The 67,388-nt window shown below is 43.0% G+C and overlaps 9 protein-coding genes across 12 annotated transcripts; 6 read left to right on the top strand and 3 right to left on the bottom strand.

Moving 5' to 3' along the window:
- The first annotated feature begins 10,903 nt into the window (after positions 1-10,903).
- mad2l1bp (MAD2L1 binding protein) lies at positions 10,904-13,850 on the top strand. The gene is made up of 3 exons (XM_056608902.1): positions 10,904-11,541; positions 11,634-11,887; positions 12,011-13,850. The coding sequence occupies exons 1-3, from the start codon at positions 11,121-11,123 to the stop codon at positions 12,527-12,529; spliced, it is 1,194 nt and encodes a 397-aa protein (XP_056464877.1). The 5' UTR covers positions 10,904-11,120; the 3' UTR covers positions 12,530-13,850.
- A 723-nt stretch (positions 13,851-14,573) lies between these two features.
- LOC130404264 (cystatin-like) lies at positions 14,574-17,054 on the top strand. The gene is made up of 3 exons (XM_056608908.1): positions 14,574-14,890; positions 16,074-16,184; positions 16,346-17,054. The coding sequence occupies exons 1-3, from the start codon at positions 14,678-14,680 to the stop codon at positions 16,424-16,426; spliced, it is 405 nt and encodes a 134-aa protein (XP_056464883.1). The 5' UTR covers positions 14,574-14,677; the 3' UTR covers positions 16,427-17,054.
- Positions 17,055-17,144: 90 nt separating this feature from the next.
- On the top strand, positions 17,145-25,835 carry LOC130404262 (glycine N-acyltransferase-like protein 3). Of its 3 annotated transcripts, XM_056608904.1 has the most exons (10): positions 17,145-19,209; positions 19,339-19,430; positions 19,741-19,779; positions 20,154-20,234; positions 20,329-20,444; positions 21,941-22,115; positions 22,239-22,352; positions 24,196-24,310; positions 24,744-24,873; positions 25,026-25,835. In XM_056608904.1, the coding sequence occupies exons 6-10, from the start codon at positions 22,041-22,043 to the stop codon at positions 25,423-25,425; spliced, it is 834 nt and encodes a 277-aa protein (XP_056464879.1). In that variant the 5' UTR covers positions 17,145-19,209; positions 19,339-19,430; positions 19,741-19,779; positions 20,154-20,234; positions 20,329-20,444; positions 21,941-22,040; the 3' UTR covers positions 25,426-25,835. The 3 variants fall into 3 exon arrangements, with proteins under 3 accessions (XP_056464879.1, XP_056464881.1, XP_056464880.1); XM_056608906.1 differs by lacking the exons at positions 17,145-19,209; positions 21,941-22,115; positions 22,239-22,352 and adding an exon at positions 20,555-20,636 and having other exon boundaries at positions 19,228-19,430; positions 25,026-25,828; XM_056608905.1 differs by lacking the exons at positions 17,145-19,209; positions 21,941-22,115; positions 22,239-22,352 and adding an exon at positions 20,551-20,636 and having other exon boundaries at positions 19,228-19,430; positions 25,026-25,826.
- Positions 25,836-26,267: 432 nt separating this feature from the next.
- Positions 26,268-29,504, top strand: LOC130404261 (glycine N-acyltransferase-like protein 3). The gene is made up of 5 exons (XM_056608903.1): positions 26,268-26,426; positions 27,237-27,350; positions 27,591-27,711; positions 27,797-27,926; positions 28,095-29,504. The coding sequence occupies exons 1-5, from the start codon at positions 26,352-26,354 to the stop codon at positions 28,492-28,494; spliced, it is 840 nt and encodes a 279-aa protein (XP_056464878.1). The 5' UTR covers positions 26,268-26,351; the 3' UTR covers positions 28,495-29,504.
- mgme1 (mitochondrial genome maintenance exonuclease 1) lies at positions 28,972-30,900 on the bottom strand. Its single transcript, XM_056608900.1, has 4 exons — positions 29,943-30,900; positions 29,590-29,818; positions 29,360-29,492; positions 28,972-29,263 (listed from the first exon to the last, which is right to left on the bottom strand). The coding sequence occupies exons 1-4, from the start codon at positions 30,475-30,477 to the stop codon at positions 29,129-29,131; spliced, it is 1,032 nt and encodes a 343-aa protein (XP_056464875.1). The 5' UTR covers positions 30,478-30,900; the 3' UTR covers positions 28,972-29,128.
- A 476-nt stretch (positions 30,901-31,376) lies between these two features.
- Positions 31,377-38,610, top strand: snx5 (sorting nexin 5). The gene is made up of 13 exons (XM_056608899.1): positions 31,377-31,670; positions 32,841-32,945; positions 33,045-33,155; positions 33,292-33,413; positions 33,512-33,635; positions 33,982-34,077; positions 34,197-34,302; positions 34,399-34,474; positions 35,721-35,760; positions 35,903-35,989; positions 36,162-36,321; positions 36,553-36,638; positions 36,830-38,610. The coding sequence occupies exons 1-13, from the start codon at positions 31,635-31,637 to the stop codon at positions 36,878-36,880; spliced, it is 1,200 nt and encodes a 399-aa protein (XP_056464874.1). The 5' UTR covers positions 31,377-31,634; the 3' UTR covers positions 36,881-38,610.
- Positions 38,611-39,956: 1,346 nt separating this feature from the next.
- On the top strand, positions 39,957-52,403 carry LOC130404254 (ribosome-binding protein 1-like). Of its 2 annotated transcripts, XM_056608895.1 has the most exons (27): positions 39,957-40,153; positions 41,528-42,389; positions 43,043-43,194; positions 43,711-43,833; positions 44,029-44,181; positions 44,472-44,590; positions 44,801-44,954; positions 46,075-46,192; positions 46,718-46,902; positions 47,427-47,461; positions 47,549-47,621; positions 47,737-47,774; positions 47,882-47,963; positions 48,140-48,180; positions 48,292-48,373; positions 48,499-48,588; positions 48,686-48,787; positions 48,980-49,069; positions 49,162-49,254; positions 49,904-49,975; positions 50,080-50,160; positions 50,266-50,349; positions 50,624-50,695; positions 51,418-51,501; positions 51,661-51,759; positions 51,936-52,079; positions 52,313-52,403. In XM_056608895.1, exons 2-27 carry the CDS (start codon positions 41,546-41,548, stop codon positions 52,349-52,351), a joined length of 3,249 nt encoding a protein of 1,082 aa, XP_056464870.1. In that variant the 5' UTR covers positions 39,957-40,153; positions 41,528-41,545; the 3' UTR covers positions 52,352-52,403. The 2 variants fall into 2 exon arrangements, with proteins under 2 accessions (XP_056464870.1, XP_056464871.1); XM_056608896.1 differs by lacking the exon at positions 50,624-50,695.
- Positions 52,404-53,600: 1,197 nt separating this feature from the next.
- Positions 53,601-56,054, bottom strand: cfl1l (cofilin 1 (non-muscle), like). Its single transcript, XM_056608907.1, has 4 exons — positions 55,715-56,054; positions 54,673-54,962; positions 54,379-54,455; positions 53,601-54,187 (listed from the first exon to the last, which is right to left on the bottom strand). Exons 1-4 carry the CDS (start codon positions 55,715-55,717, stop codon positions 54,066-54,068), a joined length of 492 nt encoding a protein of 163 aa, XP_056464882.1. The 5' UTR covers positions 55,718-56,054; the 3' UTR covers positions 53,601-54,065.
- A 750-nt stretch (positions 56,055-56,804) lies between these two features.
- On the bottom strand, positions 56,805-65,291 carry LOC130404255 (calpain-2 catalytic subunit-like). Its single transcript, XM_056608897.1, has 21 exons — positions 64,986-65,291; positions 64,518-64,587; positions 63,343-63,461; positions 62,842-62,975; positions 62,238-62,406; positions 62,059-62,142; positions 61,716-61,801; positions 61,102-61,176; positions 60,562-60,722; positions 60,030-60,199; positions 59,909-59,920; positions 59,289-59,500; positions 59,160-59,196; positions 58,993-59,058; positions 58,810-58,867; positions 58,652-58,716; positions 58,441-58,509; positions 58,250-58,328; positions 57,978-58,094; positions 57,314-57,372; positions 56,805-57,211 (listed from the first exon to the last, which is right to left on the bottom strand). The coding sequence occupies exons 1-21, from the start codon at positions 65,220-65,222 to the stop codon at positions 57,185-57,187; spliced, it is 2,106 nt and encodes a 701-aa protein (XP_056464872.1). The 5' UTR covers positions 65,223-65,291; the 3' UTR covers positions 56,805-57,184.
- Between the last annotated feature and the right edge of the window lie 2,097 nt (positions 65,292-67,388).

The raw sequence follows: 67,388 nt of genomic DNA, 5'->3' as shown, positions 1-67,388 counted from the left end.
GTATTGAACCCATCTTCTTGTGGTGGGGTTTACGTTTTTAACTGATTTCTCGCAGGGCTTCCTGTGAGAAAAGGACAGCATGTTGGGACACTGCAGGCATCCTCTGTAGCCAGGCCATAAGCCTATGGCAAAACCGCAAAGATAGCTAGAGATAGAGCAGTGAGCTCTTCATTTCAGCACAAGGAAATGTAATATTGTCATTAAATGTTTGTATTAGCTCTTTCATAGCACTGCGTTTATAGCCATTAAGCAGACACCATTACCACTGTAAAGCTTTCAACCATTCACAGATGTTTCCTTGTTTCTACTGTCTACTGGCGGTTCTCTAAAACTCTCAACCTAACATAATGGGTGAAGATGGGTCTATACATCCGTAAGCATTTTGGGCTTTTTAAGTCCTACATTTACTTTATTCATTTTATATATTTTTTGCCTAGAGTCTCAGTATAAAGTCAAAACGTGTCAAGGAGTTGCTTTGATACTTGTGATGAATACAAATACAGCGCAGATCAAAAGACAAACTGTGTTTTCCTAACTAGCTTAACAGAGTTCCACCCACAGCACTGGGTTGTGAAGGAATGAGAAATGATAGCTCGAGGTGCGGCGGGCAAGCCAGCCTTCTCCAACATCAGCGGTACACAGTTCAGTGGGAGTAGGCGTGTGGGCCCCGCGCCCCAACCCCCCACCCAGTTTCCATTGACTTGCAAAGTTACCGTAGCCTAGCTCCTGTTCATGCGAGGGTAATACACTTCCAATTACTTTCCAAAAAAGTCCAATGTCTTGCTGTGCCGTTAGCAAAACAAGATTGGGTAACACTTTATAATAATGTGCCATTATAAATAGCAAAGTAGTGATTACCTAACCCTTTGTTAATATTTGATAATTGTTACTATTATATCTATTTGGCACAAGCTCACCCTTTTTTCATCTTTGATTAAATATTAGTTGTTTGCATAACCCTAACCCAACCCCAACACACGACCCGAACCCTAACCCTAACACACGGCCCTAACCCTAACCCTAACCATAAAACACGGCCCTAGCCCTAACACACAACCCTAACCCTAACCCTAACAAGCCACACTCTGTGTTCAGTGAAAGAAAACGATTAACCAAATAGATATTTTAGTAACAATTAACAAATATTAACAAAGGGTTAGGTAATGGCTAGTTTGCTATTTATTATGGCACCTTATTATAAAGTGTTACCCAAGATTGTAATTCGTGTGAGTAGTTACCCTCCGTGTCACCTACCAAGCCTGAAGCGGCTGACGAGGTGACCACGCCAACGCAATTTATCTGTGCGGCTACAACCCTCGCTTTGAATGGGCGACTATTCTGAACACGTTGAAAATCTTCGGAAAGTAATTAAAAGCATATTACCCTCACATGTACTGGAGCTATGCTACCTAACTCTGCAAGGCACTGGGAACGGCTAACGGAAAAGCACAGCATGCTTACCCAGCAAACTCTGAATCTGGGTAAGACAGCCTTTAACAGATTCACAGATATCTTGACGAATCCCTTTAAAGAGGGGAGAGGTACTTTGAAAAAGAGGAGATCCGAACCCCAGGCGGATGACACCTCCTAATTATTTACTGTGCCGCCACCTGCTCCGGCCTCATGAAAAAAATAAACTAAACCTGTGCTGAACACAACGCCACCTATAGGCCTCACACAGTTCATGCGGCAAGGCTGCCAAAAATACAGTATTTGGACGAGGCTTTCATCTAGAGCACCTCAGAGTGAATCCACTGACGGCTAATTAAGGAGCAGGTAGGGATTAGGCTTTCTGCTCATTGATGCCGACAGGTAGGCTGTGAACATCGGAGACTGTTACGTCTTTGCGGGGCAGTAGTACATCCTTGAGGAGTGGGATTCTGCGGGTGATCCTGACCAGAAGGCGGTGCTGTGTTGTCAGGCTGCCAGACAGACGGACAGTGGGGCGTTTCCTCCCTGGGCCAGACGGACCACCCAGAAGAAGCAACCAACGCCGCATCCGACCAAGCGAGCCCCCATTGTCATCTTGTATCCAGACAGAATGCAAATGTGCGGCAAGACGAATGTCAAATCCATAAACCAATTCATCAAGCACTTATGGCTATATCAGTTATGGCAATATCCGAGTGCCAGGCAGCTATTAGAAAAAAATATACGAAAATGGGAGAAAAAAAAAGGAGGGGGACTTTACGTGTTGCATCGAGTCATGACTCATCGCGGCCAACTGGAATATTGCCTGGCACTTCGCCGCTGGACCGTGGCAGTATCTCCATTTCAACTCTGAGGCGGCGATTAATAACGCTGACACTTTAATTAACATGCAGGACAGTGGGCAACAAAAGTGCCATATGTCAATAATCAAGACTCCTTAATTAGTGGCGGTGAAGGCTGCTAATTTGTTCCATTACCATGCTAGGAATTAACTTCACAAGCTGCCAGGCCCTTAAATGCCACATAAATGCCATTTTTTGAAGCAGAAGATGTCCTATTGGGGGAAATCCGTGCCATGTGCCACCTCATGTTTCTTCCTTCATTCTATTTACCCATACAATTACAGGGAATTAGCAGCTTATGCGCCATATATCGCAGACATGATGTCATGATGCACATGATTCACATGAGACACTAAATGCATGCATAATGCCACAGCAGTTAATCTGACAAACTAGGCTCTCCCCAAAACAGATGGCATTTGTCTAATTCTGTGTTTATTTAAAACACATTTTAATCAGGTCTCGGGTAAAAGGGTTGATCGTACACATGCCACTGACACACAAGAAGAGGCAGCTCGAGGATTCAATGCCAACCTTTACATGAATCATCTAGGGGATGGGGCGGAGATTTATTCTGCCAGTCTCGTCGTTCTCCCATCCCACAGTCCCATGACTTCAGGACCCTTAGGATCATCTCTGTTCCGATGACTGTACAGTGCTGCACAAATCTCAAAAATCCAAATATGACACCTATTTTGAGACCTATGCCAGGTCTCACTCTCTCTCCCTCTCCTTTTTTCTTGCCATTTTCACAGTCTCTGCAGCAGGCTCCAAGAGAGTTCCAAAGAGCTGCAGTGACACCCACTGGTCAGACGCCAGAAGTGCACGTGGCAGAGGTCGAAGCAGGACTTAATGGAGCCAATGTATAATTAGGCTCCATTCATTAAAAAATGACCACTATTACCTGAAAGCACAAATTATACCTGAAAGCCAAATTGTGTGTGAAACGGGAAATAAACCCTTGTGGTGGAATGATGCTGGTGCAACACCCTCACCCACTCCGGAGAGCGCAGACTTCACAGAGCAGTCTATCATTCACTGACTCCTGGCTTCGAGAAGATCCACGGGAAATCCTTAATTCCATCAGCCATTAGACTCTTTACCACCTCTCCCTACCAGAAGTGAGTGAGTCACTCCTGAACGGTCAATTTAAGTTAGTTACTTTGAGCCAAGACTTTTGCTAATTTATGCAAATGTATACTTATTTATTGCTATGCAATATGTCTGCAATATACCTGAGAAACTATACATTAGTCACTTACTCTACTTGGCAACATAGACACTTTTATTTTGTTTACACTCTGCTGTTGGGTAGATGCATATTTTATCTTTAACTGGATAATTTATGCTGTTTGTGATATATTGCAGTTGGTTTTTATTCCATTTATTTCAAGTTGCGGTTTCTGGCTTGAGCTGAGCAACAGCAACAAATATTTCCACAAGAATCAATAACGTCATCTGTAGGCTATCTGTATAAACAGCCATGCATAATGTAAACATATTTCTGTGCTTCACACCACCTTGAGAATATTCTCTGTCTCCCACGACTTGTGAGTCCACTCCACTCCTTTTGTAAGTTCCAGAAACTGTGGGTGGAGTACAGACACAACGGAGTCAAAGGTCACGAGCAGACACACAGCAAACAGTGAGGCGGTTGACCCAGCAGTGTTCCGCGCACTCTTGACTCACTTTCGCCTCACTCTGTTGCAACCTCTCAATTAACTCTGAAGCGCAAGAGTTAATTGAGGCGACCTGGGGATAGGGGAGAACCAATCAATCAAAAACCCTTGTATTTCCATCCCCTTGCTTTGGGGCTTGGCAACAAATAGGGCGTGGCATGCAGTGTACCCTGTTTTATAGTGCATTCACATCACTAGGAATTATGGGGGAAACATTTTTGCGACGTCGGAAAGTTCTCATGAACGATACCTCATGACGCTCTTAAGATTCTAGTTCCGTTCGGCGACTGCGGCCAGATTTTGTTAACAGAGTTGCCCAGTTGGTGACGGATCGTTTATTAGTGACGTGCATGAATATGGCAGGACATCAGAGTTTTATTCGATACAAAAAGAATCAACCATCATATCACATACTTTACTATTGATTGACATAACTGTCTGTTGGCATCAACTTTGCTCAGTGTTAAACGTTGTGTACTGGTAAACCAGCTTTAGATAGGGGCAAGTGTAGTCTTCCGTACAGTGGCAATACAATGTGCTTCTCATAAATAAAAGCAAAAGGATAGTAGGTGATAGGCTACAAGGAAATAAAGTTGTGCAAACCTTAAACTGATCATACCAAGTTTGGTTTAGTTCTGAACTTTTAGATTCCGAACGCAGCGCACATGAACGGTCGCTGTCGGGAACAGGCGTAAGCGTGAGCGTCATCACTGACAAGGCGTTTCGTCATCCCCAGGACCTAGAACAAGCCTTTAGGGCGGGGTAACAAATTGGGCGTGGCATGCACAGTCAGATCACTTATTATTCCCCTATTATTCATGGCGCAACTATTCCATTGCACAACCGGCGTGCATTGTGAGCCCTTTGCACATGAACTCAGACTACAGCAGTATGTGATACTGAACCGACCCAAATATTTCCTTGGAGACTTCAGCATCAAGTTCAAATGAAACTGCACTGAAGAAACATAGCATCGACTTGCGTTATTTGCCATTTAGGAGCAGCACTGAGCTGCGTCTGGCATGGTCTGCACTCAGGCCCTGGATCTATGCATAGGCATTGTCTGGGGGGGGGGGGGGGGACTCAGGGGCCAGACAAATGTGTATAGAAGATCATCTGCCTACATTAAATACTGCAAAAATACAGACATAAATAAATGAATAAAGAATCTCATCTAAAACTTTAGTAAAATGTGTTTATTTGTTAATTTTTAAACGCACAATATTAAACACAAATGTGTGGGAGAGATAACTTGTGGTTCAGTGGAGCTCATTCTCCTATGTTGGAACAGGGTATCGTAGCACGAGAAAGGTTGTTTTCTGTTAGAACGTGTGAACATGTAGCCGAGATCAACAGTGAAGAAAAAAACGAACTACGCCTGACATAGATATTAAATGTATAATATAAGGCAGGGGTCTTCAACGTTTTCCAGGCCAAGGACCCCCAAACTGATGGAGGGATGGAGCGGGGAACCCCTACTTATATATTGTATACAATTGTGGTTTATATTAAACTGGTCCTATAGTGCCATGCATAAATGTACCTTGTTATTTTGCATTCAATACTAAGATATTCAAATAATACACAGGTTCATATATTCATGTTTTGATTTTAAACATGTGCAAGGTACAGTGAGTAGGGTGGCCCTCCCACTGCCATTTATAAACATAACATAACATAATAAACTGAAACCTGCCTAGATCAACAATGTCTGTCAATTGCATGTAATCATGCATAAAATAAATTCAAATAGACATTTTTAAAACATAAATGTGGAAACGAAAATTAGTGATGTTTGTTAGTGTCTTTCTTATCAATCCGCAATAGTCTGGTAACTTATCAACTTCAGCGTGTCTGGTTGCTAAGCGACGTTGACGTCTTTGGTGGACTATTTCTCTGCTGATCACTTATTTTCCCGATAATGGCCGGTGTTCTGTACATTACACCTTACATAACAGCACTCTCTCTCTCCCAACAGTCTTGGCTGCGCACTCTCATCCAAATACATATTGTTTACGGCGGAGGAGGGGGTAGATATAAAGACTGGACGAGTCGCTGTGCTGTTCTTCTTAATTGAAGGAGCAGGCAGAGAAAAGCTCTCTCCTGCTGGGCTTTCATTAAAATCAAATACATAAAAATGTCGCAGCCAGTCCTGATGTGTCAGTTGTGCGCGAGAGACATACGAATTACCACTTTTGTAAATGCCATTCGTATTGCATGATAGGAAGGAATAGATCTATTCCCATTAGAAATCGGATCATAAGTGTCCATGTAAACGCGGCTAGTGTGTTGGATTCATGTTAATGTGTATTTAAAGACATTTCAATTTGTGAAAAAAATTGCAGGGGGAATATAAAAAAATGGTCTAATCAACAAACACTTTCGCGACCCTTCCGGGTTTTGTCCGTTGGCTTGTGTCGATACGTCAAGCGTCGATACTCATCAGTAAGCGCAGGACCCCGAGTCGATCTGGCAGCCGAGTCAATCCGGTACCCACACCGGCTCAGCTCCTGTAGAAATACCTTTGTAATTCATGTCGATTGAATTACTTTACTTGTTTTACATTGTAACTTTACTTGTTCAAGTAGCACCAACCTTCCTCAGTAATATTTCTTTGTTAGGTATCCTACAGCGATTCTGCATTCGGTGGCAACTTTGTCGTGCTGCACGAATATTGATCACATGCTTACAGTGTCGGCGGTAATGTTGGGGCATTTGGGGGCCGTGCCCCCCTTAGCAGTTATTAATGCCCCCCCCCTACCACAGGTCATGGCATTGCCAAAAAAAATCCCTTTTAGTTATTCTTTTAATATTAAATGTGCAAACTGTAACTTAAATAAAATAAAATAAATGAACGGGGAAATCGCATCATTTTGGTTGTGCATGCATAGCAGGTTAGGCTTGGCCAATGCTCATTGGTTGCTGAGTAAACTTGTTACATTTGATTCAACATTACATTGAGCTGCAGTGCGCAGAATCCTGGTTTGATTCTGATAGACAATTTGTCCTCCTATCATAGACAGTTAGCCTAATTATCAACAAAAAAAGGTTTTACGAAAATTGCTTAGCCTTGACACGCAAATGCACAAGGGAATGGAAGTACCCAGACGTTTCAGCAGCAGCACTCGTCGCCTGCAACTCTTCTGACGGTAAGCCGTACGTTCATTTCACTTCTAGAAGCCAGCCCTGGCTTTCTGTATATGGCCTTGCCTTGTGTCATTTCTGCCTGGTGCGTGGCTTGTCCAATAGACTACTTGTTGCTCGAATGCCTGCCTAGTGTCAGCGGACCTGGGGCCTCATTCACGAACCGTTCTTAAGAACAAATTTGTTCGTCCTACTTACGAAGATTGTGGAATTCACAATTCATGAATCCTACGAACACTCAGAAGTACTCTTAAAGGGGACCTATTATGCTTTTCGACTTTTATGACCTATTTATTATAATGATTGATAGTCATGTTTAACCATACACAAAAAACGATGTTGATTTTCGGGAAACTCTTCCTCTCATCTGGGCGCTTTCAGCCTTCTCTGTCAACGCTCAGTTTCGTCCTTCTCCGCCCCCTCACCCCCCTCCTACCAACCCAACTCCGTTGTGATTGGTTACCTTCCTTGAAGCGCGCGCGGGCAGATTTGACCAGGCATATGGGGCGCGGCAGGAGTGCCTCTAGATGATTTCCCGGAAATGTGAACAAGTGAATCGCAAACATTGTCCCGAGTGTTTAGCGCTCTGCACAGCCACCCCAGACTGTCAGCAGGGAATACGTTGAAATGCCTGTACGTCATTATTTGACACTTTAGTTTGGTTAAACATGACTATCAATCGTTATAACAACTTTATAGGTCATAAAAGTCGAAAAAGCATAATAGGTCCCCTTTAAGCACGCTTCTGGCATGGTTGTGTTGTCTTCTTCTTCTTCTTAAGGACTTAAGAAAGAATCAAAGAAGATTCTTAAGAAGATATTGGTGAATGAAGCCCCTGTTATGTTACTTATGTTGTCCAGGGGTGTTTTTGTTGATTGTGGAGGCTGTTGTCTAAGGTGTATAACCAGAGGCAGCCTCAGGCATACTTAATGTTTTTGTTTTTTTGAGGTGCATAAACTGTTGAGAGGTCAATAAACTATTTCTGACATATCAGAGGTGGGTTAACTGCATTTATTTGCGTTAAGCCTCCACGATAGCCCTCCGTCTTTTATTTTCGTCTTCGTGTGTGTGGCTGCGTAAACTGTGTGAATAGGGCTACTACCACAGCCTCGACAACAACAAGAACAACATATTGTTGCTAAAAAATTATTAATAATTAGCCTAATAATGATAAAGAAAAATGTGTTAAGTTTTTGATAGCATTTCTGCTGTGTCCCCCCGCTGGTGACCCACGCCCCTCCAGTAGATCTGCTCTGGCGCCGACTCTGTATGCTTATCAATCTGTAGAAAAGTACTTACTTCTATAATAAATGAAGGAGGGGGGGGACCCATTAATAAGTAGGGAAAGAACATTTCATCATGGTCAAACAGGATCACACAGACCATTTGTGAAATCTTTTAAAATGATAATTGGATGATTTTCTCAGCCAATTAGAAAACTTTTCACAGCCCAGATTCCATTGGAGCGTCGACGTGAGAAGACCCTTGCATAGTGGTGCCTCACCCCACCTCTGTATGGACGGATCTGGCTTCGCTCTCATTCCTTAACAAATCCCATAATGCTACTTAGCCAACATATTTAATGCCAACCGTTTGAGTGACCGCCACCACTCTGAGAGAAAAAAAGTGCATACAATAATAGAATCTCTACAGGTGTAAAGCTGTGTTTATTGCAGTTCCACTGAGATGCATTATGTTGCATTAATAAGTATACAACTACAACACTCCCACGATAGGAATGACAACATTAACATGGAGCTGGGCTAACTTACTGCTTTTCCCATCATGGTGTAGGATTTACCGCTGCCAGGCTGTCCATAAGCCAAGACGCAGGCATTGAACCCCTGGAAGGCAGCATGAAGGACATCTAACCCTAACCCTAAAACGCAAGCTTACCATTTGTTCAAAGTGGGACTCCTACTCGCACCAAGGCTATAGTTCAATGCAGACCTGAAACAAACACACTGGTATGCCTCCGTGCTATTCCCCCCTAGGGCCCGTCCTCCACGATGGACGCACCTCTTAATTAACTCACCTGTGCGTGTTCCTATAGCAGTGTTGTCGTATTGGGCCCATTACATGAGTTGTTGAACATTTGGAGGCTTTAAAATTAAAAACTGTCTCTGACATTGCTTATATAATGTGTGTGTGTGTGTGTGTGTGTGTGTGTGTGTGTGTGTGTGTGTGTGTGTGTGTGTGTGTGTGTGTGTGTGTGTGTGTGTGTGTGTGTGTGTGTGTGTGTGTGTGTGTGTGTGTGTGTGTGTGTGTGTGTTTGCGTGCGTGTGTGTGTGTGTGTGTGCCGCCTTGCCTTGGCTCCTTTCTGAATAGCTGCCTGTAAAGGGTTTGACAAGATAAGAAGGAAGAAACACAAAAATAATCCAAGTCAACAAGGCAAGCAAACACAATATGCTGTTGTGTATAAAACTCAATTACAACAACAAGTAAGAATTCAGTTTACCTAATTCACTATTTAAATGATGATATTTTTACTGTAATGTATCATTGAAACAGTCTTTATATTTACTGTTAAATAGCATCTTTTTGTGGGACTATTGCGTGCTTCTAAAAACCACATTTTATATTGTTTTAATCTAAATACCTGCGTGTAAAGGGATAAATGCCTAAGATAAGAAGGAAGAAACACAAGAAGAATCCAACCCAACAAGATGACTCATTGACGAGAAATGAAGGAAGAAAATAACCCTGTCTATTAAAGAATCACACAACAGTACAGACATGCTTACCCTTACTCTGAGTATTGTGAGGTCACTGTACTTAGTAGATTAGCTTTACCTAGGGTGACCAGACGTCCTCTTTTTCCCGGACATGTCCTCTTTTCGAGACCTAAAAAATGCGTCCGGCAGGGATTCCAAAAACGTCCGGTATTTTGCCTCGTCGCAAAAAAAAAAATATATATGTATTATTGTTATTATTATCTTTTTATTATTTTTTGCCTCGTCGCATATTTGTGTTTCTGGGTCTTTCACATAACCTACTAGTTATTACCATTGTATATGTCTATGGTTATTACGGCCTTCCAAGTTCTGGAAATGGTATCTCCCTTACGTTCCACCTTCTTGCGCGAGCTGACTGTAGAGAGAGTCTGTCATTGGGCGACCGATCTCATGTGCTCGTTGAGAAGGTGCCGTGTATAGACGGAATGAAACTCCCACTGAAGTACGTAGGCTCACGATAAACCCCCCCCCCCCCCCCCCCCCGTCAACAATCTTGCCCGGGGTGCAATTGGACCTAGGATCGCCACTGTCTGCAGCCATGCCTAAACGTAAATGTAAGTTCACGGACGAACTAAAGAAAAAATACCCATGTTTTCGCCCCCCCCCCCCCCCCCCCCCCCCCCCCCCCCGCGACGAAGTGTCCTCTTTTTCACAAACTCAAATCTGGTCACCCTAGCTTTACCTGCCTATCTACCAGTCGGTAAACATATTTTCTCCGTTCTCTTTTGAAGGTGGGCCCCATAAGAATCTTCGCCTTGGGCCCCCAATTTGCTAAATCCGCCACTGGTGAAGGCCCTCAATGTATCTCTACCATCCTTGGCCTAAAGAAGTTTGAAATCACAACGCCTCCCGCCCGAGTCCGCCTCAATAGCAAATCAAGCGAGGCGTTTGATGACGCTGCCTTTTTGGGCACTTAAATATAAATTATTTTATAATCAAATGATTACTAGTGAAGCTTGTCCCTGATACGGTATATAGTTGACACACTACTAGAGTCAATGAAATGCGTGGGGATCGATTGTTATTTTACTGATAATGACGTCAATGCGTCCCATGATGCACCGCGGCTCAAGGAACCAACCCGGAGGCATGTTGCTTTAAAAATTGCCGCCGTATAGGATTATTGGATACCACTGTCTCCTTTCCTTTCGCAAAGGTTTCTCAAGAGTAAACTATGCTAAAGCAGGGTTAAAGGAAGCATCGACGCTCTTCCTATTAGCATTTTTAGAATTCGAAACACATTTCCTCCAACCACTTCCGGTTCATCTCCATAGATAAGGACATTTCTTATGCAAGAAAGAGAATTCGTAGAGGTCCCGCGGATATTCAAAACAATGGCCGAGGGGTCGATTATACAACTTTCTAAAGGAGATTTAGAAGCTGGCACTAAAACACACAGCGTTACAACTAGAAGCAAAGATTACTGGTGCTCGTTGTTAGAAAAGGAGAGCAGTTTGGTGAGCGAGTCGAATATGAATGGCGGAGTTCCAATCGTTGAAACCTGCACCGACTCACACACAACACCGAGCCGAGCTTCAGAAAGTGAAGGACCGCACTCCTTAACTCATAGGGACATACACGGAGGCTTGGAAAAGACTACGAGGGCAAGCCAAGTAGACGCTGCCCTGTCGGTGGACACACTGGATCCACAAACGCATAATGTGAACGACAAGGAAAACAACTTGGTGTCTACCAGACTCAACGAGTCGGGTAAGTAAACGATTCATATAGTTCGTACGACTCCGAATATACTTTGTTTTACATTGTGAGATGATTGTCTGACCATGTGTCTTTTTCCAAAGATGATGCTATAGATGAGGATGTATCTTGTCATGTAAGTAAAGCTGACAACAAAGGGCTAAGTGACGCTGAGATCGTGAGAAGAGCGCACGAAGAAGGCCGGATAGAGGTAGTTCTGCCTGGCAGTGTGACTCAGGAGGGCTGCTGTCGTTTCGTCAGTGAAATCCTCAAGTGCATCCTCTACCAGAGACAGCAGTTGCCCATGACCTATGACCAACTTGTGTTTACTCAGAAGAAAACAAACGCTCCAATTCATGTGAGTCTACTTTACTCAAATCCAGATACATTGCCCAACACCCACTCTTAACAATATAAAAACATAAAAGGCACATGAAAGAAACGTAATATAACCTGGCGTGGTGCTTCCTTTACCTTCCAGAAAAAGGAGGTGGTGAACTCGAGGCCAACAGACTTTAACAGGCGAAAGTGTCAACGCACAGTCGAGGATCTTGAGGTGCTGTTGGAGCACTTGGAGCTGTTGTTCTCCCTCAGCCTGGTTCCCCGGGTTCTGCTTCTATTGGGCGGTTCCCCTGTCTTGCCCCAAGAGCTGTACGAGGTCAACATGGAAGGACTGGTGCTGGCCGCTGGAGATGGGAGCCTGCGCGTCTCGTCCTGTTTGAGGCAGCTCTTTCGCACTATTTTTGTTTCCGACCTTTTGTCCGATGTCCGGCCAGTCCGCCTAACGGCGACGACGGTCCTGGTTCTGGCTCACAGGGATTGTGAAGTGGGATGGTTCCGGCCTAAATTGGACTTTAAGGTGCCCACAAGGGTAAAGCGGCAGATTATTGCACTGTCAACCGACGCAGGTATCTGTAGCAATCCCCAGAAAGAGGAGTCCAACTGGGATGACTATGTATGGTTTCAGGCCCCTGTCGCCATCAAGGGATTCAGCAAATAAAGGGATGATTACAGATTCCCTCTGGGAATAGAAGTTTATGAATACATTTTACCCGGATTGGGGGTCATTCCAACTTCAGAACCGTATCAATTGTAAAGAATTATGAATTATTATTTTAACAAAAGAAATGTGGTTGCCTTTTGCTTTGGCTGTGATTTAAACTAGAGTGGAAGATTGGCGTGTATTTAACATTGCTGGGTGCTATCCAAACCTTGGTGCTATTGCTTATTTTATAATATTGTATCAAGTCTATTTGGATATATTCATGAAAGACAAATAAAAAGTTTCATTCTATAGGAATTACAATTAGGGCATTTGGCAGACGGCTTTTATCCAAAGCGACTTACGTTGGTTAATAAACACATTGACACACCGACGGCAGAGTCAACCATGCAAGGCGACAGCCAGCTCGTCAGGAGCAGTTAGGGTAAGTGTCGAGCTCAGGGACACATCGACACTCAGCGAGGAGCTGGGTATTGAACTAGCAACCTTTCGGTTACAAGACAACTGCTCTACCTCCTGAGCTAAACTGAATAGTCTCCTTCTGGTTCAGTAAAGGTATATGATTATAACTTTAGCTACCTTTTTCAGTAAAGGTATATGATTATACCTTTACTGTGTTGCGCCACTACTGCCGTATTGGAGGACTCGTCTTATTTTGTTACAATTGCAAAATGTTATCTATAACTTTTCCTGCGAGACTTGAGTAAGTATAGATTATATCAGTGAAATATGTTTCAATGACAGTTGGCAATGTTTTTCACTCTAAAACATCTTCATTCAGATTGGAAAAGTTCTTAGACATTTGGTCAGGGATATTTCGTCTGCTTAATCTGTCCCTGTCATATTTGGATATGCTCTGCATAGAATACGTGGGAGTGACTATCATGACCTTTGAGAACTTAGTTCTCTTGTACTGCATGTAGCAGGTGATTGTTAAATAACTATCTACTGCAACAGATCAATAAGAAGCAAATGTTGAATTATTAGACTTGGCCATTTTTCTTTAAAAAACAGTTTGCCAGTAATACATTTCTTTATGAATCTGGGTTAGAGTCCTAGAATAGAAATTACCTAGAATCCGGGTTGAGGTCCCAGAGAAAGGACCAAGTCCCTTTAGGTCGGGTTGGAGTCCCGACGTGGGTACCAGAGAGACTGTTGATCTGATCTTAAATACATTAAGCTTTCTATTTTACTCATTTCTTTGCCTATATTTCTTTTGCTCATCTATTTTATTTTATTGTATGACAGTGTTAATATGTGAAGCACTTGAAAAATGCTATATAAATAAAGTTGCCTTGCCTATGAAAAATAAATAGGATATAACTAAAATCTACTATTCAAGACTTTGCTGTAATATTTGTTTTGCTTGTGGAGTTTTGAACACTGCATGTACTTACCCTGTTTCTCAATGATTGCATTCCCATGATGAATGCCAGTAAACTGCTTCAGATGTGGTCATAGAGCCACAACCCTGCAGGTAGAACTTGGCGAATCCTAGACTTACTATCATTGAGAGAATAGCCCAGCAACATGACCATACCATTTTTACACCTGCTTTCTTGATCACAATGGCCTTTTCATGCTGGGGCTGCACACTTGATGTGATTTCAGGGAGTATTTATGGGAGAGTTTAGCTGCATAAAGGTCGATTAAAAAAACGAACCAAGACTGTAATATATAACCAACCTCAAATATGAAAGTAGTAGCGTATACATTTTTGTTTAGTCCAACCTTGGAAATAGTCATAGAGAATGCTGAAAATAGTGTAGGCAGCAGCAACCCTTTGGCGTTTGCTATTATTAATATTTTTTGATTATTTGTTATGTAGTATACCTATATTCTCATCATTATTTTGTTAAATAAATACATGTGGTTATTTCCGCATTCAGTTTTACACTGATCCAGAAGTATCTTCCACCAATGGTAGTTGGGTCTGATTTCAGACCCTGAGAAAGCTATAGCCTAATTCTCTTTGCATATCTAGTCGACCACATCTTTATTGCGGTGATAGGCTGGCCGCTTTTGGGTTGGACGACACCCGGAAATGACGTCAGTGTGTTTATATAATACAATCGCAGATTCCCATCGCAGTGTTGTTTAGAAAATTCAGACCAGCGTCGACGTTTCTATACACCAACAAAGACCATGATTTGGAAAACATTATTGATCGTTGCGGTTTTCGCCGTAGCCACTGATGTTGCCGTGATGGCGTTGAAGATGGTGGGGGGCTATTCCGATGCGACGGTTACAGATACAGGGGTTCAAGACGCCCTGCGGTACGCTGTGGTGCGGCACAACGCGGGGACCAACGACATGTACCTCCGCCAAGTCGGCCGAGTGATCTCGGTCCAGAAACAGGTCTGTGATTTCTACATCTAGGCTGTGGTTGTTCATGTTTACTCTGTAGTGAGCTGTGGGAGCTTAGTAATCACATGACTTAAGGCTGGTTTATGCTCGGTTACGTAAGCGTAAGCGCAAGCGCAAGAGGCCCTTGCGCGCCCTTGCGCCCCCCTTGCGCGACTTCTCACGTCTTGCGTGCGTCGGGTGATTTTTCTAGACTTGCGTCATTTTTTACGTAAGCTTTTACGCGAGCCGCCCAGCCTGCAAGGCTGTGATTGGTTTGCTGGTCTGGTTACTACTTCCTGTCTGGAGTATCACCCGGCAGGCTCATATACAAAAGCATTAACCTGAAGTGAAGTTAACTTTGCTGCCAACACATTATGTCGTTTTAAAATGTAGAGAGATATGCACATTTATACAACCCCAATGATCAACAACTTCATCACCCCTGTTCCTCTGTCTGTTGCCATCATTCACTGTGTATGGGGAGAACACGATCTGGCACATAAACAAACCAACGACTCCCACAGACAAAGACGTCATTCTCGAGGTCGTCTTCAACGAAAAACTTTCCTCCACATATTACTCCACCTACTGTTCTGGCGGTAAATTGCTTGGCAACACGCGCAACCTAAAAGGGAGCATGAATTGCTTTGAGTAAATTTTGCGCAACAACGTAACACCAACGCTGAAGCATGCAGCCGCCTTTAGGCCATGGTCATCGCCGTACACGTAAACATCAGACCAACCAGCAGCATTGTGTCCCGTAGGAAAAGGGCCTGATTCAGACTTCGTTAGTTTTTGATGATCAAGGAAAGTATAAACATTGATGGATCATGATTATTCAACAGATCGGGTTTTTAATGAGGAATAGAGAAAACTCATGTGTGTCTAAAGGAACCGATATTAAAACGATACACAGCAGGCATAAATTGCAGAAGCAGAGAAGGGAAATGTGCAAGTATGGCCTACTTCTGCAAAGTGCAACTCAAAAAAAGATCCAATGGTTACAACCGTTATGCACATTACAATTCACACATATAGTCCTACTGCCCACTCCCAATGGTTATTTATTTAACAAGCATTCCTATTAGAATTACAAATGTCTGTCAGATAATGTCAGTCCCCATGGCTTTCACTAATGGAATGCCTTACATGGTCTTTGGTTCCTCAAACTGTTTATTATTTATTAATGCCACAGGTGGTGAGTGGCGTGAACTACAAGTTTGTCGTGGAAATGGGCCAGACTGCTTGCAGAAAGACCGGTGTTGAATCAAACTGCCCGGTTCGCGGGGACGAAGCGGCTGCTAAGGTAAAGAAACCTCTTGTATTACAGTCATGCGCATATTGACATATGCGTACGTTTTATCACGCGGTTTATCGAAATGTTTGCATCGTAGAGTTAGAAGTTTTACTTATGAATGGTACGTGTGCAAATCTGAGACAGTCTTCTCTCCTATCTCCGTCCCACAGCCATACCAGTGCACATTTGTGGTGTACAAACATTGGAGCGGCACCGTCAGTCTGACCTCCCAAACCTGCCCCACCGTCTAATGGCCCTCACGGACCTTCTTGGTTTTGCTTGCAGTATATGTTCACAATTTGCGTGGTGTTCACAAGGGCAACTGACAATTATTTGCAATAATAGGCTTCCATGATATCCTCTTTGTCTAAATGGTTCTTAAACTCTATTGAATTGTTAACCTCTCAATTATGCAATACAATTTGATTGTAATCTTATGCCCCGTACACAATAAAATGATTTTAGCAGATCTTTGCATACTTTTCTTTTGTATAGATATTTTTCTGTGTCATTCAAAATATTTCAATATAATTGGGGTAAGTAGCTGCAGGGTGCAGGGTGGATTCTTTTTGGCCAACCCAACAATGCGACTTCCAAGACTCAGTCATCTCTGTCCTCAAAATGACAACAATTCATAAAATAAACAAAAACTGCACTTATGAAAACTTAAAAGTGCCTACACCAGGTTCTTACTTAAAATAAAGTGCAGTTCTATGTGATTTTTTGTTTTATGTTCTGTTCTGAACATAGTAAGGCAGCTAACATATTTTGACATGTTGCAGGAATGTCAAAGACTGTATTTCTCTTTGCTATGGTGCTTAAAACTCTAATAAAGATATTGTGGAAAAAATAAATAAAATAAAGTGCATATATAACCTGGCTATATAATAAGGTTCTTTCATTTTCTTTTCTGCGCTTCTCCAGACCGGGCCGAGCCGTCTCTGCTTCTTCTTTTATTTTTTCGTGGGGCGGGCGCAGCGGACTATTCAGCCAATCATTGCCGTTGTTCTGAGGCAAGCTCACATTTAGAAAAGCACGATTGGCTTGAAATTTGTCACATGGAAAGAGATGCCTTCAGGGTTCACAAAAAGAAATCCGACCAGTGTTGCCAGGTGGGAAATGTAGGATTATCGTACCAGAGGCATAAAATTATCGTATTTTGAGGGAAATTATCGTACACCCGTCATAATCAAAATAACAAGTCTATTGATGCGCTGTTTGGAATGCCCTGATGCTGCAGTTCTAAGTTTTTATTGCTTGGATTTTCTGGTCCGTATTTAAAAAAACTTGAATACGAGTACTGAATATCGTATTTCGAATATCTGCAATTTAGAATGTCGTTACTGAATTGGTGAACGTTGACATTCTTTTATTTGGAATCGAGTTTTTGAAATGGTGGACCTTGAAATAGCATGTTTGAATTTCAAGAGGTGAACTCAAAATGATAACATTCAGATGACCTTGTTTTAAATAGTTATGAATTCAATGGTGTTTACATTTCCAAAAAACTAAATTCAATGACTTTTAGTACTCTTCAAAATATTATGGCAGTGATTTGCTTCCATAAATCAACAGACCCAACACATTCGCGGAAGCAGCATACTTGACATAATATACAGCAAAACATGTATATACATATTGATCATATGTATATAACTGAATGCATGTAGATTACCTTTAAACTTTTTGGTATATGCTTCTGAAGTTGTCGTTTGGCGATCCGTATTTCATGGTTGTTTAGAATCTTCATTTTAGTTACACTGTGGATACTTTTCCCATAACGCAACAATTTTTGTAATTTAACACACACACACACATGGACTTTATCACATTGCCCCAGCAGAGGGCATCGTTTTACTACACATTTCTACACCCTTTGAAATTGTATAATATAATATATCTAACAACACAGAAAAGCTATAAGAGCTAACAAGAAGAGCTCAAATATGTTCAATTTGATAAACCGGCCAAATTGTCTTTCTCCTCAAGCAGATTAACAATGGAATTAGTGGCCTGTTGTGACCTACAGCCAGGTATACCGTATGGCTCAGTACACGTTCATCACCTGGGCTCAAAACCGCTTTTGAAATTCTGGTGAAAGTGTTTGTTGAGCCTAGAGAACTTTGGAGAGCAGGAATGAGTGAGGTCAACATTTTAGATTGGACATTCCTAACCAAATGGATATTTGTGGGTACAGGAAATGGACCATGATGAGATTACTCTGAGACATGTAGTTGTATTTTATTCATAAGAAGATTTTTTTTTATATAAAGACCAATATTTTCATCAATATTAAACGTCTAAAACGTTTAACCAAATGTTTTCAATGCCTGATTTTTTATCGAAATGTTAAAACAAGTTCTGCCATTTAAAAAAATTCTGTTGCAGATATTAGTGATACGGTGTTCATTAGATTACTTATATTGCAGCGCTCGGAATACGGACCAGAGAATTCATGCAACAAAATTGAAAGCTGAAGCAAAGGAAAGGCATAACAATCAAGACTGAATGAGTTTTCTCTGATCACATGGCAGTAGATTGGATTTCATTCAGTCTCGCTTGCTTAGGCCTGCTTTTGGAATGCCTTGATACTGCAGTTCCAGCTTTAATGGCTTGACTTTTCTGGTCCGTATTTTGACTAGGGATGCACCGATCCGCTTTTTTCACCTCCGATACCGATACCGATATCTGAGGTTTAGTATCGGCCGATACCGATCCGATACCGATATAGAAAAACAGCGCGAAATTATGGCTACAAACTGTAAGTTTCATTGAGGGGAAAAGACTGGGATCATGAGACTTGAATTATTTGACAACTTTAATTTAGCTCATGACTCATTCACGAAATTAGGGAATAAAGCATGTTTTTCTATCGTGTGAAAGCGTAGTTGACTTTCCTTAGAACTATTAAGTTAATTGGTGTCATTCGCTGGGGGGAGGGGGAGTTACTAACTGCATGCATTGCTTAAGCATCTCAAAATGTTGGCGCATTTTTTGGGATATATTCACTATACCACGGTGGGGAAAGTCGCTGGTAATGTCTTTATTTGTTATGCTGCTATGCATAACAATTCTATTTTTATTTAACTGTTGTATGGAAATGTTTATTTAAGGGTAAACTTGTTCTGTAGAAACTGTTTGAATCATAAAATATTTGTTTTAGTTTTTTCTGTAGGTATAGGTAATTGGTGTTGAGACAGTTGGGTTGGGACGGGCTTCTGCTTCAAGCATTGTTCCTAAGGCTCTTTAGAAATGGTGAGTATTTAAATGCTTTATTTGATTCACTTGACTTATTTAAACTTAATAGTATTAGAATGTTGCTGTCAATTTATGAAAATTAATCTTAATATTTTGGTACTGTGTGATAACATTAGCCTGCAGTAATATACTTTCCTGTGTGATTTATTAGGTCCCCATTCAACAGTTTAAAAGCACAATGAACAATGAATTGCATAAACTACAATAAAGAGTAACTGTGAAGCATGTTGACCGATTCTTTTAGGAAAGCTATATGGATGTATTTGGTTGGCTGGCCTAACATTTTTCCCTCTTTCTCTCTTTCCAGTGATATGGCAGTGTAAGGAGTGTTCCGTTGCAGTAGCTAGTAGGTCTTTACTTCTTAATCATTATAAACTCAAGCATCCACATTTTGGGCGCACTATCCATGTACATTTAAGACTTGGAATGCTTTAATTGTACACCAAAGTAGAGTTCATTCAACACAAGTTAGTCTGACTCAAAAAGAGTTGGTTACTTTCAGCTGTCACTTATGTAGATGCAAATTTCTATCTAATGAAAGGGAATACTTTATTAATATCAACATACATCTGAGGAGAAATGAAATTGTCTCTGACATGTTTGTTGGCTGTACTTTTCAAACCAATATTTATGGAACGTTTATGTCTCATAAGAGAAGCCGACACACACCTCATAACCTAATTGATTTTATTCCTGGTATTGTGTTAACGACTACATTAGCATCACCATCATTACATGATTCTTCAGCTGATTGCCAGGATGAGGAGTTTGTGGAAGAGGAAGTTTCTGTTGCACCCCTAGGTTTGGAAGACCAATACAGACCAATTTATATATTTTAAATATAAGATCATTAGAAAATAAAGTAATCTAATGATTGTCTTATTTTTATTTTCAGATAAATGCAGAATTTAAGCGCATTACCACCATGCCCCTGCAATCCAGATTTCTGACACAAACTTCTAAAGCTGTTCGAAAAAAACGAGGAGGACACGAGGAGCCCCCATGACTCAAGTAAGAATTAATTTTTGGGAAATAAAATACTGAATTTATAGAGAAATTTGATAGAGGAAAAAGGATTCCAAACAAATGTCTTTCTCTTCTAATCTACATGACCTAGGAAGATTACGTTGATGCAGGGCGGGAATGTGTTCTCAAGTGGCTGTGTGTGTACCTCAACGAAGACCCAGCAAATCTTGTCAGGGAGTTCGTGGAGTTATTTTACCGATTTTGATATTTTTTTGAATACCAAAATGCGTAGTTAAAGGGGACCTATTATGCTTTTTCGACTTTTATGACCTATAAACGTTGTTATGATTGATAGTCATGTTTAACCATACTTCTCCGCCCCCCTCCTGCCAACCCAACTCCGTTGTGATTGGTTACCTTCCTTGAAGCGCGCGCGGGCAGATTTGACCAGGCATATGGGGGCATGGCAGGGGTGCCTCTACGTAGATGATTTCCCGGAAATGAAGGCTGTGAATCGCAAACGTTGTGAATTGCAAACGTTGTCCCGAGTGTTTAGCGCTCTGCACAGCCACCCCAGACTGTCAGCAGGGAATACGTCGAAATACATGTACGTCATTATTTGACACTTGAGTATGGTTAAACATGACTATCAATCATTATAACAACGTTCATAGGTCATAAAAGTCGAAAAAGCATAATGGGTCCCCTTTAATGAAATAGATCTAGGCTACTGTACTGATGCAAATTACGCAACACACTTCCGTTGTGTTTAGTAACATTTATATTGGTTGCTCGACCTTAAGGTCTGGTTAGTTTAATTTTTGCTTCCATTACATGACACACAGGTGAGTGCTTTATCCAAGTTAAAACTTGACTATAAAATGAACCCTCTCGTGTTTTATCGGCACAACACTATATAGGCATTTTAATTTGAAACATGTACAGTCTGCATTTAAGTTTAACAAAGAGAAAAGCAGAGGCTCACAGACTAGCTTAAATTATTTAAAATGAAAAAATCTTTTAAATAGCACTTTCATTATAATTCCATTGTAAATATGATTTTGTAAAAAAGACTAGAAATTTAATGTTTATTTTTAAGCCTCGAAAGTTGCACTGGGTGCCTTTAAGGCTGAATTTGACGGTTTATTCCCTTAAATAACAGACAAATATTTGTGAAATTACGATATATTTGTTAACGTATTTTAACAATAAATATATGGATTTCTAATCGTTTTTTTTGTAAAAGAACAGGAACATTGTGTGTTTTCAAAGTTACAGTGATTTCATGTTATTTTACATTTGACATGTAAAATAACAGTCTCTTTTTGTAAATTTAATGGTATTTTAAAAATACAGACAAAATCTGTAAAATTCTGTTATATCACAACTTTTTTTTACAGTGTACACCTGGCAACACTGGAGACAATGTTGTTTCTCTGAAAATAAAATTTCAATATGTGAAACCAGATCTTTATTTTCTTGTCAGTTATCATGAATACTATTTCCCTTTTAAACCTGGTGCTATGTCTATTTACTAACAGTGGGTGGCTGGCCTCCAGGCCTCATGATTTGGCTCAAGGGTGTGTCATTTATTTGAAAAGATTGTCACGTTACGGGAATAGTCTACACAGTCGACTTAAAATGAAGATTCTTAACAACCATGAAATACGGATTGCCGCACAACTGCTGGTAAAGCATATACCAAAAAGTTTAAAGGTAATCCACACACATTCAGTTTAACACAGTCTAATATAAGTGTGTATAGCCTAAAGTATGCTGCTGCTGATGATGATCCTATTCTTTAAGGACCAAACTAAACTCGGTACTGGGTTTTGTTAGGTATATGGATTTCTGTTCGCTCTGAACAGAACCGAAGGGAGTAGACCTCCTACGGTGATCTCAGTGGACGCCTGGCCGGAGCTGAACGTCATCGTCAGCCGTACCCAAACCGAGGTAAGCATAGTGCTTATATCCGATTAAAGAGAAAATGTGAGTAATGCGAAGATAAGCGATCTGACAGAATTGGACACTTCAACAAACCGCGTCGCCATTATAGGCAGATGAGAAACGTAAGTGTGTACACACACTTTATTTTTTCCACAATGTCTTGTTTTTTAAAAAATGTATGATGACTATATGCTATGTAAGGTGACCTTGGGTGTCTTGAAAGGCGCCTCTAAATTAAATGTATTATTATTATTATTATTACTACACGGTGTCATAACCAAAATAATAATTGGGTGTAAATTCCATTCCAGAAAGCAACAAAATACTTTTTTTTCCACATATTAGGCCTACCACATATAAGATTAGCTAATGTAGTTATTTGATAGGTTGAAGGTATTCTGGTCTTTGGGACTCGCCGCATAAAAATGTCCCAACATTGAAAACCAAAGCATAGCTGTTTAATTAACTAAAGGCTGTAGTAAACTATAACGACGACACGAGTTGCAGCTTGTTCGGTATCTGCAAGATAATTTGGCACTTAAGTTATATTCTTCCTCGAAACCAGCATGACTGGAAAGATGTTACGTATAAGGAGTTTGTATATATCGACTCAGGATCCATGTTTCACTATCCTGATTATGTCGGGAAATGTATTTAAATTAGATAGCCTTTATTGATTACCTGTAGCCTACTAACACTAAGTGTATCTGATCAAGTAATCGTAGATTATTTTATTTTGTTGTTATTGGTCGTACGGAGGAAAAAAGTATCATACACATACGTTGTTTATTGTATATCTGTTGAAAGAAATAATAATTAATTTAAATGCATTCAGTTACATAATGATCCATATATATACATATAATTATGTTTATATCATACATATAGTCTCTAGTAGGCGATGCTGATGCCGCGTATGGAAATGTAAACAACATGGAATTCATAACATTGAACTAGTAGGCCTATAGTTTGAAAATAAGGTTATTTGAATGTATTCGTTTTGAGTTCACCTCTTTGTATTTCATGCTCAACATGCTACTTCAAGGTCCATCTAAAAAAACCAAGATTTTTTATAAAAGAATGTTGACTTGAAGATATTCGAAATAAAATATTCATTAGCCTACTCGTATTCATGTGGTCAAAATACGGACCAGAAAAGTCAAGCCATTAAAGCTGGAACTGCAGTATCAAGGCATTCCAAAAGCAGGCCTAAGCAATCGAGACTGAACGAAATCTAATCTACTGCCATGTGATCAGAGAAAACTCATTCAGTCTTGATTGTTATGCCTTTCCTTTGCTTCAGCTTTCAATTTTGTTGCATGAATTCTCTGGTCCGTATTCCGAGCGCTGCAATATAAGTAATCTAATGAACACCGTATCACTAATATCTGCAACAGAAATTTTTTAAATGGCAGAACTTGTTTTAACATTTCGATATACAAAATTCAATTTATTTTAGAATTAAAAAAATGTTGGCAGTGATTAGCTTCCATAGTAGATTCGGTTCCGGGCTTATGTTAGGTGTGTGGACTTCATTTGCATTGCATTGAATAAAAAGGTGATTCAATAATAAAGCGTAATATGATATGATGTGATATTTATTCGACCTCCAGGGCCTCCTACACAGCTAGAGAAAGTGGATAAGCGAAGTGGAAAAATAACCACTAAGACTACTCCAGTTGAGTGGCCTTCTTGGTTATTTTCGAACTTCGCTGAAGCTTGTGGTCCGCAGTAGTGACTCCGAAGACCTCTCCTAGTGGTAGTAATCAATGGACCATGTTGGGGACCATGGGCAGTTGACAGACTAATATTAAATGCATATACTGTTTACTGGGTTTCTCATTTCTAGAACAAGAGAGATCCAAAGGAACGGGTTTTATTTTTCAGCAAGGATGAGCAGATTCTATCGACTATTTTAAAGGAACATGACGTCGTTGACTGGACTGCTTCTCTCAGTTTTGCAGGTGAGACAATTGAAAAATATATAGATAAATATATATTTCTTTCAACTTCTATTGCTTTAAACTGAAGGAAAGTAAAAACAACACACAAACATGTGTTCTAAAGAAAACAATTAAAGTCAAAGCAATAAACATGTAGCTTAATATACAAATCGTACTAAATAGGCCTACAACAGTATATTACAGAATAGATTGTTATATTTTGACATATGCTACCACATCTAATAGATGCTCCCACTAAAACAACTTAATTATTTTCAATAGCCAGAACAACAATTATTTAAAGTAAATAAAGATGTAGGCTGAATCTGTTAACCTAAGTAATGCATCTACCCTTTGTTCACTTTTTCTATCTCTGGACTTTAGATTCCAGATCCAATCTTTGAACCACTCAGGTCACAGTCAATGTCAATGTTCGGCTTTCTTTCTCCTACAGGAATAGACAACTCTTATTCTCCACTGTTGAAAGACATATCCTCTCAAAGAGGCAGCAGCTTCAGGAGCCTATGTCATGCGCATCTATTACATTTGACAGATTTGGATTCCCTGCTCTCAACAGAACACAGGTAGGCTTTGTATCTGTAACAATGTACTGTATAGAAAAGCTACTCCATTTCAGTTAAGACTTGACTAGCTGTATATTTTTCTGATTAAATTGGTCACCCAAAAAAGTGGACAAAATAGTAATTGTTGTTTTCTGTTCTTCAAATATTGTCAGTGAGGATCACTTTAGGATCTCCTCTTTGAACGACTCCAACGTTGAGTTGGTCAACAAAACTTGGAAGTTCGGTGGGGATGAGGATGGAGGCAGACACATCAAAAAGATGATTGGCAACTTTCCCTCATGTTGCATCGTCGATGACCATGGACAACCCGTTTCCTGGATTATACTGGATGATTTCTGTACCATGGGCATGCTTCACACGCTACCAGCACACAGAGGAAAGGGCTACGCCAAAGCCCTGGTGAGCTGCATGGCCCGGAAACTCCATGCCCAGGGCTTTCCAGTGTACTGCTTTGTGGAGGAGGAGAACGCAGTGTCCTACAAGCTCCTCACGAACCTGGGCTTTGTTGAAGATCCTTCATACAGGGCTGCCTGGTGGGATTGCAACTTCTAAGGATTTAAATTGTGTGCTTTTTTTTTGTATTCTCGAATTGCTTTGAATCATTTCAATTAATTCATATATGGATTAAGTTGGGTTTAAGATACAGTTATCAATGGGTTTACATTTGACAAAGCATAGCATTTATCGAGGGCACATGATTGACGGCCATGTGAATTAGACACTGGAATCCAGGCATCAAGAGGGTCTGTAGAGGAAGACACACCTTATAACGGCATGTCAGAGATTGACATTGCTTCTTGTATACATAAAATACCAAAGCTTGAATAAAATGGCATTCACTGACATGAAATATTTCAGTTTCAAATTTGAAATAATAAAAAAAAAAATCAGGCATTGAAAACATTTGGTTAAACAGACGTTTAATATTGATGAAAATATTGGCCTTTACATAAAAAAAAATCTTCTCATGAATAAAATACAACTACATGTCTCAGAGTAATCTCATCATGGTAAATTTCCTGTACCCACAAATATCCATTTGGTTAGGAATGTCCAATCTAAAATGTTGACCTCACTCATTCCTGCTCTCCAAAGTTCTCTAGGCTCAACAAACACTTTCACCAGAATTTCAAAAGCTGTTTTGAGCCCAGGTGATGAATGTATACTGAGCCATATGGTATACCTGGCTGTAGGTCACAACAGGCCACTAATTCCGTCGTTAAACTGCTTGAGGAGAAAGACAATTTGGCCGGTTTATCAAATTGAACATATTTGAGCTCTTCTTGTTAGCTCTTATAGCTTTTCTGTGTTGTTAGATATATTATATTATACAATTTCAAAGGGTGTAGAAATGTGTAGTAAAACGATGCCCTCTGCTGGGGCAATGTGATAAAGTCCATGTGTGTGTGTGTGTGTGTGTGTGTGTTAAATTACAAAAATTGTTGCGTTATGGGAAAAGTATCCACAGTGCAACTAAAATGAAGATTCTAAACAACCATGAAATACGGATCGCCGAACGACAACTTCAGAAGCATTTACCAAAAAGTTTAAAGGTAATCGACATGCATGTTATATACATATGATCAATATGTATAAACATGTTTTGCTGTATATTATGTCAAGTATGCTGCTTCCGCGAATGTGTTGGGTCTGTTGATTTATGGAAGCAAATCACTGCCATAATATATGTTGAATAGTACTAAAAGTCATTGAATTTAGTTTTTTGGAAATGTAAACACCATTGAATTCATAGCATGGAACTATTGAAAACAAGGTCATCTGAATGTAATCATTTTGAGTTCACCTCTTGAAATTCAAACATGCTATTTCAAGGTCCCATTTCAAAAACTCGATTCCAAATAAAATAATGTCAACGTTCACCAATTCAGTAACGACATTCTAAGTTGCAGAAATTCGAAATACGATATTCAGTACTCGTATTCAAGTTTTTTTAAATACGGACCAGAAAATCCAAGCAATAAAAACGTAGAACTGCAGCATCAGGGCATTCCAAACACAGGCCTAAGCAATCGAGACTGAACGAAATCCAATCGACTTCATGGTCTATTAATGATTGACCTGTGCGATGTGATCAGAGAAAACTCAATCAGTCTCGATCTCTCAGGCATTTCCTTGGCTTCAGCTTTACATTTTGTTGCATGAATTTTGTGGTCCGTATTTCGCCCAGGTACTTCAATATGAGTAGGCTAATTTACACTGCATTACCAATATCTGCAACTTGAATTGTTGTATCTGAATCAGTGAACGCTGGTTTTTCTCATTTGAAATCGTGATTTTGAAATGGCAGAACTTGAAATGCCATGTTGGAATTTCAAAGAGATTCTGTTCTGGGTTTATGTTAGGTATGTGGACATCTGTTCGCTCTGAACAGAACCCAAGGGATTAGGCATACTGTGGAGATCTGTGTGGACGCCTGGCCAGAGTTTAACCTTATAGTCTGCCGTCCCCAAACCGAGGTACATTTGCATTACATTGAATAAAAAGTTGATTTGATAATAAAGCATAATAGACGATATGGGACATCTATTGGACTAACAGCGTCTCCAACACAGCTAAAGAAAGTGGATAAGAACCAAGAAGGCCGTTCCACTGGAGTGGTTTTAGTGGTTATTTTCCACCTAGTCGTAGTGATCAATGTCAGTCAACACTTTTATTATATGCATAGGCCTACTGTTTACTGGGTTTCTCATTTCTAGAACAAGAATGTTCCAGAGAACACGAAATGGGTTTCATTGTTCTGCACTGATGAGCAGATTCTATCGAATATGTTAAAAGAAGATGAGATCATTGACTGGAGTGGTTATTGCATGCTTGCAGGTGAGACAATTAAAAAATGTCTATAGATAAAGATATTTCTTTCAACTTTTCTTTGGTCTAAATTAAAGCTTTATTTCTCCTACAGGAATAGATGCGTCCTACAATCAATTGTTCAAAGAAATATCCTCTCAAAGAGCCAGCAGCTTCCGGGGCCTAACGCGTGTGCAACTATTACATTTGATAGATTTGGATTCCCTGCTCTCAACAGAACACAGGTAGGCTTTGTTTATCTGTACCAAAACCATTGGGAGAAAAGTCACGCCACTTCAGTTTAGAACCAGCAGTATATTTTTCTGATGAATAAGTCACCAAAATAGTGGACAAAAATAATACAAAGTTATTGTATGGATAACGTTTTCATGCTCTTCTTCAAAATTTGACAGTGAGGATCACTTTAGGATCTCCTCTTTGAACGACTCCCATGCTGAGTTAGTCAACACAACTTGGAAATTCGGAGGGGATGAGAATGGAATAAGGCGCATTAAAAAGATGATTGGCAACTCTCCCTCATGTTGCATCGTCGATGACCATGGACAACCCGTTTCCTGGATTCTACTGTATGATTACTGTGCCATGGGCATGCTTCACACGCTACCAGCACACAGAGGAAAGGGCTACGCCAAAGCCCTGGTGAGCTGCATGGCCCGGAAACTCCATGCCCAGGGCTTTCCAGTTTACTGCTTTGTGGAGGAGGAGAACGCAGTGTCCTACAAGCTCTTCAAGAACCTGGGCTTTGTTGAAGATCCGTCATACAGGGCTGCCTGGTGGGAATGCAACTTCTGAGGATACAACATTTTCTTTTGTATTTAAGCATTGCTCTACTTGAATAACCTCAAACATATCATGTCAAGATTACGTTGGGTTTCTGAAATGGCCATCAATGGGTTCACATTTCACAAGCCTTAATCAAGGTCAGATTGTAAAGGCTGCTGTAAATTTCCAACCAGCTCTGGAATCCACCACGCTGTACATTGTTCTGTTTGACTGTGGTATCTGTTAACCACTGATCATCTGAAATTCATCATACATTGTCGGATCCTCAAGAGACCGCTCCTTAACAGCAGACCTACGTATATTAAGTTGGAAGTAAAATGTTGATTAAATCAGTAGTTGAACTTGAAGCCATCAAGAGGATCTGAAGGGGAAGACACACTCCACTTTTTAACTCCATGTCAGGGATTGACAATGCTCCTTGTACACTATAAATAAAATGGCATTCACTGAAATGAAATTGACATGAGAAATATTCCAGTTTTGAAATTAAGTCAGCAGTAAAGACCTCAGGCATTGGAAATAGTGGATTTTATAAACTTTTAATATTGACAAATATGTATAAAAATATATACTCTTGAATAAAAGACAACTACATCTCTCAGCCATGTTGTCAGACAAGTCCAATCTAAAATGGTGACCTCACTCATTTCTGGTCTACAAAGTCCTCCAAGCGAAGCAACCACTTTTGCCAGAATTCCAAAAGCAGTTCCGAGCCCAGCTGATGAACATGTGCAGGTGAGCCATCCTTGTAGGCCACAACAATGAGTCCATTTTCAACCTGTTTTAGGAGAAAGACAACATGGCCAGTTTAGGAAATGAACATATTTTAGCATTTTTATTTATTTATTTTGACACATTACTGAAAAGCAAATACCTGGTAATTATAGTTGTCATCGCTATTCAAAGCCCCAGCATACGCTGCCACCTGAAGAGGGTTATCATACGTGTTGCTGAGATATGGCTTTGGTCTCTCTGATGTCTTCCATTCAATCACACACAGTACGCCCCTAAAGATTCAACAGAAAAAATAGGAAACAGGTCTGCATGCATTATGGCATATACAATTATTTTCAGGAGTCATTGAAATATAAAATGTAGGGCTACCTGTAGCGTGCCACACAATCCACAATGCCCAGATAGTTCAGGGACCCATGCTGTACAGTGCTTTCGATTGCCCTCACTCCGCTGACGTCTTCTAGTATATGAGAGATGCTATCAACAAATCCTTCCACTTCCGGAGATCCAAATGCATCTGAAGGATCTGTGTCCTTCTTTTCTGCAGTTAGAATATCCTCCACAGCATTATGGAAAAGTTGGCCATTTCTAAACAAACCTTAAAAAAGAGAGGCAGTACAAAGAAATTTGTTTTTTTAAATCGTCAAGTTAACAAATGTTTGGGATCCTATACAATTAAAAACTATATTTTGGTGAAGAAAGCCTCCTGGAAATACACTTACATTCACTATATTCTTTAAACCCTTCCTCTCCCAGGTCTGCAATCATCCTCTTCTTCCATCTCTCCAAATAGAACAATTGCTCGGGTGATAGTGTCCTCTGGAGAATGCGGGTAACACTTGGGACCAGAGACCGTCTTGGACCCCGCTCCAGTGAAATCCGGGTTAGAGGTCCAACGTCCCCCTCAAATGTATCAGCTCTCTCACAGTTTATCAATGGCCAAATCACTTTAGGCTCTCTGGACTCATGTCTCTGAACTTGTGTTTGCGACTTGACAACGGGTCCGTATATGTGATCATTTTCAACGTCAAGTGACTCTGGGGTTTGAGAACTCACCCTTGATTTGACAACAGACTTTATAAGAGAAGAATATCGCTCACTGTCCACTGAGCTGTACGGGCTATTTCTTTTGGGAGACAAGCTGAAATTGAAAGTGGAGAAGTTCTGAGAATGGTAAACACATTGAGGGATTCGTCTAGACGCGAACCCAGTAGAGGTCAAATGCTTACCAAATCGCAGCAATTGGTAACCGTACATTTCTGCGGTTTGAGTCTAAATTTCACACTTATAGCTGGAACGGAACTGTTGGACAAGTAACATTTTGTATGGGAGACAGGTCTCCACGATACCAATACATTTCCTAAACGACGCGCGTTTTAAATTGTTGTCATTTAAGAGCTGGGTAATGTAGTTATTACATTGACATGCGAGCATAGAAAGACAGCAGTGGACTTGTCGAGATAAAACTACATTTATTTATTTACCCATAATGCAAATCGCCCTGTTACATTTAAATGCTCTCGTGTGGTATGGGTGTTTAGTGTATGCTTTACCGACAAAGCACAACAACAATGATCAGTCAAATATATCTCAACATAAGCCAAGAACTGTCTGTAAAATATATTATAATGTTCAAAGGCATTATATATATTTAAGTAGTATGCACATAGCGCCCCGCGACACACATACTTAAAGGGGTGTGAGTGAAACTGTGTAAACCATTGAACAAATATGCATAGACGGCGCATTGACTTCCTCGACCCGTTGCTGCCATGGGTTGCTGCAGTACGTCAACGTCGCCGCCATATTTTAGAGGTCAAGATTGGTCTGCAAACAAATTAAAGCAAGCAGTTCTTCTGGATAGAAAGCACTATAACGTTGACATTTCTAAACCATTTTCAATCAATCGTTTGGATGTTCATAATAAATCCTATTATTTACATATTATATATAAAATATATTATTTTAGCTTTATATATATTTTTAACCCCGCGTAGATCATAAATCCTATTTAAGTAGATAAAATAACTCACTCTAGTGGATGAGAGATGTAAACGGTATATTTCCTTAACTTACAAAAAGCGCGGCTCCTCTGATCACTTGTATTTGTTTACAGGCCAGTCTTTACCTCTCCAATATGGCGGCGACGTTGACGTGAGATCCAAGGCCAACGCGGCGTCTCCGGTCTGAGTCTAAACCAATAACAGTTTCCTCTTGGCAGATATTATTCTTGGGCGGGATTTACGCTGTCATCAGAAAAAAACATCTGACAGCCTGTCAGCTAGCTAGCAAACTGCCTGCCTTTCTAGCTAAATAATCTCCTAGTCCGTTATTGTTTTGTACTCCAGACTTATTCCTCCCCACTTGGAACCACAGAGTCGTTGTCGGTGCCTCAGACCGTGAGCTCCTTCACCATGACCACTGCCCTGGGGGAGAGCGACAAAGAGAAGGTAACGTTAACCCACAAAGGTTCGTCTCTGTCTGACACGGGAACAATCCCTAGCAGAGGGATATGTGTCTGGCTAGCAGATACAAACGTCGATCTATCACTTCAGTTTGGTGACTCTTTGTTAATATTTTTGCAAAGGCATCGCTTGTGGTTGTGTGTGTCTTTTAGTTGTTGCAATACTTCTGCAGTTGACTGATTTGGAGTAACGTTAGACAGTCAATAGACGAGAGTCTTCTTCGGCCGCAAAGTTTTGCTGGTTAGCAGCTGACTAGCATGGACACGTTTTATGTAGAGATACCGAAAGTGACCCAGACAATCTTAAAACTAGTGTTAATTAAACTACACAGGATTGCCATTGGAAGAATCAAACACTGCATATCCTGTGTGTTCACTGGTGGGCTGACAGTGGAGCTGGAGTGAAGATGTTAATAACAAATAGTAAAAAGAGTATTGTAAAATAACGTTACTACAATGTTTCTGAACACTAAGTTTCATGCCCTATAGCTAAATGTACACCGCATTGTACTTTTCTGTATGATTCAACCGACTGCATACAAAACGGGATGCAAATTCAAACCGTCTCCGCACTTCAGTTCCTCGGGTTCGGCCTGTTGCATTTAAATGACACGAATACTTTGTGTATATTACGATGTCTAGACTAAGATGTGTTCTGCTTGAAATGGGAAGAATCAGATGGAGAGGAAGTGAGGAGAATTGGCATGGGAGTGAAACGTGCAGTTTTGCGTGTGTATAATTTAACACCTTCTTAATCGACTTCCTTTTTTTGTAGTCTACTTCACTATCACACTTTCACTAGTTCAACTTGCATTTAACTGTTCAAAAGCAAGCAAAATCGATAATGAATTGAAATCCACAACAATAACAACAACCTTGTTACTGTTTTATCCACCAACCTTTTCCAAGCTTTTCCAAGCTTTGCCAACATTTCACTTCTTCTTGTGGATAAGAACAAAAAAATACCAGTGATTTGCATTGTTTAAAGTATGCCTAAATGGTAATGTACACAATCTAACAGCCCCCGAATAATATTAACCAGTATTTAACTGTACATTTGTTGATGATATATACCTAAATTATATATGGATATGGAACAGTTTGCTACTATTGAAAATAACCGTTTCTCTATTTTTCTCCTATCCTCTTCTTATAGACACGATCTGTGTCAGTGGACCTCAACAATGACACCGCTCTTATTATTGACATTCCTGATGCTCTTTGCGAAAGGGACAAAGTCAAGTTTACCGTCCACACTAAGGTAAAACTTTGCCCCAAACAAACACCATTTCTACATGTCTTTATCTTTACGTTATGTGCGAGAGATGTCATTGAACGAAAAGCAACTCTCTCTTCCCAGACGACGTTAAGCTCTTTCCAGAAGCCCGATTTTTCAGTACCCAGACAACATGAGGACTTCATCTGGCTCCATGACACTTTGGTGGAGACAGAAGAATATGCTGGGCTCATCGTGAGTCTCAATCAAACCCACCTAGACACACGTTAACATATCGTGGACATGATGGAAATGTCTCTTTTTTTTTTTCTATTGTCCAATTTTGTAATTTCCTTTTCTTTTCTTTTCTTTTTTAATCTCACCTCATCAGATTCCCCCCGCCCCACCCAAACCTGACTTTGAGAGCCCCAGAGAGAAAATGCACAAATTAGGGGAAGGTGAAGCCACGATGACGAAGGAGGAGTACACCAAGATGAAGCAGGAACTGGAGGCGTGAGTTCTTCTCGTGGTCACCTCATGTCAGCGGCTCACTATCGAGTTCATATTTGTTTGATATTGACTGTCCCCTGTTTAATTTCCCATTCTTTCAGTGAATATCTAGCCGTGTTCAAAAAGACTGTCCAGGTCCACGAAGTCTTCCTACAAAGACTGTCGTCTCACCCTATTCTGAGCAAGGATCGCAACTTCCACATTTTCTTGGAATACGACCAGGACGTGAGTTTGTAATCATGCTGTCGCTGTTCGTTGAGAGGGAGAGGAAGCAGGGAAATGGAGAAGACATGTGATACATGGCCTACATCCTGCTGAGATCAGCATTAACGCCTTTTCTGGTTCGATTCAGTGTCAAGGTCTACACATGCCAGCTTGGAACAGCGCTTTCAGTGCTTGCAACCGCATTACACGCAACAGCACTGCCAATGTCATACATGTTGTGTGTGGAAAATATACAATGTGACGTATCCACGGATACTAGTGATACGTGCAATGATCCAGACGTGGTAGAAGGATTTTGTTTAGATTCAACATCATGATAATAAAAATTCCTTTTTTTTCGGTATAGCTGACTGTGCGAAGGAAGAATGCCAAGGAAATGTTTGGAGGTTTTTTCAAGAACATGGTGAAGACTGCGGATGAGGTCATCATCTCCGGGATAAAGGTGGGGCCGCGGAGCCACGAGCGCGCTCCAGCATCACTGCCTGCTGGCATTTCTCATTTTTCACAGTATCCCTTTTTTTCTTAATTTATTTTCTTTTGTTTGGAGTTTTCTTTTTGCAGGAAGTGGATGATTTCTTTGAGCAGGAGAAGACGTTCTTGCTGGATTATTATAGCAAGATTAAAGACTCCACTATCAAAGCAGAGAAAATGACTCGCTCGCACAAAAGTATTGAAGGAGTTCTGCCTTTTTGAGTTCATTTTTTTGTTTACCCAAGTGCGGAACACGTTTCATTGGAATGATTTTATTTTCTTCTCCCACTAGATGTGGCTGATGATTACATTCACATCTCGGCCACTCTTAGCAGCATATCTGCTGACGATAGCACAGCCATTAAGAAGTAAGTGATGCATACTGTTGTGTGTGACGGCTTCGATGCGTCGTTGTCATGCCAACACAAAACGATTGTAGATGTTTTCTTTGTGCAGCTCGCTCGTTTTTACAGATGGTTCTTGGGAAATATTGCACATCAGACCAGCTTGTGCATATCTAGATAGGCAGATGTTTATCTGAAAGTCTTGGGTGGCTGGATGGGAACTTGTCCTGGGAAAACTAAGCCAAGTTTTCACTCAAGTAAAAAGGCAAACGGTGAAGTGACTAGTGCAAGGGAGTGCTTGTAGTGGTCAGCATTGCTCTTGACTGAATGAATGCAGACCTGGCCCTGGTCTAGCACTCCTCCTGGTGTCTGGTTGACAGAGCAGGGTCTGAGATGTTTTGAAATGAGAATGGCTTGGTTACCATGTAGGAAATAATATCTATGTGGAACACAGCCCTGTCCTCCATGATATAACTATTTTACTAGCACGGCCACGCCCTCCAGATGGCCTTTGCTCTACTACCTTACAAACGCATGTTAATGAAAAACACTTCTTCCGTTAAATAGCTGGCCTAAGAGCGAAATACTCTTGTGTCTTTGACCTATCACTGTGCTGCAGAAATATGTTTTTGTCTATTTAGAACATGTAGTTAGTCACAGCCTTCCAATGCTCTCCATTTGAAATGAGAAGCTGCCTCATTACTTATGTGTAGCTCATGTACAGATACCATTTTGTTTGGCTCTGGTTTGAGGCAGCTATTTGGGCAAAGCACAACCATCAGTCAGACACTGTTGACTCACCACTCTGTAGCCGAGACTACGCTACTATAGTTAAGATATTTTCGTAATCATCTTTCTCAACGGTTGACCATCATTAATAATGATCAAAGGAGATGACTTATGTTTAAGTGATCATCATCAAATACATTGTATTGTTCAATTTTAGACTTGCATGAAACTGCCATACACTTCTAACTGCTCAAGGAAAAGAGATCTTCTGGCATGAGCAAACACAGAACAGATGTGATCGTATTATCGCCTCAATCTCCCCTCCGACGTCTTGGTAACCTTTAGTCAAATTAAACTCTTGTATGTACGGAATGAAAGCCATCCAGTTTCTGAAAAGAGCCTACCGGAAGAGATTTTGGGCTTTTTGATGGCAACTTTTGATTACATAATGTTTGACTTGTTTGACTTGAAGCTATGTATGGGTTTTTCATGTCACTTTTAACAAGCGCTAATTACACCTTTTTTTTTATGTTTTCCGCAGACACTTTGAGAAGTTGGCAGACCTTTTTGAGAAGCTGAGGGTAAAAAACAAAAAATAACCCGGCTACCATCTAATGATAATTCTTGGCTGCGGTCAAAATGTGACATTTCAGCTTTATGGGCTACAGCCCACTCAGAGATCCTCCATTTAACACGGGCCCTGTTTGGTGTCGTTTTCCGCAGAAAGTGGAGGGTCGGGTGGCCTCAGACCAGGAGCTGAAGCTCACAGAGCTCCTCCGGTACTACATGAGGGACATCCAGGCCGCCAAGGTGAGATACGTTTCAGCCAGTCGGGCTTTCCCTAAGGAGAGCGTCTTCAAATCACAACGAATTCATGATGAGCTTCAAGCTAGATTTCATGTTTGGTGCACATAGCAATGATGAAGTGTGACTTGTCCATACCGATGAGTACATTAATCAGGTTAATCTGCGTGCCCTTCAGGACCTTTTGTACAGGCGCGCACGGGCCCTGGCGGACTATGAGAACTCTAACAAGGCTTTGGATAAAGCCAGGTTAAAGAGCAGAGATATACCCCAGGCTGAGGAGCAGCAGCAGCTATGCCTGCAGAAGTTTGACAAGCTCTCAGAGTCTGGCAAGAGAGGTGTGTGTGTGTGTGTGTGTGTGTGTGTGTGTGTGTGTGTGTGTGTGTGTGTGTGTGTGTGTGTGTGTGTGTGTGTGTGTGTGTGTGTGTGTGTGTGTGTGTGTGTGTGTGTGTGTGTGTGTGTGTGTTCGCTCGCGTGCGTGTAACACACTTTAAACCAACTGACAGTATTGGCCCGTTGCATGTGTCGTGTTGCATGTACGTGTCTCACTAGCTGACTTGTGGTTACAGAGCTCACCAGTTTTAAGGGCAGGCGTGTTGTGGCCTTCAGGAAGAACCTCATCGAGATGGCTGAGCTTGAGATTAAGCACGCAAAGGTAATGCTAACAATGATATACAGATGCCTATTTGATAATGCTTATGCAATTATGAAATTAGCATTAAATGTGGTCACAAGCCGACCCTTTCCATGAGATGGTAAATGGAAATGGAGATTTGTTCCACTCGTAAAGGACCATAAAATAAAGAGTACAGTATTAAATAGCTTTTATCCCCCCTTCGTCCACAGAACAACGTGGCTCTGTTGCAGGGATGTATCGACCTGATGAAGACCCACTAGTGAGCCGGCATTCCCGTCTCACCACACACAAGGACTAGGAGAAGGGAATCATGACATCCCTAGGTCCTTTTCTTGCAACTGACCCCCCTACCTAGGGGTTGTATGCTGGATGCAGTATGTAAACCTGCACCAATGCACAAATGTCTTGTTTGCAGTATGTCTCCATGTTTACATATAATGTTCCCTAATCCTATTCCTGGCACAGTCCATGGAATTCACAATTTGTGTGATTGCCTATATGGTTTGCCGATGGTCCTCCTTATGGTTTTGCTATGTCCCTATGGTCTTCCTTATGGTATTCATATCTTCCTTTATGGTCTTCCTATATGGGCTTCCTTATGCTCTTTCTATGTGGTCTTCCAGATTGGTATGTCTTTGTCTAGGGTCGAGAGGGTTGTTTTGGTCAGTTTGTTTTAATAATATAAATTCTTGTTTATGCCAATGGTGTTCATTTTGCCTAGCTTTTTGATAATTTCTTGCCTACCGACGGCGCTAGATGCTAACCCTTTCCTATCCTTCCTTGAACACACTTGGGCAAAGTAGTGTAGTTTGGAGACTCATCCTTCAGAAATACCCTTCAATGAGAGAAAAAATGCTTAATGATAAAGATGTTTTATTTTTGAGTCACGGCCATACTTTGTTATTTTTTACCTTCTGTGCTCAGGCCTGTTTTTAAATCAGCCTGTGTCACACATGGTTGACTTCAGAACATACTACGTGTGGCAGGAGGGAAACGCGTGGCTGGGTGGAAAAAAAATGTCCTAGTTTTCTGCATTGTTGAACTTTGAGATGGTGTACAATGAGGCAGATTATCTCAACCACAAGTGAAGTTCTCTCCTCTGGATTTGGAAGAAAACCAGCGATCCTCTTGTGTTCTAGAATAGCTGCACTGTGCCTCAGCAATGGACACTTGGGTTTGTCCTTGCATTCCTCCCAGTCATCATCACCCAGGCCACATAATGCAACACTACCGGAAGAGCTGGACTGATCTACTGCACATCTAGGATCAGTCTAAACCCATTCTGTGCTAGTGGATGGGGTTTACTGCAGTGCAGCAGCAATATGCATAAGAACAAGGGCAACTGCTATGTACACTCGTTGAAAGTAGTGAGTAGGTCTGTGAAACCCTCAAACCACGAGAAAGTCCCTTATTCTTTTCATTTATATTTCTCTAAACATCCCTCAGAGCAAACCAACTTTATTTTGTTGGTTTATTTCCCTATGCTTAATCTGCATTTACCAGCAACTTCGCTCTTGAGTGAGTACTTATGCACTTAATTTCTGCCATGATATCCTATACATATATCTCGTGCTTTTATCCTTTTTTGACACAAGTCTTTATTTTTCTAGAGTCCACAAAAGTTTCATCTTATGGGCAAGAGTTAGTTCTTTTCATAACAATATATTTGGATAAAATGTGATTATTAAAATGTGTGTGTGTGTGTGTGTGTGTGTGTGTGTGTGTGTGTGTGTGTGTGTGTGTGTGTGTGTGTGTGTGTGTGTGTGTGTGTGTGTGTGTGTGTGTGTGTGTGTGTGCGCGCAACAATCTACAAATCACCATGTGTTCAAAGGGTTTTGGATGAATTTTGATGATGTATTTCTAAATGGATTCCAGCAGCGATGATGACTTTGCAGACAGTTTTCATATAGGCCATTTTCAAATTTGTAATTATGGCTTTAAATAAAATACTACTTTTCCCATATTTGCTCTAATCTGTATTTTGTCTTTGCTTGTTGGTGTGTGCATAGTGTGACTACACTGGGATGAACAGCAAATTAAGTTGTCGTGCATGAGTAAGTTGTCGTAACATTTCATTTTATCTGGAAAGTAGAATGGTACATTAACTGCACACCACAAGGTGGCGCTGCAACGTCTAACACAAGTACAGCGCAATTTATTTGTTCTGTACATCGTGTGACATCATGTATGTTTATGCTTCAGTCCGACAAATGTTAGATCAATTTGTGAAGTTTCCAGGAATGAGACAATCTGGTTTACTACACTGTAGGCTTGGAGGAAATACCAAAAGGCTCTTGGGAATCCACCACCACAATGAATCCAACATATTCATACTACATTAGCAGCCCTCAGGAACCAATCCTAAAAAAAGTGTCTGCATTGAATTAAAAGGTCAAACTATAGAACGTATTTAACCACAAACTGCTTGTATCAGCTATCTGGGAACATGGAAGGATGTGGCGTAGTAGGTAGAAAGTCTACAGAGATACGCATGCAAAGGTTACCAGTACACGTTTAAGGGGTTTGTCAATATTGACCTCTCCTGTGTACTGTCACATTGACCTTCCCAGATGTTAAACCAACGAGAGTGCGCCACATCATACATGCCACCACGTAGGGCTACACTACATATGTTGGCTTCTTTAATTGAGCTATAAGGGAAACTATATGGCTGTATTTCATATTATATATTTGTTTTTATTTCTTACCATTCCAAACCGCAGGTTTGGGTTTAATTAGTTGTTTCTTTCTTGAAACATGAGAGCAATTCTATTATTTTCAGTGTTTCCTTCTGTAAAAAAAAATCCTATGATTCAAAGTATTTTCCATATACAAGTAGCTAATTTTAGGGATCTTGGAAGTGTAATGAACCAGTTCATATATGATTGAGGGCGTCAGTAGAATCCTGATGCACCATTGGTTAGAAAATATGAATACAAATTTAAATGTATTTCGATTGTGAATTATTTTTTGAATTAAGATGCATAAAGAAGGTTTAATAGCAACATGTAGGCCTATACTGAGGATCGGTTCACAATTAAGAAGGCACACACTTTAATTATGTTTGCGGTGACGAAGCCTTCTGGTACCAGCCTTATCTTTTAGCTGCAGGAGATTTGACACTTTAATTGGGCTAAGGTGTGACTCTGTTTGATAACTTCAATGCATGACCTCTTTCCCCATGTATCCTCCTATACCAGCTACAACTCGCTAGTTTTCAGATTGAGTTCGACCGGCGTTAGGACTACATCTCCCAGCAGCCCCGGTTAGTGACGGCGACCCTGCCAGCCAATGGGAGGCTTTGTGGCATGACGGTAGCTATGTAGGGCACGGGGCCAACACGTCTAGCCAGCTCAAAGTGCCACGACTTCACAGTGCACAGATTCCCAACTGGACTGAAGCAGAGCACAGGAAAAGGCAAGTTAGCGAGATAAATAGTCAGCGAAACGCCACAACTGTAAAAGAAAAACCAGGACTTTTTGTCCCATTTTCATTCATTCCAAAGCTAAACTCCCAGCTGCTTCCTCCGAGAGGTAAGTTTTGAAATTAGGATTTTTTTTTAAAGTGTTAGCTAACAAAAAGCTAGCTTTCCAAGCCATCTCCTACTGATTCCCAAGATACTTATTGAAAGGCAAAAAAGTTGGTAATAGATGTATTTGAGATGCCACTGTTTGACAGTATAATGGGTTTAGCGAGGCGTTGTGCAGCCAGCATTGTGTCCCATTGTGAGCATGATGATGACGACCAAGTTCATTGATACAAGTTGCTGTTAGCCTCTGAGACTTGATGCTCAGATGCGGCTTGATAAGCATATCTATCTACATGTCTTTAAGAACCACCTACCTGTCATTGGGTTGTCGTTTTTGTTTTACCTGCTCGATTGTATGCCATTGTGTTATAATTCAGTGTGTGGAGTGTGTCTTGCCAAATCAGAGAAGATGAGAGGGAGAAAAAATAGATTGTGGATGAATCTAATGAGCTTTAATTCATCGCTAAATCAACATGAACTTTGAAACAGAACATGATAACGAATGGGTTCCCTATGGATACATGGATTAACTTGAGCATGTACATATGAATGGGCAGACCTATATTGACCATTATGTAACAAACGTAGGCTCAGCCATTTTACACCCCCTGGAGGTCCAGACTTTTACTGAATCCACTCGGACTTTGTGGAAGAAAGTCTTGTTTATTTTTTTCAGTTGTAGGACTAATAACAGCTTATTCATTCCAAGCCTGTCAAACTTATGGTTCAGTGAAAAAGATTTCATAAAAATGTGTTCATCCAAAATACGATGGAGGTGTGTTAGAATAGTTGACTTGTATAGAAATACAACCTAAGTATCTTCAACATTAACTCGGATTATTATTTTTCACCTTTACATTGCTGAATAAAAAATGGCAAACTGAAATGCTTTCATTCATGTTGTAGTTTATTTGAATATGACAAGTCCCCTAAGACGAGGCTAATGTGTTCATGCGTGTAACCGAATGACTCCTGTACCCAGAAAGTACAGAAGAAAAGTACATGACCCTTCAATGGTGGGAAGGATTTCTCTGTTCCCATACGTGTTCTTAACTCATGGTATAAGCTTAACAGCAGCCTCTTGAGGCTGGTAAGCTGAACTACTTGTCCCACAATCGTGCCAAACTTTTATTTTTCTTGTGTAATCATGCTCATCATGCTCGTCGTTTTCATTGCTCACTGGGTTTCGTTTCAGCTCGGTAGGAGAATATATTTCCTTCCTGGAAGACCTTGAATTTACAGTAACTTACTTCCTTGAAACTTGTGTTCACGTTCTGTTGTCGATATTTCACGTTCTTTGACCATTAAGTTTAGGGTGTTGATACTTATCAATGTTGCAACATTTAACGTCATTTTAACAGTTGGTTTCTGTTGACAGGTTAATTACATTTGAATCATGGATATCTACGAACCGCAAACCCTGGGCATCCTTGTGTTTGGTGGATTCATGGTGATCTCGGCCATAGGCATAGTACTGGTCTCCACCTTCTCCATGAAGGAGACCTCCTATGAGGAGGCATTGGCCAAGCAGCGGAGTAAACAGGGCAAGATTCAGCCCTCTCGCAGCGACAAGAAGAAGAAGGACAAGGCCTCTGAGAAGAAAACCAAAACGAAGAAAAAGGACGAAAAACCCAACGGGAAGATCCCAGAGCCAGAGGAGGAAACGGAGGCCCCCGAGACCGACCCGATCCCAGAGCCGGTCGCCGTCCCCGTTGTGGCTGTTGCTCCTGCCCCCGTACCGGAAGCCCCCGCCCAGGCCCCTGAAGAAGTCCAGCCCAAGGCCCCCGCCCCGGCCGAGCCCTTGCCTAAGGACAAGAAGAAGAAAAAGGGAGGCAAAGTGGAGCCCGTCCCCATCCAGGCGGCTGCTGCCCCCGAACCCGCCAAGCCCGCCCCCATCCAGGCCAAGTCTGCCCCGGCCCAGACCAAATCTGCTCCCCCGCAGGCCAAGTCCGCCCCAGCGGAGGCCAAATCTACTACTACCGCCGCCACCGCCGCCGCAGCAAAGTCCACCTCCGCTCCGCCCAAGTCCGCCCCGGCCAAACCGTCCCCGGCTTCCGCTCCACCCAAGCCAGCGGCTGTCCCTAACAAGCCTGCCCCGACCCAATCCACCAAGGCTGCCAAGGCCGCCCCCACCCTGGAGGCATCGACCAAGGCGGTCCCGGTGATGGCAGTGCCCCCTGTGGCCCCGGCAAAAGCCCAGGAGCCCAAGAAGAAGGCCCCCAAGAAGAAGCCTGAGCCTGGTAAGTCGGTGTTGCTCGACGGGTATTAACTATGACCTCGTGGTTCCCGGATCGGAAGACGTCAGGTCTTTCGTGGGCGGGGGTCCCTACTGGTGGTGGCAGGGGCACTGATGCCTTGGGCAGCGGTGAGCTTTTAGCTGTGTATTCGTGGGAAATGGTGTCGCTGGGAGGAGGTAGGTGGGGAAACATCTGGCACTCCATGCTGGAGGGGAAGGGAGGGCTAGGGCTGGCCGGTCTAAACACACCACTGGCCTGTTGGGTGAGCTGACAAAGGCGCTCTCAATGCACCCCCCCCCCCTCCCTCCAACAATAGCCGGGCTTCTCTTCTGCTTGAGTAGGGCCGTCTGCGCCTGGTGCCACAGCTCCCCTCGACTGCGTTAACCAGAGATTCCTTCTCCACTCTCCCGGGAAAGGAGTCCAAGTGTCTCAAGTGTGTGGGAGGGGAGAATCGGGCTGTAAAAAATAAACGTATACATTTACATATGTTTATGGACACTGAAGGGAGATGGGTTGATAAGCGAGGGGCACGTCATGTAGCACAGGACCACTGGTGGGAATGTCGCATGTACAACGACGCGGTTAGTGTGTTGGCGTGTCTCCACCGCAGAATCCATTCACAATCGTCTCCCTCCCTGCGGGTGTTCCCCGCGTAGCCGCCGAGGACCTCGCCGACGCCCCGCTCTACCTGCCCTACAAGGCCCTCGTGTCCACGGTGCGCAGCATGGTGTTCAGCGAGGCCGAGGCCCATCGCCTCATCGAGATCCTGACCGAGAAGGCCGGCATCATCCAGGACGCTTGGCACACGGTATGCTGGTGGTGGTGGTGGTGGTGGTGGGGGCGGGGGGGGGGGGGGAGGAGTTCTCAGGCCTGAAGCGGCGATACGAAACGAATCTCCGCGCAAGGGACGGGAGACGGATGGGGAAGGACATGATATTGAAAGAGTATTAAAAGAAATATGTACAAATCTGAATCCTCGCTTCCAAGTGGAGGCAAACGAGATTGTATCACACCACATCACTGTACGAAGTGTAAACTAAAGAGGAATGTTTAAACGAGTTTGTCTCTGTATACAATATCAATATCGACTGTTGGTAATGCAGGTCTGCCATCACGGTAGATTAACGGCGGCAGCGGGTGTCGTCACTCTCCTGCCTCCCGGTAGGACTCGGTACTGACCACACGAGAGGGGTCTGTTAGGAATGCAGGTCTCAGGGTAGACTGGTGGCCAAATACTCAACTCTTTATTATTGTGTCTTGTTCTCGACCCCTCTCTGGCCACTCCTCTCCCTCTCTCCCCTCTCCCCTTCTCTCCTCTCCCCAGGCCTCCCAGAAGGGAGATCCAGTGGCCATGCTGAAGAAGCAGCTCGACGAGAAGGAGAAACAGCTGGCAGCCGAGCAAGACGACGCGGTCGCAGCCAAGAGCCGACTGAGAGAGATGACAAAGGTTGAACTTTGCTACAGCTATCTGGTTCAGCTCATGACACGACACACTCTGGTGTCCTGTATCCCGTGTCAAAACGAACGGGAAAAACCACGTTCGAACATTTTCGCACAGATGCCACCGTAGCCCGGGTCGGCCGTTATAAATCACGTAGAGTCCGCCATAAATTGAAACGACTACGTCCTCTGTGGCCCCCAGGAGCTGTCGACGGAGAAGTCCAAGGTGGCCAGTGTGGAGACCCGACTGAGCTCCCAGCTCAGCAAGCGAGAGCAGGAGATGATCGCCCTGCAGGCGCGCATGCAGGCCAGCTACCAGGACCACGTGGCGCAGACCCAGAAGCTCAACGCCAAGGTGCCCCTCATAGGCTCCATAAAGACCGCGTCGGGGTTGATGGAAGCCTGCATCATTGCCTGTATCACATATTTCAGTGATCCCAACGTATCATTGCCGTTTTTTTCTTTAGTTTGCCATGTAACCTAGATCTTCAGGCCCTTTTTATCTGGGTGATGTTAACTCTAGTCTAGTTTTTGTCCCAGAATCAGAAGTCCAAAGTTAATTGTAATAATATGACTAATTGTTCAACGGCAATTGTAAAGGCGGCCAGTGAAACGCCTCTCATCAATGTTTCGATGCTCCACCAGGTGGTAGCTCTTCAGGAGCAGCTGGACAAGGGCCCCAGTGCCCAGCTCACCCGCCTGCAGCAGGAGAACTCAATCCTCCGGGACGCCCTGAACCAGGCCACCAGCCAGGCTGAGAGCAAGTGAGTCTCACTCATTCATTCACTCACTCACTCGCTCACTCACCATCGGATTGGCTGATCCCTGCATGGGGAGAAGGAGGCCACTGCCACACGGCTCCACTGACGATCTGAACCCTAAAATCCCTACTTTGTTTGACTTTTGTGTAGAGTTACTTTCATTGGCTGCGCGGATCGTAGTTCTCAAGCGTGTGCGTGTGTGTCTTTCTTCAGGCAGAACGCCGAGTTGGCCAAGCTGCGTCAGGACTGTATGAAGCTGACCAAGGAGCTGGGGGAGAAGGCGGAGCTGCTGCAGGCCGACCAGCATGCCAAGAGGGGCCTCGAGGGCAAGGTGTCCGCCACCGAGAACCAGCTGGCGGCGCTGCAGGTGAGCCCAGGCCTCATCTGCGCTCTCCTCTCCTCCCTCCTTCAGTCACGCAATCATTCGGCCCGATCCCCTCGTCAACGCGCTACATCCAGCTCCACGCTGGGCTTTTTTTTATTGACTACTTCAGCTAGCAGAAAGCCTTATTCCTGCCTCAAGGTTACTATTCCTGCCAGACGCCCAGCGGGTAGACCTAAAAGAAGACTGGTAGTTAGTCTGGGTAGCGGTCAGAGTCGTATTATCCAGCGGGGGGTCCACCTCGGCCCCGGGGCCCTTATTGGCGGAGTTGTGAGAGCTTGGATTGCCTCTTAATGACAGGGCCCTCGCGGTGCTGGAATGCACCCACTGGAGGCTGCCGGGAGGGTGCCTATAAGCGGGGAGCAGCTGGAATGCGTTCGTGCCCCTGCAGCCCAGTGAACCCCCCCCTCCCCCCCCTATGTTTGCAGTATCCCTTGTATAACATTATTCATTCAGTGCGGGCTGTGAACCGCCCGTTGCCCACAACACCTTCCACCTTCCTCTTCCTTGCGGCGACGGTGAAACACGAGAGGAATGTTGCTTTGTGCCCAACCTGTTTGTCGACGAGATCTCAAGTGTGCGCGTCTCACTGTTTGCTCAGCTTCTTCTCCCCCTGGGCGTTAACCCTGCCGTGAGGCAATCGTCGACTGGGTCCCAGCCGGGCATGACATCGGAGTGATCGCTAATGTACCAGGGCTTTTGAGTCTAGGGGGTAAAAGCTAACTCCGTCTGGCTAGCCCTCTGCGGTGATCGCCGTCCCCACAGCCTGAGCCGAGGAAAAGATTGGTGACATTTTCTTGAGTCGACGTCTTCCACGTCTTCAAATAGCCGTGCACGGTTGGCGTTGTTAACCACACCTGCGTCACCATAGGGAGCGGGGCATGAAACAATGCACGCACGTCACAGTCGAAACTTGAACCGGATCCAAGGGCAACTTTATTATCTACGTGGTGTCACAATTGTTACGCCTGTCAAGGGAAGGGAATAAACAAAAAGGTGATTAGACCAATAAATACGTGACACTCTGCTGCCCCATGCTGGGCGGTTGTGGCGACTGCGTCCCACACAGCTCACCTGCTGCTGCGTGCTAATCGTCTCCCACCAGGTCAGCCATGCCGAGCATGAGCAGGCCCTGCAGAGGAAGCTGGAGGAGGTGTGTGAGGAGCTGAGGGCCACGCAGGGCAGCATGCAGAAGGCCACTCAGGAGAGCAGCGGCCAATCAGGTAAGAGGCCCGGGAGATGCACTTTTGTCTGTTTCGCTATTTTTGCCGGTTTGGTTTAGTCGAACCTGCATCGTGTGACTTTAGTACTGCAGCTTGTTTATTTATTTTATTCATTTATTTATTTAAAGGGGACAGTGTACATTAATTGACATTGGAAATGTAAATGTACCAGATTTAGTTATACAAACTATTCTTCATCTGTAGTCCCTGGCTCTGTGTTCCGTTAACAGCTCTCAGAACTAGAGCGTTTCTCGCTATGGAACGGGCCCATCCATGGGTCAATCCATCCTGGCAGCTCAAACGACATGCCTTTTTGAAAATGATGTTGCTAGAACTGTCGCTACAACACAAGCCACTAGAGATTGCTAATGGGAAAACGTAGAAAGGGAAGGTTTACTTCGCAAAAGAAAAATGCAATTCATTATAAATTGAAAAAATAAAGGCATAAAATGTGGCTTAACTGAAGACCGCAGATACATACCTGTGCCACAGTGACCCAGCTGACCTCATGTCCTGTGGCCACAGAGCTCCAGGAGCGCCTGGCCGGCCTGGAGGCGGAGCTGGAGCAGCGGTCCGGTCATGTGAGCGGCCTGACCGCCCAGCTGGAGCAGACGGCGGCGGAGAAGAGCCAGCTGGAGCAGCGGGTAGCCTCCATCACGGCCCTCCTGGAGGCCAGCGAGGGGAAGGGGGCAGAGGGAGCCGCACCACAGGTATGCTAGTTATTTTTATTTAGTTTAAATGACACGGCACTCTGTGTCACACATAAATAGTTAAGGATGACACGATAAAGCCCAAAGGCTTGTTTCCATTGTGGTCCCCGTGGGGCAGGAGAAGAGGGCATGTAGCAGTAAATTAAACATCAATAATTCCAATAATTTCCATAATTACGTAAAAGTCAGACGCATAACAATGATCATAATTAATATTGGCGTCCAAGCCATTGTTTCAAAGCCAGGCCCAGGAACCAGGGGGCTTGGGTAACAAGGCCGGCTCAACTGGCCTCAACCTGTGCTTTGTGTTTCTCATTAATATAATGTTGGGCGTGAGGGAGAATGAGTCCGTTCAGTGCAGAGGGGTTGAGCGCTGGCTTGCTCAAGAGGCATAGAGTCCAAATTCGCTGCATCTGATTTACCCAACCAGCTGAAAGAAGGGAGTCCACGTGTTTTATACAAGAAGAATAGTCATCTGTGTGAGCACTTGAGAAGACTTTAATTGTATATTTACTTTTTTTCAGGTGGATGCTGCTGAGGTAGAACAGCTGAAGCTCAGGTGAGTGTCTGGAAGTCCTCCTCCTACTCTTGAAGATCAGTGAAGAATGGCCCCCTTGTGCTGACGTTGTGTTCCTTTGGTTCCCAGTCTGCAGGAGCGTGACGGCGAGCTGGGCTCCCTCCACGAGGAACTGAAGCAGCTTAAAATGAAGGAGGCTGCTGTACGTGTTTTATTGTGTACTTTAAACGTTTTTTTGTTTTTTACGCAACGTAAATAGTTGAGGTGTTTTGGCAGATGCGCCGTGTAATGACAACATCCTGTTTTGATTCTCTCAGCAGGAGGAGTCGTGCGCAGAGGCAGAGCAGCAGAAGAGGTACAGGCTCTCCAAAGAACCACAGGCTGAGTCCAGACCAATCGGCTTAGTTTGTTCTCAATTTTTATTTATTGACTGTCATTCAAATTCTGTCTTGTCTCTTTTAGCGAAGACAGCAGCCGTGTAGCAACACTCGAAGGTGAACTTAAAGCCCTCAATGAAGAACTGGAACAGTTGAAGAACACACCTGTAAGATTTTAATTTTTGTTTGTGTATTTGTTTTTGCTGTAATGCTGTAAAATATGACTCCCATCTGACCACTATACTGTTTTTAATATCACATTTGTTCTATTCCCCCTAAATGTTGAGCCTGTTTCATGAAGTACTTAGTTTGAAGTAACAAGTGCTTTGTTGTTCCTTGCTAGCGACCTGATAACTCAGCAGAGCTGACACAACTGCAGTCGAGGTAAGGGGATACGGCTCGCACACAATCCCAACCGTCCACTCCCATTATCGCCGCCTTCATTGTCTTTTTGTTTTGTCCAACACTGCTTGTTTTGGTGCTTTCTCTGCCCAGTCTCGGTGAGAGAGATGTCCAGCTTGCATCACTACAAGGAGAGCTGCAGCACGAGAAGGACAAATCAACGGCCGCCAACAATGTACGAGTCAATTTAAATCACGTCGCTTCAAGTTTGTTGTTTTGTTGTCGTCTTTTTGTCCCGCTATAACAATGTGCCTCTCGGTTGTACCTTTTTAAGATTTCTTTGTGTTTTTGGCCGCACAGGATTTGGCCGCACAGCTCAACTCGCTTCAAGCTGAAACCAAAGCCACCCTCCAGACCATCTTCCCACAGATTGCGTTGGAGACAGAGGAGGTGGGGGCTCCACTCATGACAACCGCTGGCCTCCTGAGGACATCTCTAGATTAACTCTTCTTTGGTAACATGGGTTGTCTTGCCCCCCCCTCTCTAGGATAACTGGTCCCAGGTTTACATACAGAAGGCCCAGGAGGCGCTCGCTCACGTTGAACAGAGCCAGGAGACCCAGGAGACTCAGTCGAGTACAGAGCTGCCAGTAAGCCACCTCACCATTGTGTTGTTCTTCTCTGTGGCGCCTGCAGTGACCCCTGGTGGTCAAATGTGGAATAGAAGAAAAAAAAAAAAAAAAATTCTGTGAGAGCAGCCCATAACGAAAGTCACGTTATTTTTTTAGGTTTGTTGGATTTAATTGTGTTATTTATGTCTTTATCTCTTTGTTTTTTTACAGCATTTGCTGGAGAAGCTGAAGGAGGCGGAGGAAAGCCAGAGCTCACTGCAGGCCGAGTGCGAGCAGTACCGTACCGTCCTGGCGGAGACGGTGAGGCCTCGACCCCCGGGAGCGCGCCCGCCGAGCCCAGCAGGATGACCGCCGCAGGGCTGACGTCCTGCCTTTTTTTTATGTGTTTCCAGGAAGGAATGCTGAAAGACCTGCAGAACAGCGTGGAGGAGGAGGAGCTGGTGTGGAAGGCCAAGATGGCGGAGTCAGACGAGCAGTTCAGGATAGTACGTTCATGGTCGGCGCCTTTGGGCGTTTCTTTTGGGGGTCCTTGTTACTCTTGGTATTCTGAGTTTTTTATTTTTTTTATTATTGTATATATTCTTTTTATTAAATTACATTTTTTCAATCCATCCCTTTATGCTTATCTTAGATAAGAAAAAGCCTTGAGCCTTGTAGGAAATCAATGTTCTAGTGAGTTAACACTTTCTCTCTTCAGATCAGTCTGTCTTCGAGCCTGTTGAAAGCCTCTCCCAAAAATAGTTAATAATTAATAGTTAAAAACAATAAAACAATAATAAAATCAATCAGCGTTATGGCTTGGGGAGTTCATGACGAACAAAGAGTTCCGCAGTCTGCAGAATTCCCTAAAAATTGCGAAAATTGCGAAATTGCGACCAAAGCAGTAACAATATATTGCCTCGACCGAATTTCGACAAGGGCAAAGAGAGCAAGAGTTACGTTTACTTATTTAATCAGAATCATCGGGCGTCAATTTTTTTTTAACAACCTAAAGCTAAGTACAGGTGGAATCGATGGCTGCAGAGCAAGGCCAGACTGACATTCAGTGTGAAACCCAAACTCTAATATCTGGATGGTGTGTCTCAGGGCTAGCATTGCCAAGCTCTTACTATAGCCACCCTTTTGTTTTATTAGGCTCAGGAGAAGACACAAAGTCTGGAGGCTGCCGTTGAAAGCTCAAAGGCAGAGACCGAATCAGTAGAGAAGGTGGGTGAAGAAATGTTTGATAAGATAACGACTGACATATAATAATAAATAAATAATAATAAAAATCTGCTAATATTTAAGATATTTCCATCCATGACTTGCAGCTAAAAGGGCAAATGATGCTCCTGGAAGCCCAGCTGGAGAAGCAGGCAGAGTCTACCCTGTACGCCCAAGAGATCACAGAGGTAAGCTTCACACCGTCTCGATCAAGGAGAAGGCATACTCTTCTTGTTTATCGATTGATGTTTATACGTTATCGTTCTAAAATGATGTTTGTGTGTGTGTGTCAGCTGAGACTACAGCTGACAGCCAGTCAGAGCCAGCTGGACTCCGCCCAGAAGGAAGCCCAGGCGCAAAGGGAGGAACTCACACAGGTAGACGCATGACCCCGCCCTGTTAGACCCCGCCCCCCCCTAAAGAAGGTGCAGTGCCGCTCACACACACTCGAATGGAAAGAAAACACAAAGAGCCGAGACCTCAAAATCGGCGTAGCCTGTGGAACTCTGCTAAATGTCATCCAAGCCTCAGGGGGGGGGGAAACCGTCTGACACGTTGGGCTGGATGTGTGGAGGAGTCTTTGAATTCATCAAAGAGAGAAAGGGAGGGGGATTAGCAGTGACGAGCTCTGGCCTTCCCCCCCCTTTTCAGGTCAGAGAGCAGCTGAGCAACTCCGCCACGCAACCCGAACACAACGGGCCTTCTGAGGCCGCGCCCAGCCAGGTCAGGGTGCACGGCTCGGGAGGGCGCCTGCGACCTGCTGGGGTGGGGGGGGGGGGGGGTACTGGACAGCGGGGTTGTCAGTCAGGCCTAGTCGGGGTAACACGGATCCGTAGTTGATCGGCAGTGCTCGGCTGCTGGATCTGGGTCTCTTGTGTTTTTGGGGCCTACGTGGCGAACATTAGCCTGGTTGTGGATTTGTTGGAGATGACAGGATGGGTGTACGTCCCACGAATATTGGGTTTGCACCCTTGTTGCTTTAGCAAATGCAGCCTTTCCAGTTTGTCCAGTGCTACCCGGACCACGCCGCGGTCTGTTTTGTTCTAACCGTATGCGTGCCATGCTTTACACATCCCACCTAACCACGCCCTTCCTTCCCTTCATGCTTGTCTTTAGCATGCTAACCTTCTCCTCATTGTTATTTTGCAGGAGTAGGTGTTTTATTTTTAACTATTTTTCTATCTATATAAAATAATCATTTTGTCTTGTGCTGCCTGCAATGAACATCCACTAGACACAGGTCACGCAGCTTTTTGTGTGTCTGGGAAGGGCTGAAGCTTTGCTGTTTGTTTACATACACACACAATGAGTGTGTGTGTGTGTGTGTGTGTGTGTGTGTGTGTGTGTGTGTGTGTGTGTGTGTGTGTGTGTGTGTGTGTGTGTGTGTGTGTGTGTGTGTGTGTGTGTGTGTGTGTGTGTGTGTGTGTGTGTGTGTGGGTAAACAGGTCCAGAGCGAGTTGAGTGTGAAAACCGAGAAGCTCCACGGGGAGGAGAGCTCGCATCAGCAGCTTTCGGAGGACTTCGAGCAGGTAAACCGGGCGGTCGAACTGCGAACGGCACCGCCGCAATAAATCGCACCGTGAATATTCCAGTTTGGTGCGGCCCAATGCGCTCGGCCTGACGGACCGCTTGCCGCCCTGAAAGACCGCTTGCCGCCCTGACGTCTCGGTGTCGCTGTCGTGTTTCAGGCTCAGGTGACCGTGGCCGAGCTCCAGGCGCAGCTGGACCTCCTGAAAGCCGACGCAGACCAACAGCAGACGGAGACTGAGGACGTGGCTCAGCTCAAGGTGCCCTCACGAACCCCCCCCCCACACTTTTTCAGAGCTATAAACGGGCTCACGAGCTAATGACAAGTTTGGAAACCGCTGCACTAGACTCTCCCGTTGGTTGTCTGTGAATAGTCTTGTCTTGGTTGAGTTTCCTCCCTTTTCAAACCAAACAAATTGATGCGTGTGGGGTGCAGGAGCGTCTGGAGAAGGAGAAGAAGCTGTCCAAGGACCTGGGCCAGGCGGCCACCAAGCTCCAGTCCCTCCTCAAGGTGACCCAGGAGCAGCTGACCAAAGAGCAGGGCGCCGTGAGGACTCTGCAGGAGCACCTGGACGGCAAGGTGAGACCGGGGGGGCCACGCCCACTGGGCACCTGTGGGGTCTGCCTCTTGAGTATGGGGTCATGTTGTTCCGTTTTTGACCCATCGGGGGGCCACGCCCACCTTGGACTGGTGGGTGGGGTCTGCCTCTTGAGCATGGGATCACGTTGTTCTGTTTTAGCCCACTAGGGGGCCACGACCGGTTCTGAGCCGACACCTTTTTGTAATTGTGTATTCAATTAATTTTTTTTAAGGGCCAATATGGGGAACTGAAGGAAGGAACATCTGTCTGAGCTCCCAGACCCCGACCAGAAGACACTACACAAAAAATGCCAAAAAAATGCCTTATGATTACCATAGTCGTGCATTCCAAATATAGAAATATATATTTTTGCTTTTCTTGTACTGTAGTTCATCACAATTTTTTAAGATTCCAGTGGTGGATATCCAGAACATTTCAGTGTAGGATCATGCTAGGAATGCTGCAGAAGTCCATCGTAACCCCCGTTCCAAACGAGACTCTGGCTGTGTCAGAAGTTATTATTCCCCCTGCCTTATATTGCCCCATAGCTCAGTGTTAAAAGGGAAATGGATTGTATGTCAACTTGTACGTCCATCTGTGCAATTTCTTTGTATGTCTTTTTGTATGTGATTAAACTGGGAACATTTCATGGTACAGCTGCCAATAAATTGTATGAATTTGTATAACTGAATAAAGCTGAACAAGATAACAAGTTGGTGGTCTCTCCCTATGCATAGTGAAGTTGCCAAATAACGACCAGCTGGATACACTTGATCACAAATAAGACCAGTAGCTTACTACGATGATCTGTTTGGTTACACTGAAGCCTGATGAATAGTTTGTCAAAAGTGAATTGTTTGTTACAAATGAATTGGTTTAATTGCAATATGGCGTTATTTGTCACCTTGAATCGACATTGACTCATCGGGCTAAAGTAACTTTGACGCCAGTCCCTAACACTTCATCTGCTGTTGAACCGTGTTGCCTCATCCGCTCACTTCTTAGTGAAACACACGTTGGCAAATCGAATGCCACTGCTATTTTGGCCTTTTTACGCCTGGTCAACGCGCCCACCAAACGCACTGGTCTCCTTTGACAACGCCAGACTTCACCCCAGAGCTTCTAGTTGACAATGTAAATTTAATGACGTGACTAGCCTAATCCAGGTCATACATGCTCATCTTTTTTTTTTCATCTCAACTCTTATAACGCCCACCTCATGAAGTCGCAACATGAAACATTTAAACTAGTAGCTTAAGACGTACCACCAGGCGAGTGATTAGCCTTACATGCGGTTTTGAAAATCTGCCAGATCTAGGTGGACACGCCCACTAGTGATGTCATGGGGCAGATTTTCAAAACTGCTTGTAAGGCACACACCTGGTGGTATGTCTCCAGCCCAGATCTACCAGTTAGTTCCACCATTAAGATGCACCAATAAGCATTTAATCGTATTCTATGAGCGCAGGAGTTCCTGAAATCAATACTCCAGCCATCCTTAATATAAAAACAAATGGACAATATGAAATTCTTAAAAACTTTATTCCCCACCTAAGTGTGAGCTTCCAACATCACAACAGCTGGCATTGAGAGAAAGGTGCTTCGTTTTTAATTAAGGCACCTTCCCTTTTGGAAAGAGCTTGGTGTGCATTTGAAACTAGAGGCATGTTCATAAAAATGCCTTGAGCATGAAATGAAAATTAACAAAACGGTCAACAAGGATACTGCATCACTATAGCTCGAACTGAGGTCTACATTTGAAGAATGAACATTTTTAACCAAGAACATTATTCATGGCGCCTTTACTAAGCGGTAAAGAATACAGAATTGCAGATTGAGTAATCGATGGACCCACGCCCGGCAATTCATTTAATTGCGTCAGTTTTTTTAACACTTGTGTTTAATTTCAATTGTCATGTCAAACACATTTTTTATTTGATCTACATCAAAACAGCAAACATGGATAGCTCTGGCCAATGGTGCTACTAGTCTTTTACATCCTTCCCCTCCAGCTTGATAATTCCCTTTCCAATCTTGCTCAGAAATGCGGACTGGTCTAAGAGGTCTGAGGTGTCGTTTATCTGCCAGTCGTGTTTGATCCCGCAAGCTGTGGTTAAACAAATGCCAAAGTTAATTTATAAGCCACATGTACAAATTAGGTGTATATATAACAATGAAAGAAAACAGAATAAATTGCTGGCGTCATTACTTGCAACACGATTCTGTAGCAAAACTGAAGCCCCCACAAGTATGGGAAATGTTTTACTAACATCTGAGAGATGCAAAATAAAAAATTACCTGCGAGTGCCTGTTTGATGGAGTCTTTAGAACTGGCATACAACATCTTAATTTTAATCTTGGAATGATCAGGGATCCTGGGACAAGGGGGAAAAAAAAAAGTGATTGAATGATTTTGCAAGCAAAAAAAAAAAGTGGTAGCTTCGAGAACTCAATGAATGAAAATGGTTTAGGCAAACAGCTGGTCAGTGTAAAAGCAATCAATTACCTGATCATAGTATATACGTGGAATCACTGTAAACGTTCTTGAAACTTACATAAAGCTATGCCCTAGAAAAGTCAACAATAGCTTACCACATGATGAAAATCAATTCGTTTTTCTCAGTTTCTTTGGTTTCATAGCAGCAGTCGTAGACAACATAGCAAGCCTGGTACTCCTGCAGCTTCACTTTCAGCACCTTGTAGGCGTCTTGGTCCTCGCCATCGACGTCTTTTATCTGGAGTGTGGAGTCCACACCGATCTCTCCTTCGTTGATCGTGAAAAACAAGGCCTTGAACCGGTCCCTGGGATCCTCCTTGGTGAGGCGGATTTTGATGCTTTCGATGCAATTCTTTGCCTCATCACTGACCCTGACTCCTGATGTCTGTGAGAAAGACCATGCAAAACATTTGACTTGGCACCTCACATCTTCATGTCGAACATGGATTGAACTACCAGTCATGTGGATATTCCTTTGAACGATTAGCTTTTCATTACCAACGTATCCTTCAAAAGTTAAAAACGATTAGTGCTTGGTCAACGTAGGGAAATATTTAATCAATCAGTTTGCAGAAAGGAACTGAAATCAGTGTCATTATAAAGAGTAGAAAATATATAAATACGTATCAGTATTATAAAAAAATAAAATAAAGCGATGCATTAGGCCGATCAAGCGAGACGTAAAACTAAATCCACATAATAGGGCTTGGCAGCAGCATTCCAGCTCAACGATGTTCAGGCCTGACTGCTGCATTCCTCCAAACGGGAAACAAGTTCCCACAGGCAGCTGGAGCGCCTGCAGGCGAACTGCTGAAACCAGTTAGGAGTACAGCAGAGCCATACACCAACAGAGAAACCAGTCGACCTGACACCAATCGCACACCATCTCCCCTCTTGGTAAAAAACAAAACATCTTTATGGAAGCTAGCGTCTCCAACGCTGAAGCGTACCAAGAACGATACACAATTAAAAACATCTTAAATTTACAAGTGTGTGGGAGAGTAATACAAGAGGTAAACGGCTCTGCAATTAACTTAACAATCAGCAATTAACTCCACAGTTTAAAAGACGCAAGTGGTAGCCTACTAGCCAACAAAACCGTACATATTTAACACTAACTTGGGGAAAGCTACTTACCATTTCAACGTGTGTGTGAGTAGGGCAAAGACAAGAGATGTAGTCCGCAGCGACAGAGGTCTGGTAGAAGAAGAGGCGCAGATCCGAATGGGTGGAGGCAAGCAAACTGCGCACACCTTAACCTCCCGCCCTCAGGTGAGCTCCGACCGGCTGACTTAGGCTACGTGTAGACAATGATCCTATCGAACAATGACTCTGGAGGGGGTCATGGTTTGGCAATTTTGTGTCACGGTGCGTATTTATTAGCGTTCCCAACACGCAACTGTTTAAATCTTAGAATTAATTAAGTAGGAGCTTCCGGTTCAGCAACTCAGCAGGTGTGTAGTAACCAGGAAGAGGCGGTAAGCTGAGAGGAACTCCCTTATATGGGCAACACTGCTCTTCACGTTTTTCAACCTTTTGCAACGTGGTACGTTTTTACAGCCTAATATGGTAAAGGGAGACATGTCTGAGAAGGCCTTTTCGCCGTGAGGCGAACTGTCTCTGGTCCCAAACACAACTTGAAGCTACTGTAATTAAACAGCGTGCCTTATCTCTGGTGCAGGCATATTGTGTGTTTAGATGAGACAAGTATAGGGGAACACCCTCATTGTTTTTCACGCTATAAAATTACATGATGTTGAGCTTATGGATGCTACTGATGAAGAAGGGCAATTACATGTCAAATATGACATGTTTTGATGAGGATTTGGAGACTCATTTGAAGGCGACACCAGGAACTTTGCCAATAGATATGAATAGGAAATGGAAAAGGGTTATTAGTGAAGTGTCAAAGCCTATTAAGCCGTATTGACTCCCAAACCAGTTATAGGGTGCTGCACATGGACAGTTACACCAGCAGATGGGATTGTATGTTGAACCAAGGATAATTCCTCAGCATTGCTACTAGGCCTCAACCAGTTAAATCATGCTAAGCGGAGTGGAAAACGCCTTCATGAATCAGATTCATGAAGAGGCATTTCTTCACCCTCCGAGGCAGTTGAGTTCATTGTTAAGGACTTTCCTGCTGCGTGGTATCTATGAAGTCGTATTTATGAAAGTATTCAAGGTCTGTGTTGGGAGAACACAGACCTATGTTGGCTTTCCCCACCTCAAGACTAGAGGCTATTCAAGTTTCTAGTGAGAAAAAGACATGTGATTATGAATCACCGGTAGGGTACTTTGGGCTCTGTGTGTACACACAAGACCTCCCCTACTGAACAACACTTAGCCAGAGATGTGTGCAACCTTTATTGACACAATGAAAAACACTCATGGACCCAATTATATAATTATCAAGTGATTCATGCGAGAGGCAAGAAAAGAGATACACACATATGATGTGATGATGTATGATGTACATGTATGCTATGTTTGATGTATGATACATATGATGTGCATGATATGATGATTTCAATGGTGTACTTGAAGACGTTCAACACGGGATTCATTCGGACTGCGGTCATCACTGGGGGGACTGCCATGGCTTGACTACAAAACCATGGACAACTGCAGCCACTGTGAAAAATGGCAAAGATGGCACGGTAAGTCACAGTGTTGTTCATCACACCGTCTGCCCCCACATTTGCGGTGATGTCGTCTCCTGCGGGGGCTGCTTACCTCCAGAGGCTTCAGCTCTATCCTGCCATCGTGGTCTTTGTCCAGGGCCTTGAAGGTTACTGTGGCAAAGCGAGAGGGAATGTTAGGGTCTCTGTGTGTTTCTTTGCATTGTGATAGCCGTGGACTGGATGTCTGGACACATAATGAGACATAGCTAGAGTGATGGAAAATCTGTGTGTGGTTTTAAGTTTTTATCATTTTGGATTTGTTTTCTATTTCTTCTGATATCTAGCCATCCTATCTGTTCCTCCTAGTGTTATCCGGGGTTAACCTTTGTGCCTTGGGTGAACCGGTCACAAGGGGGCAGCTTATGCTTTCCCCTGTTTGATGAGAACACAAGTGACTCTGGCCTTTGGTAAACATGTCCCTGATTTGATCATTGACAATTGTATGATGATTGTGGGGAGGGGGTGAATCTGTTTAAATAGCTCTGTTCAACTGTATTCTGGGCTCACTCTGCTAGAGAGGAGACTAGTGTACGCATACATTAAAGAAGGTAAATTGTCTACAACTATTGTGGGCTTTTTTGCATTTAGAAGTCTCATCTGTCCTAGACGCAATATCTGAAAGAAAATGCCACAGCACTAGATGCTAGCAGCATAATGAGACATAGCTAGCTAGCAGCATAATGAGACAACGGTTGTAATCAAACAGACCAACTCACAGAAGAGAATCTCCAGACGAATCACACAGCAGACAAAGTTGTCAAAGTCAATGGTGAGGTCTGGCTCGCTGTAGCGAGCCACGATGATTTGATGCAGGGGGCTGCTGAGGGAAAACCCTACCCACAAAATATATATTCAAGCAAATTACATGCTACAGTTTAGGAAAAATGCAAGCAAAAAATGACATTGGAAGTTGGAAACCCCAACAGGATGAGATCATCCCGTATCTGGATCTTCCACGCTTAAGCAAAAGACGTTCACAAATTCTCACCAGCCTCTTCGACAGCCAAGCGCATTTCAGTCGTGCTCATGAAGCCGTTTCCGTCTGCGTCTTTCCCCTTGTACAAAATCTGTCCAAGAGGCCACATTGCGTCGTCCACCATTAGAGCACAACATTCAGGGGATGTAATGTGCTTTGCTGTAATAGCATTTATTATTTACAGTAATACAACCAAGCCCCACCAGCAGTTTCTCAATCTTAGTCCACAGGATCTTAAACTCCAGAAGGCCAAGTTTTCTGGTTCCGTCTTTCTATTGATAATGGGGTCAAGGAACACGTGATGTAACAGATGGTGATGCTTTGTTGTACGTTTTTTTGTACTTCGACTATGTAATCACCCTTTAAAAGCACTTATTGAAGAACTGCAAGGGTTATTTAAGCTAGAAAGGATACATCCAGTAGAGTGATCATGTTGCGACATGTAGTTAAGCTAAACCCAGAGGTCTTGATATCAGCCCCTGTGGATAGAAAAGGCCAAAAATGTAATTAATTATGTGTTGCTTTAACATTGAGCAAGGACGTCCCAAAGAGAAGAAAAAAACCTTGCTTACTCTTCATCACCACTTTGTTGAGAACCTTTTGCAGTTCAAACATGGACATTTCCGAATCCTAAGGCGTGTACAGAAATCATATAATTTTAATCCAACTGGCTGTCTTCTACATATTTTACCAAAAGATGCTGTGGTTAATGCAACTATTCTTTTTATATTTAAATTGATGCATGAATAGCATACCTTTCCAGAGAGTTTTCCAAACAGACTCTTAAACCTGTCATCTATATCATCTTCATCCACCTCAATCTGCAGAGGAGTCAATGGAAAAGTACAGCTTTTGAGTTTTGATTGATTGATTTGGTGTGTTTGACCGTTTATAAGACATCATGAATGAGCTGAGGTGGCACCTGTTCGATGTCGCATTTAATCGGGTCATCGATCTCTCTGGGAAAAAGGGACAAAAGTCACATGGTTATATGATCCTTTTTGAAAAGTTCAATGGTACCTTTTCGGTTCCGTATGAAGAACAGACTTACTGGAAATCGGCTTGTTTCTCTGTGAAAACGCGCAGGTAGAAGTCTGCGTTGTGGTTGGGTTCGTAGGTGGACGGGATGATCAGGTACTCCCCGGGAGGAAGGCAGAAGCGATTGCAAACTTCTCGCATGTTGGTGAAGGTCTCGGAGCGAGCCTGAGAGCACTTGGTCTGGAAGAACCTCTTCTTCATGTGCACTTGCCTGCTCCCAGAAAACTAAAGCAAGCACCCCAAGTTTAACTTGTCATTCGTTCAACCATCCCGGTTTAAAGGGGACATATTATACCACCAGGTGTGAGTGTGATTAGCCTTACAAGCCGTTTCGAAAATCTGCCCCATATGACATCACTAGTGGGCGTGTCCACCTAGATCTGTGCTGGATAGATCAGTCCACCAGCTACCCAGTGGACTGAAGTAAACGTTGCTCATCTATCAAGCACAGATCTAGGTGGACGCGCCGGATAGTGATGTCATATGGGGCAGATTTTCGAAACGGCTTGTAAGGCTAATCACACTCACACCTGGGGTATAATATGTCCCCTTTTAATCTTCACCTACAATACATAAGTCTTATAATTTGTAAAAACAAGCCTCATCAAAAATGACTGCCTTTTTCAAACTTACCTCTTTAGGCATCTGAAAAAAAGAAGCAAAAAAAACACAGATGTATTGGTTCTCGTTTTCATTTTATAACAGAAAGGTGTGCTCCTAGCACTGTACCCCTGACCTAAACAACGGGCCGTACCTCGTAAATGGCGAAGCCCATGAACTCCAGGTCGTCTCCCATCTTCCTCATGCGCCGCTTGTACTTCTGCATCAGACCCACGATGACCGTGCACCCCTTCTCCCCCTCACCCGGGTCGTCATCCACCTCCTCCAGCTTTATGACGAACTGGGGGTTCTTCCAGAAAGAGTCTGGCACCACCCCCGGTTAAACCAGCGTTATTTAGGTGTTTGGTCACAGTACTATTGCCTATTTAGTCGTTTAGCAGACACTTCCGCAAAGACTGGTGTCATTAAGGATTAGGTAAGGGGTTTTAGGAGTTAACCTTCCCCTACAGATAGACCGTGGCCCTCAGGTTTCAAACCAACAACCCTTCGGCTGCGCCGTGACCCTTAATAGTCCGCATTTTTGAGTGGGTTGCAGAGCATATGCCATCCTTAATCTTGAGAAAGCAGTCCAAGACTATGCTAATGTCGCAGGGTTAATTCATGTTCAATTGTTTGAGCCCCAATTTGTTAAAGCCTTGTTGCGATGTCGTTATGAGGGACCGTACCCGTGAAGTTCCTGCATCCCCCCGCCGTGGAGCCCCGTCTCCAGCCCTCCTCGAACTCAGACAGGGACCACTTCTTCACCCCCGTGTCCGTGAGCGCGTCGGGTGTGAGGTTGCAGATCTCCAGCATGGAATACTGACACAGGAAATCCGAAAAGGACATCCTGAGGACAAAAAAAGTACGCCATGACATAATTACTTACAGAGTGTTGGAGTAGCTAAATAGTTGTTTAGCGGCTCAAAACAGCCATACATTCCATAGTTATATAGCTGGGGGTATGGCCGGTCGGTTGCACCAATATCTGCGTCCAGCTGCTTCTAACGGCCAGCTATGTTTCAGATTCCTTGAAGAAAGGCTTTGGCTAGTGCCTGCATTAATGTAACTTCAATAGAGTGCTAGGAAATGTTTTATTCAACCTGTTGGCACAGCAAAGGAATTGTAACAATATAATGCAAAAAAAGACATTTTTTATTTGGTTTATGGACTTTCTTAACATGGACAAAGAATGCAAATAAAAGTCAGCCTTTAGGCAGAAACGTTACCAAAACTCTCCGTCTTCAGAGCTCTTCTTCAGTCTGTCTCGGTCCGCGTCCCCCACATAGCGCCACTCCATAGAACTGCAGAATACGGTATGCAGATCAATAGGCAATTCAATGCAAACGGCTGGATGTCTTTTCAATACCAACGGTGCTGTTCACATTTGCATCTACTGCCGAAAGAACATTCCTGCTGTCGCGCTTCAACCATGGGGATGAAATATTAATTTACCAATAGTAGCTTACTCCACTTACATCTCATGTCATATGTTTGAATTCAAGTTGAATACTGGGCTGGTTCTACTTGGCCTGACAGAAAGTCATGCTGTCAGTATGGAAATTTAACTGAATACAATCATAGCATGAGGTTCTGTAAGGAGGTCCACCAAACAGCCACGGGTGGCCAGGACATACACATACATACTGTATGTCTTTATTGATCAGAAACCAAGCCTACAGGCCACGTTTGTGTATGTGGTCACTACACATGATTACATGATTACAGGTCGGTCCCTGTCAAAACCCAACACGGCTGTCCACAGACTGCGCTCGGTTTGGTGAAACATGTCAATACAAGAAAACCAGAGCCAACCGGGTCACATGACCATCTGAGTACTCACTTGTCACTCCACCTCCCGGTCCACTCCACCTCCCCCCATGGGTTCCTCACGCGGATCAGCTGAACCTGGTCTCCTCTGTACGCCACCTGGTGGCCACACGAGAGACACCGCGTCAGTCACGAATTTCTGGCTTTATTTACTGGGTGCGACCGGATACCAATCACAGCGGGATATCAAGGGGACAAAACAAAAATCTGTTGAGGGAGGATTTGATACACGATTTTGTCAACAAAATACACAATCGTCACATCTCCCCTGCTGGGTTTTTCCCCAGGACCGTCTTCCTCTGTGGGAGCAATATGACTCACTGCATCTCTGCACGGAAACTTTGGGCGCACCTCACCTGCTCTGCTCCAGTCACCGAGTAGGCGTGGCCCTTGACCAGCTTACGAGACGTGACCGCTTCAGAATCGGCCGCACTGGTGATCTAAAGCAGAGAGGGGATCAAGCTGTTAATACCACAATGATTTAGAATGATGTGTTCTGCTGACAGAGGAGTTAATCTGAGATATCCCCACACACGTTGATGCTGCAGCCCAGGAGAGAGCCTCTGTCCAGGGCCTTTCTGATGATCTTGAAAAGGGGGGGTCCGGCCTTCAGCAGATCGTGTTTCTCAGCGATTCCCCCGGTGAAGTCCTCAAAGCCTTCAATCGTACTGCCACCTGACAACGCCTCGTAGCAGCCATTGAGCCTACAGAGGAATACAGACCTTAGTTGTCGTCTAACACACTAACACATTTACCAGGGTGACACTAGAAGATATCTTTAGCTCCTGGCCGACCTTCCAGCCATACTGTGTGTAGCCATACTTGGAAAAGGTCTTCTATACTCCACACCGACCTCCAATACCTATCTCAGGCCTTCAATACTTAGCCCATGCCTCCTATACTTAGAGCAGGCCTTCAATACTAAGAACAGACCTTAAATACTTAGCAAAGGCCTACTTTACTTATCTTAGGCCTTCAATACTTGGCGTAGACCTTCTATGCTTAGTAGGCCTTCAATACCTTGTTTAGGCCTTCCATATTTAGCAAAGGCTCTCCATACTTCTATACGTCCTATACTATATAGGATCTAGCTAATAGTATTCGTATTCATATTATAATAATTAGCATAAGCCTAGTACTTAGCGTAGGCCTTCTCCAGCAGGGCGCTCCAGAACTCTGAGCTGTCAGCAGAGTGGACAAACAGCAGCTCGCCGTCCTTGGTTGGCAGGCGGTCGTCCACCACCACGTCCACCCACTTCCCAAACTGCCAGAACTGAGGACGCATGCAGGGCAGAGGGCACACGATGAGCTGTGTCTCGTTCCCAACGCCAACAGTACCACAAAATTAGATGTTGTCAGAATTGGGGGAATTTACTGGGAATTGCAACACTTTTCAACAAAATGTTCAGTCCAATTTTTTTGCATTATTCTTACACCGCATTTTCTAAGTCAATAAATCAGATCACATTTTTGCAATTCAGTGGCAAAACGTCCTGGCAGACCAGCTGGTAAAAGCTGGGAATGATTTGAAAAGGGTAAACCAGTTCAACACCTTAGAGAAAATATTTCTCTTTTGTACCACCTCTGCTTAAAAAACACAAATAGCCAAGAGTGTGCATGTGTGTGTGTTGACCGTGAACCTGGAAGTGGAAGATGCCAGCGTAGTTGTGCTCGAAGCTCTGGTTGGGAGGGACGACGTGAGACAGAACCTGCTTGTTGAGGGTCAAAGACGCGATGGCTGCTAGGAGCCAGCAGTCGCCTGGACACACACAGGTAACAAGTTTGGTTAAAAATGGCACTTAATGTACGCACTTATTGTATGTTGTACGTCCTGTAACTTAAAAATAGTACTTAGCATTGTGTATCGTCTTATCCTAGTGATCTTTGTTGTATACAGGGAATGGGTTAACTCAACAATTGTTAGTGGTTGGCACTTGGTTTGATGAACATCCTTACTGTACCTACAGCGATATATTGTTGTTTCTCTTTCTTTTGACATATGTACTTATTGTAAGTTGCTTTGGATAAAGGCGTCTGCTAAACGCCCTGAATGTAAATGTACAAATGAGGCCAGAGGATGTAACATTTAACACAACGGTTGGACCTGTTGAATTTAGTTTTGTGTCTTTATAGTCTTGTTTTTGTCTCACATGTCCATTGTCCTTAAGCCAGGAAAGCCGAAGGAATTAGCTTCTTTCTAAACATACATTGCTGCTCCACCTGTCCGGGGTGCAGACTGAAAGGTGAACCGGGGAATCGTGTAAGACAGCCTCGTAACTGTCTCGGTTATTATGAGGTGACAGGGGACTCAGCATATAGGTATGTTCAAGGGCGTGAAACGTTCTTTCAACGATGAGACGTTACCACAGCACCGGTTTATAGGACGAGGTCGACTTGTTTTGCCATGGCTCATTCTATTTGCAAGTGGTAGAGGAAGCGCTATGAGATATATGTAGCAGTCAGTGCTCCTCACTTGTTCAGTCTAATGCCATGCATGCACGAATCATGCAACAACACATTAGGACAACTTGTTTTAATGACATACGATTATTTGTATGTGTTATGTTTCAAACATGTGATATGCCTTCTATTTTGTGACACCATTAGAGATATATATACTGTAGGTATATATTTTTTTAATGCTAAATATTCTGAAAAGCACCAAACCCCTAATGTATTATAACAGGTTATGACATGTGTTTTGGTATAGGGTTTATTACATGCGTGTGTGTGTGTGTGTGTGTGTGTGTGTGTGTGTGTGTGGGTGTGGGTGTGGGTGTGGGTGTGTGTGTGTGTGTGTGTGTGTGTGTCTTACCAAGTGCTCCCTGACAAATGTCAGTTCTCGTAGCATCTTCCAGTATAAATTTCGGATTTCTGCATATATCCTGGCATAAGTGATCAAACAAACATTTGGTCAATCAATCAATGACATTTTTTAGGACAACTTGAGAACCATTACTATTGACATCACAAACATTAATGATTCTGCCAGTCTTACATTGGGCCACAGATTGATGATTATTTGCTTCTACGCTTGTGGTTTGAGCGATAGGGATGCTGCACTAGTGAATGCGTTTTGGGTCACATTGACAAACCGCCTATTATTTTGTATAGGTTGGAGAACAGGCTGGGTTTAACATAATTTTATCATTATCAATTTGTCCTGCTCGAAATCCATCCAATATCTAGAAAAACCTTAAACCCGGTCATCATTGTGCATATCATCACATAAGAGAAGGAAGTTTAACATATTCAGAAAGATCCGTTGTATTAATGTACCAACCTTCGGTCTCTGCCATTTGACACCACGGACTTTGTATGAATTTGGTCCAAGATCTTTAAAACCTAAAGAAGATGTCACAGCCTCGAATGACTCATCCTCAAACAGCCTCCTGCGTTCCAAGCAGTCTCTCTTCAGCGCCTCAAAGTCCTGGTTGTAATAGTTCACCGACCGTGTGTACCCGCCAATGCCTTGGGATCTTTCTCGATCGTGTTGTAGTTTGGAGGCAATCCCAGCCATTATTTTGCAGTATATTTGAATCGATTTACAACTGTAATCCTGTATTCCTTCCTACACCTCTGGAATCATTTTTTGTCGACAGTTTGTAGCACAAGCTGATGGAAGAGGCACGATTTAAAAACAACACCCCATGTCTCCACCCATTTCTCTTAAGGTGTCAACTGTGGGTGTGTGTGTGTGTGTGTGTGTGTGTGTGTGTGTGTGTGTGTGTGTGTGTGTGTGTGTGTGTGTGTGTGTGTGTGTGTGCGTGTGCGTGTGTTTGTGCGAGTGTGTGTGTGTGTGTATCCTGAAAAGTACTATAATTATGCAAATGGTTGAATAATCACACTTTTCGTTGTTAATGTTTCGATCAAACATTTGTAAATGTTAAATAAATAAAAAAACGTGTGTAAAAGCTCACAATTGATCATCAAGCACGGTTTATTTAAAATATGTATGATTCATAAACTAAAGAAAAACAGAAATGAATATTAAATTAAAAAATAATTCAGACTCCGTGTCTAACAAAAGACAAACGGCTGCTGTCTCAAGTTTCTTACTGTTTCCAGATATGATGTTTCCTGATATGCATGAGATACAAGTTATCCACGGTGTGCATGCGCACGTGTGTGTTTATGTGCGTGCGCGCATGTGCCCGTACGTGTTCATTCAAGGGTGTTTTAGTTTGATTATTTTGATGTTACAATATTCTCCCTATGTTGACTTTGTTCCTGTTAAAAATAGAAGGTCGAAACGCCCCAGACAGGATTGCCTAGTTGGAGAACAACAATGCCAATACCCTTACCCCATCCCTGCGGGGAATGAGTGTATTTCACTGTCGATCCTCTAGCCTCAAGATTTATCTGCAATAAAAAATATCTTGACAGCTGTCATCATCATTTAGAAGTAAATTAAGCCTTTGAAAAGCAAGTTTGCAACGGTGCGATTTCTATATCTATGACTGCATCTTATCTTGTTATAGTATCCTACGGATGTTTATGGAAGGTTTTGTTGATAGTTGATGTGATTTTTATGATGCCTTTCAAATTCTTCCGCCAGGGTTCAACTCAGCAGAGCTATTTAAAGAGATAAAATAATATAATCCTACTTGATCATGAAGTTAATGGTGCGCTTTCATTCACATCTACGCCGACGATGGGACAGCAGTTGGGTCTTGATAAGTCTTGGTAAGCATTTATTTATCTGTGTTGGGCTCTAAAATCACTGGAGAGATGCTTATGACAACTACATAGGCCTACGTGATTAAGTCAAACAGCTGCGCACTCCTTTTGTGACAAGACTTTGGAATCCGCTGATGAATTTCATACCAAAATTCTAAAAATTCTCAAAAAATACTGTAGCGTGTGACAAACTCGGCCGTCGTTTTCCTTACCTTCTTTTGTCCTCACCAAACATGACACTGAACTGTATAACCACTAGATGGCGCCCTTACCACATAACCCAGCCTGTCTGTCAACGACGCCTCTTTGGGAGGCAACCTTCACCTTGTGGCAGCCAGCTTACAACCATCATGTACTCGTAATGAGAAATTCTAATTGATCTCCATGAGATGATCAACTTGTAACTCACTCCATTAACCATTATATCAGCTCACTCTTGCTAACTCACACCGACAGAGTATCCTGAATGTCAAGACATAAGTCATGGCATTGCTCTTGGTATAATTCCACTGTCATGCACTCGATTAACATAGACTCCAAAAATATGCAAATGGTTATTAAAGTGCATGGTTCAAATACATGCAAAAGTGTCGGTCAATAACATAATCCGATACTTGATCATGAAGTTCTGTGAGAGAACAGTAAAACCATGTGACCGAGTGGAGCATCTCGTGGGAAGGTCATATGACTGCCTACGGTTGGAAAGGAATCAGGATTCTGTTAATAGGATAACGGTGGTCGGTCGCGTCGGCGATTCTCCTCCTCACATCTTTGCATTTCCAGCCCCTGGAAAATTAAGTGAGGATTATTTAAGAATCAAAATCGTTTACCTAAACTTTACTAGGCATAAGCTGTTTGTTCATCCTAATTTAGTCCATGATATGCTTTAAAAACAAAAAAGCGATGTTCATTTCAATTGTCTCCTCCTCGTGTGCACGCATTATGGATGCATTATAAAATAGCCATATTATACAAGGCGTGGACTAATACTTGACATAACGCTCTT

Source organism: Gadus chalcogrammus, chromosome 15 (genome assembly GCF_026213295.1).
Source record: "Gadus chalcogrammus isolate NIFS_2021 chromosome 15, NIFS_Gcha_1.0, whole genome shotgun sequence".
NCBI classification, from domain to species: domain Eukaryota; kingdom Metazoa; phylum Chordata; class Actinopteri; order Gadiformes; family Gadidae; genus Gadus; species Gadus chalcogrammus.
This window is presented reverse-complemented; position numbering and strand designations above follow the sequence as displayed.

Coding starts and splice junctions, on each gene's coding strand:
- mad2l1bp (XM_056608902.1), top strand. CDS start 11,121: ATGCAAGAAAGAGAATTCGTAGAGGTCCCGCGGATATTCAAAACAATG. Junction 11,542..11,633: donor TACCAGACTCAACGAGTCGG/GTAAGTAAACGA, acceptor CTTTTTCCAAAG/ATGATGCTATAGATGAGGAT. Junction 11,888..12,010: donor AAACAAACGCTCCAATTCAT/GTGAGTCTACTT, acceptor TTTACCTTCCAG/AAAAAGGAGGTGGTGAACTC.
- LOC130404264 (XM_056608908.1), top strand. CDS start 14,678: ATGATTTGGAAAACATTATTGATCGTTGCGGTTTTCGCCGTAGCCACT. Junction 14,891..16,073: donor TGATCTCGGTCCAGAAACAG/GTCTGTGATTTC, acceptor TTAATGCCACAG/GTGGTGAGTGGCGTGAACTA. Junction 16,185..16,345: donor GGGACGAAGCGGCTGCTAAG/GTAAAGAAACCT, acceptor TCCGTCCCACAG/CCATACCAGTGCACATTTGT.
- LOC130404262 (XM_056608904.1), top strand. CDS start 22,041: ATGAAGATTCTTAACAACCATGAAATACGGATTGCCGCACAACTGCTG. Junction 24,311..24,743: donor TGCTTCTCTCAGTTTTGCAG/GTGAGACAATTG, acceptor TTTCTCCTACAG/GAATAGACAACTCTTATTCT. Junction 24,874..25,025: donor CTGCTCTCAACAGAACACAG/GTAGGCTTTGTA, acceptor AAATATTGTCAG/TGAGGATCACTTTAGGATCT.
- LOC130404261 (XM_056608903.1), top strand. CDS start 26,352: ATGAAGATTCTAAACAACCATGAAATACGGATCGCCGAACGACAACTT. Junction 27,351..27,590: donor TCTGCCGTCCCCAAACCGAG/GTACATTTGCAT, acceptor TCTCATTTCTAG/AACAAGAATGTTCCAGAGAA. Junction 27,712..27,796: donor TGGTTATTGCATGCTTGCAG/GTGAGACAATTA, acceptor TTTCTCCTACAG/GAATAGATGCGTCCTACAAT.
- mgme1 (XM_056608900.1), bottom strand. CDS start 30,477: ATGTACGGTTACCAATTGCTGCGATTTGGTAAGCATTTGACCTCTACT. Junction 29,819..29,942: donor GTTTAAAGAATATAGTGAAT/GTAAGTGTATTT, acceptor CTCTTTTTTAAG/GTTTGTTTAGAAATGGCCAA. Junction 29,493..29,589: donor GATTGTGTGGCACGCTACAG/GTAGCCCTACAT, acceptor TTGAATCTTTAG/GGGCGTACTGTGTGTGATTG.
- snx5 (XM_056608899.1), top strand. CDS start 31,635: ATGACCACTGCCCTGGGGGAGAGCGACAAAGAGAAG. Junction 34,475..35,720: donor GATAGCACAGCCATTAAGAA/GTAAGTGATGCA, acceptor TGTTTTCCGCAG/ACACTTTGAGAAGTTGGCAG. Junction 35,990..36,161: donor GGGACATCCAGGCCGCCAAG/GTGAGATACGTT, acceptor CGTGCCCTTCAG/GACCTTTTGTACAGGCGCGC.
- LOC130404254 (XM_056608895.1), top strand. CDS start 41,546: ATGGATATCTACGAACCGCAAACCCTGGGCATCCTTGTGTTTGGTGGA. Junction 42,390..43,042: donor CAAGAAGAAGCCTGAGCCTG/GTAAGTCGGTGT, acceptor TTCCCCGCGTAG/CCGCCGAGGACCTCGCCGAC. Junction 46,903..47,426: donor CAGAGGGAGCCGCACCACAG/GTATGCTAGTTA, acceptor ACTTTTTTTCAG/GTGGATGCTGCTGAGGTAGA.
- cfl1l (XM_056608907.1), bottom strand. Junction 54,456..54,672: donor GAATTGATTTTCATCATGTG/GTAAGCTATTGT, acceptor CCCTTGTCCCAG/GATCCCTGATCATTCCAAGA. Junction 54,188..54,378: donor CATCAAACAGGCACTCGCAG/GTAATTTTTTAT, acceptor GTTTAACCACAG/CTTGCGGGATCAAACACGAC.
- LOC130404255 (XM_056608897.1), bottom strand. CDS start 65,222: ATGGCTGGGATTGCCTCCAAACTACAACACGATCGAGAAAGATCCCAA. Junction 62,143..62,237: donor TCCTGGGCTGCAGCATCAAC/GTGTGTGGGGAT, acceptor TCTCTGCTTTAG/ATCACCAGTGCGGCCGATTC. Junction 59,059..59,159: donor TTAAATGCGACATCGAACAG/GTGCCACCTCAG, acceptor ACTCCTCTGCAG/ATTGAGGTGGATGAAGATGA.